The sequence below is a fragment of the Haliotis rufescens genome, unplaced genomic scaffold (assembly GCF_023055435.1).
Source record: "Haliotis rufescens isolate VD_foot unplaced genomic scaffold, xgHalRufe1.0.p SCAF_103, whole genome shotgun sequence".
Lineage (NCBI taxonomy): Eukaryota > Metazoa > Mollusca > Gastropoda > Lepetellida > Haliotidae > Haliotis > Haliotis rufescens.
In genome coordinates, this window is record NW_025963784.1 from 642,008 (window position 1) to 702,081 (window position 60,074).

General features: G+C 39.2%; 1 protein-coding gene and 1 long non-coding RNA gene across 2 annotated transcripts; both read left to right on the forward strand.

Annotated features, from left to right (window-relative positions):
* The first annotated feature begins 13,056 nt into the window (after positions 1 to 13,056).
* LOC125377900 (serine/threonine-protein phosphatase 6 regulatory ankyrin repeat subunit B-like) lies at positions 13,057 to 26,596 on the forward strand. The gene is made up of 10 exons (XM_048391983.1): positions 13,057 to 13,299; positions 15,122 to 16,128; positions 16,688 to 16,816; positions 17,860 to 18,017; positions 18,652 to 18,766; positions 20,031 to 20,166; positions 22,076 to 23,131; positions 23,528 to 24,480; positions 24,580 to 25,302; positions 25,348 to 26,596. The coding sequence occupies exons 1-10, from the start codon at positions 13,116 to 13,118 to the stop codon at positions 26,026 to 26,028; spliced, it is 5,142 nt and encodes a 1,713-aa protein (XP_048247940.1). The 5' UTR covers positions 13,057 to 13,115; the 3' UTR covers positions 26,029 to 26,596.
* Positions 26,597 to 50,184: 23,588 nt separating this feature from the next.
* On the forward strand, positions 50,185 to 53,651 carry LOC125377887. The gene is made up of 3 exons (XR_007219859.1): positions 50,185 to 51,003; positions 52,682 to 52,783; positions 53,089 to 53,651. It is a non-coding gene; the product is annotated as an uncharacterized LOC125377887 (long non-coding RNA).
* Positions 53,652 to 60,074: the final 6,423 nt, after the last annotated feature.

The window sequence follows — 60,074 nt, forward strand, 5'->3', positions numbered from 1 at the left end:
CTGATGGGTATGGGTAAAATAGGCCGGTGATGATGCAGGTGAAGGGACAAGAAGTAGTCCTGAAACGTCGTTACAAATCATAGAGAAAATTGTGATCCATGAGAGTCTCATGTCTGTCTTCTTGTAGAGTATTCAACAAGTCATATCGATATTTGTACATTCTTGGCCATCTGTCTTGTTCAGGTGCAGTAAATAATAAACCTGTTAATGTTGCCTTATGTTCAATTAAATCAGATTGTAATTTGCCATTCGGATGGTGTGATACCTAAGTCGTTGAAGCGTTGGCTCAACACAACGAAGATCCAGTTAAAATTCCCATCATGGGGACACTGTGTGACGTCTTGTGTCTCTCGCCGTGATTGCTGGAATCTTAGCAGGGTAAAACTGTACGTCTCACTCAAAATATTATTTATTGATTATGGCGTCTTGTGCTGCAAACGATTATTGTACAAAATGTACTTAGGCTGGAGTGGTAAAGGTGATTTCAATTATTAAAAGTTTTTTTTACTTATAATAACTTGTCTTGAACCTCGTTTAATACTTTTAATTTATCTAGAAATATTAACAGCAAGATTCAACCAAAATTCCTTTTATAGTTACCATTTCACTACTTGATGTATTTAGTTCACTTGTTCATTCGTCTCCTTCATCAGCTCAGGTGTATATGAACCTGTCGTTCACATGTTCCTTATCACCAATACACGGTATTCAGGATTTTGATAAATACAATCACCATTAAATACATCCCATCACATTTCCTTCGAGGTCACGATTACAAATGCTTCTGTCTTCAGTCTATGTTACAGACAATAAATAATAAACACTAAAATAGTCAATTTATAGTAGACACACTCATATGATATCATCCGACATAGGGCCTTGAAGGTGTTTGCACATAATATTTGTGGTTCAAAGCAATATTACCAAGGAAAACGATATGTATATATTGGTGTGTGTAGGAACCTGACACTGGTATATGATCCATTGAAAGTGAACCTTGTTTAAACCGATCGATCACGATAAAAATCCCTGATCCGAAAATCCGAACAAGGCTATAAATACATGTCGCTGGAGGAACTGTTAATACCGGAATGTATACATTGTGTCAGGGCTTTTCGGGAAGGCTGGTTGGATATATGATGTCATACTCAAGTTGATCACAGTATGTAGGAACAATTATGTTGCTGTGCCGATACAGAAATGATATACATGAATTACATATATATCAGTAGCGGGGTGTATGCAATTTAACGTGCTGAATTCATTTGAAAATTTAAAGAAGAAATGAGGGGGAATATGAGCGGTGAATTGTGATATTGAGGAAATGATATAATATGTTGTTATCTACATTCACATGTTTCATCAAATAACTTTGCACCAAAACACTTGACCTTGTTTAGTTGTCAATAGTGCATAAGATAACCATGCGGTGATCAATACGTAGTGTAAAATTGACTTCCGCCAGAATAGATACAAATGATACCTTTGACCGTCAAACCAGCTGTTTCAATCAGAGGGGGTTTCTTGTGATTGTGATTGAATAATTTACAAATCCATGGTAGAATTACTAATATAATGATTATCATTATTAAATGGGAATGATATTTGTACACAATAATAAGAAATTCTGATATACTTAAGTGGTGAAACCGAAAACTCAAATAACAAGCAGCCAATCATCAGATGTTAAAAAATTAAATCTTTCCACTATACAGCTTTAACAATGCTGGTCCCCATACACCATTTGTTTCTGAGATGAATACGCAACATTTTTGTATACATTTGACCTCCTGAGCTTCACACTGTTTGTGAAGTGATGTCGTTAGAACCTATATCCCAATTTCACTAACCTGTTATCACATACAATACGTCGCACCATCTGCCATTGTCGTAGAAATCGTGTTCACATGTCTCCAGTGTGCACTAATATACAAGAACAATCGTAGAAAATACATTGTCAGTAATATCAATGTGGGTTTGTGACAGCTGATCAAAGGGAAGTAACTCTATCGACAAATGATACCTTACTAAGATATGAGTGCATAACAAAGAACTTCCTTTGAACTTATTGTCAAGTGGAACGTTCTACTGTTTGATTGATGTCGATGTGCATGGGAAGCAGTTCAGTCGACTCGCATCTACTCCCGAAACATCCCGCGAAGACTGGGGGAGCATGTGAAGATAAAAGCGACAGAATCTTTTTCATAATTATATAAGAAAATCGGCTAAAACCTCATCATTATCAACTGAATTTGCAGGTTAAAAAGAAGAATATGAAAAATGGTTTATAACATTGTCCCAGTATCTCAAATAAACTCGGCATTATATGGTTAAGATATCGTACCCACCTCACATGAGTGAAGTGATCATCAGAACAAGTGTCAGATATGAAGTAATTGGTGATTGAAGAAACTACAGGTAGGTAACTACAGGTTCGGTTTGAAAGTACAATGTCTGATTGAAGGTGTCGGGTTTCCGGTCCAGTGAAGTGAAATGTTCAATTTACAAGATATTTACCTTATCCTATACCAGGACACTGGTTTGGTTGAATGGCTTCGATCGACTACGTCTTTCATATATGTGCTCTCTCTTAAATCGAGGCTGCTTTATCGAAAATTTTATGTGAATACTATTTCCATTAATGTATCAATCTTTCTTAATAGTTCTACCACGTGTATATTACACAGAGTACAACGATATGTATTTATTTCTTTATACGCACAAGCGGATTATTGAACCAAGATATAGTGTTGGTACTATGAGACATATACTAGTGTAGAAGAAACCAAAGAGAGGTAAACCCCCAAGTGAGGCATTAGATAAAGTGAACCCCATTTGTATAGACAGATTTTGATAGCAAAATTGTCGCATACGATATGAAAACCGTGTGGATTCATAGTTAATACTTTTAGTCATTCACAGACATATGAATACATGTCTGGCTTGGCAATATCGGTCTACGTCTGGACTGCCAACAGCATCACTGTTTGAAGAGATCACCATCACCTTCAATACATGTACCTCGATGAGTAATACATCCATATGGTAGAGTAGAGAAAATTGTATCTGGGAATGGGATATCCCGAGGTTGTCAAGGTTCAACTGAGGATGTTGGATTGAATAAAGTGAAATTTAATTATAACAAGTGATCTCAAATGACATGAATACCCCACTCAGATACAGTATACTGACTCCGAGCCGACCAGTCCTTGTTTTATCCCTTAATGCCGAGCGCCAGACAGGGTAACAACAAGTACCATCTTTTAACATCTTTTGGTATGACGCGGCGGGGGATCGTACCCCGGACCTTCAGCTCTCCGGGCGGACGCTCTACCCCAAGACGAAGGAGGCGGCTGTTATACTTAGGAGGTAGACTATGTGTTCAGTTCCAAATTCAATTTTGCACAGTTAAATCTACAGGTAAACTAGCCCTTCAATGTAAAAACAGTATGTTTATCTCCATCATACCATGAGTAAATAAAACGCGTACTTTTTGGTGTAGCAAATATATCCAGTCCAGTGTTTTGAATGGGTTGTCAATCTCAATGACGGAATCACCTACATTAGCTTGTAAACAAAATACATATATCTTGAAGCAGTTTGTTAACACCTTAATATTTCACTCGAGCATATGACATGCATTGAAAGCATACAAGGACGGCAACTTCGGAAGCTAACTTGAGGTGGGCATGCCTAAAGAAAACTTAGCAAGCTTTGCAAGGCTCTACACCGCTTGTCACCATTATGAAGTCATATCCTTCATTGTGACGCAAAACATATGACGTCACAGTCGCACATAGAAAAGCGCCAAATTCTAAGCTCTCTGTTGTCTCCAAAACTTAAATAATTACATTATCTTTGTACATTTCTATCGTCTTTTCTGCACTAGATGTATTGGAACACACACTCTGTATATTGTAGCAGCCGCAAGTTTGTATTTTGTAACCTGTAATTGTAGATGTTATTATTTAATTATGCCTACCGACAATGACCAAGAATATTAGCTTCCGTGGTGATGCGACCGTCAAACCAGCTGTTTCAATCAGAGGGGGTTTCTTGTGATTTAATAGCCTCTGATTGACCCATCAGAATCGAGTAATTTACAAATTCATGGTAGAATTACCAGTATAATGATTATCATTATAAAATCGGAATGCTATTTGTACACCATGACAAGATATTCTGATATACTTACGTTGTGAAACCGAAAACTTTCTTTCAAATAACCAGCAGCCAAACGTAATTATAAAAATTAAATATTTCCACAATACACCTTTAACAATTCTAGTCCCCATACACCATTTGTTTCTGAGATGAATACACAACATTATTGTAAACATTTGACCTCCTGAGCTTTACACTGTTTGTGAAGTGATGTCGTTGGAACCTATCCCAATTTCACATCTAACCTCTCTTATCACATTCATGACCCACTACATAGCACAATCTGCCATGGTTTTCAATGTGGGCTTGTGATAGCTGATCAAAGGGAGGTAACTCTATCGACCTTGTTACCGGATTTTCGAACATGGATAAGGAAATGAGAAAAATCCATGTACACTTAGAGTAAAGTAGTAAGAATGGGACGCAAGTTTGTATACAGGCACAGTTACACATTGCACAATATGGAGGCTGTATAGCACCTTGTACACAGGATGAAGATGATAACAATGTCCAAATATGTCGGTTGATGTCACGTCCAATTAGCATATTTTCTTCATCTCTTTTGATACATAAGGAACATATGTGCGACAATCACGTGGCTTAGAAAACAGGAAACATACTGACGGACGCACGCACGGACACGGGACAAAATATACAGGTGTTTTTTTTCAATCAGCTTGTATTGCTGATTAGGAATGTCAAATGGATAACAAGTAATTTCTTCAGGTGTATAAGCGTCAAATATACAAAAAGGACTGTGTAGATATTTGTGCTTGTCAAAACTCATTTATGCACACAAAATCTTTCTCCGCCCAACGGCCCTTTAGGTGAAAACATTAACGGGGTATAGGCGACGCCCAGCAGTATTTGTGTCGTGGCGTAACAGTTTATGAGAATAGAGGGTGACGTAAAAACGTAATCATAGTTGACGGATATCAGTATGTTTGTGACGTCATAATACCGTTGATATACTGCTGCTACACTGCTAATACATACTGCTTCGTCAAATGTGACATCGATAAATTACATAGTATTTTATCAAGATCACGGGAACCAATCAGATCTCAAGTTTGTGTTATTTAATGCAGTGTCAATTTAATTTCGGAGGAAAACTGTAGCGCAGGTCATTCACTGATGATGAGAAAAGGGGTGTTCTGCCCCAGGTGCCCAGGTGCGTGTGACGTCACGCTATAAACAGTTCACCGGCGACAGCTTTTGAGAGGACAGGTTGTTGGCAAATGTTGGGATCATCTGTGTTATTAATAGATCAACGTTGAGCGCGTCAAATCGGGTCACACAGCCAGTCGTCTATCGGCTGTGTAAACATATCATTCTGAATGACTTAACCCGAACAAACACTTATATGTTCAGGCCATGTCCTCTTAATCATGTGTCGGTGTACTCTCTTCAGACACAAAAAGTTATATACGACCTTACCATAAAAACATTACAAATAATCACTTCGGTAGCAAACTATTTTGTATGAACTAAATCTAAAGTTTTTAATAAACATTCAACAGTAATATCAGCCTTGTCAAAGTAACTATATCTGCTTGTGGCTGGTGACCTCATACGTATGGTATGCGGGCTTATGAGCACGCACATATCCCCGACGCTTCGCCACTGATGCCTTTGTTTGCATAAGCTGCCGTACAGAGACAGAGACAGAGAGAGAGAGAGAGAGAGAGAGAGAGAGAGAGAGAGAGAGAGAGAGACAGAGAGACAGAGAGAGAGAGAGAGAGAGAGGCACATACAAATACACACACACGGATGCACAGCCACAGTAACACGTATCAGCACACCTGGTCGGACTGATTGCGGGGAAACAGTCAGAGAGACACAGAGAGAGCACTAAGTAACATAGAATCATAGAAACAGGACATAAATAGTAAAGTATAAATAGGTTTGTGGTGAGCCCAATGTCGTTTTGTTTCATCCGGTATGGGTGTCAGCGGGCTCCTAACTGTGGCTCTCCATGTTCCAGTGTTTAGAGGTAAGTGTTTGTAATTTTCTTTAATAATCAAATCGGAAGATACTTATTTTCATACGAATGAACTATTGGAAAATATGCATTTCATTTGATTAAATATTATGGTTTCAAGAATAGTGTCAACTCCCTAGGGAGTTGAGAATAAAAAAACTATGCAAGCTTTATGTCGTGCCGTCCACCCTTCCTTGTCCTCATCTGCAACACTTGCACCACTCTTGATCACAGGCGGCTACATATTCATGTTCATTCTGACAAGTTATATGTAGTGCCGATCGTCCGTTCTCATTAACAACTGTAACACTAGCGCCACTCTTGATCACAAGTGCGGCTACAGATTCATGTCCATTCTGACCAGTTATATGTAGTGCCGTCCGTCCGTTCTTATTAACAGCTGTAATACTTGCGCCACTCTTGATCAGAAGTGCGGCTACAGATTAGATAATGTATAAACAACATGTAGTTCAATCATCAAACCTTTTCAGTCATGGAACTAACCGTATTGTCAATGACAGTGTATTCGTATGGATGCATTGTATTGGTGTCATGCACAATCCGAAAATACACTCCACCCTGGCAGGTATTTCCACTCCAATTATCCGTACTAATTGCAATTGCTAGGTGACGGTAGTTCACGTCCATATATGTTCAGTAAGTAGTTGGTGCGGTATGGGGAACATGTTAAGGTACCCAAAGTCTTAACACAGTGTGTATCATTTAACTGTATCATTTACCTAAGCACAAAAGGGGGCAACAACTTTAATATTAACATATACTGTGACGTCAATGGGATGTATTCTTGTTGCAGTGTAGTCTGCACTGTCATTTATCATTTCAGATGCACGGACCAGGCCAAACTACGTAGGTATCATTCATGGTGTCATGGAAGATCAGCATATGTCTGTGCACCTGAGAATTGGACATGTTGCCATTGGAATCAACAACAGTGCTTATCATATTTCTCTAAATATGATCTTGTCTTGGAACAGCATCGTACTCCTGCGCATCTGACAGTCCGCAGGTTGTGATTTTGACATATGTCATCACTCTTGGACATCCTATGATAGTTACTTGATGGATGAAAAGAAACAGTTGGTGTCTGACGAGGACCAGTCTGGTGGCAGATCTCCCGTTCTTCTCCTTCCACTTTGCAAGCATGTATAAGATCTGCATATAAAGTGAGAAAGGGTGTGCAGCTTTGATTTGCTCTATTATAATGAGAGAATGTCCAAGTTCTGTTCCGAGGACCTCAAACCCGAAACCGATATGTCTTGCCACAAGATTGAGATCTGCTCTTGAAACAGGAATGTTTAGTGTTTCCTCGTCAATATCGTATGGCAAGTTGCGGTGTGATGAACCTAGGAAAACATGTTTTTATTAATATGTGATTAACATTAAATAGAATCTTGCATGATCAAATGATTTGAAAAATGCTACATGAGCAGTAACCTCATTTTGAGTATCTTTCGGAACGGCTACAGTGTAGCTTGCATGAAATGTAATATTACCAACGCAGTGCTTCATCTAACAAGTCGAACCAGAAATATATTATTTATAACGAACCTTGTCTGTCTCTCTGTAATGGAAATGTTAACAGTATTATAAATGTAAATATGGAATATTAGATGTACAAAATGTAAGAATAGATTGTTCAGTATAAGTGAGCAGGGTTAAAAGGGTTCATGTTATAGTAGTGAGTGTGTATTGGTTAACGGTATTACATTTATTATAAGACGTGGGGCCCAGTCGTCTGAGGTGCTGTAATTCGCTGTTCAGAGTTGCGTCCATTGGTTCCTATATGTTTCTAGGTTTTGTCAGCGCCATACCCGTGCTCTGGGTAAACGTTTGAGACCTGTATCACTTCGGGATTTCCTCCCACACTAAGTCGACACTCCGTGATATAACTGGATTACTGCCCAAAGTGGTGTTAAAACAATTCACGCACTTAAATTAAGCCTTTATCAATACGTGTCAACTTAGGGAGGTAAGCCTGAAGTTATTGTGGTGTGTGTGTGCCATTCTGAAAATGCGAGTGGTGTATCCACACTGCGGATTCAACTTGATTATTTTCCTAGGTTTTCCAACACTAAGCTGTCGAGCCGTGATACAACTGAAATATTGTTCAAACATTTAAAAAAAACACGCTGCGTCACAGCGCAATTTGGGAATTCTCCCAATGCGGAAGTGTCTGACTATATCTTGACACACACAGAGTTTATTAGATTATATACCTCGTAGTCAACATGTGGCATTGTGTGGTCATGCTGTATCTACTACCTGTATACTGTGAATATAATTGTCACATGACTAACATAAGTATATGTGTGTGTGTGTGTGTGTGTGTGTGTGTCCTTGCGTGCGTGCATGCGTGTGTGCGTGCTTGTGTGCGTGCGTGTGTGCGTGCGTTTGTGCGTGTGCAGGCCATTTTGAAAATGTGAGTGTGGTATCCATCTTAATACTGCGGAAGAGCATCAAACACACACACATCACATCCGTCTCTATATAATCGTGTACGCAGCGTTAAACCCCACAGAGTTTATAAGATTGTTTACCTCGTAGTCAACATGTGGCGGTGTTTTGTCACTCCTACCCGTATACTGGGAGTATAAAAGGCACATGAATACTGTCTGTCTGTTACATAAGCACAAAAGGGGGCAACCACTTTAATATTAACATATACAGTGACCTCAATGGGATGTATTCTTGTTGCAGTGAAGTCTACACTGTCATTTATCATTTCAGATCTGCGGACCAGGCCAAACTACGTAGGTATCATTCATGGTGTCATGGGAGATCAGCAGATGTCTGTGCACATGAGAATTGGACATGTTGCCATTGGAATCAACATCAGTGCTTATCATATCTCTCTAGGGCGGTCGGGTAGCCTAGTGGTTAAAGCGTTCGCTCGTCACGCCGAAGACCCGGGTTCGATTCCTGACATGGGTACAATGTGTGAAGCCCATTTCTGGTGTCTCCCGCCTTGGTATTGCTGGAATATTGCTAAAAGCGGCGTAAAACCAAACACACTCACTCACTCATATCTCTCTCAATATGATCTTGTCTTGGAACAGCATGGTACTCTTTGCGCATCTGAGAGTCCGCAGGTTGGGAATTAGCGATACGTCATCACTATTGGACATCATGTGAGAGTTACTTGATGGATGAAAAGAAACAGTTGGTGTCTGTGAGCAGATCCTCCCAAGGGAATGCTATTTGGACTGTATGGCCTTCCATATCATCTGTTGTGAGATCAGGATTTCAACTTCATTTTTATAACAGACACTTGCACACATGGGACATCTACCACAGACATTGTGTCTGGACGCCCCCATGGTGTGCAGGTTAAAATAGACCCCAAGAGTCGATATTGTACAGACCACCAAAACATAGATGGGATGTAGCTGCCTGTGGTGTTTAAACAAAAAAATAAAGTATACTTTTCAATATCAGTTTAACGCATTGGGTACATGTTATTATACCCGGTGTCTGAAAATGATGTTATAACCTTACATTTATGATTTATCAATAAACATATGTAACATGAAGTGTAGCCCTTAATTCCCATTCGTTTACTGCTACTGTCTGTGTCATATAAATGACAAAAGTAAAAGCCATCACAGTAGATACAACAAAACAAAAGAAATTAAACTTTACTCAAATAGAAAATTGATATATAAGACATGATAGTTTCACAAAAGTTCACAAAAGACTCTTCACTTCCTTCGTTAACGTTGGAGGTTGAAGGAGAGCATTCGCCATGAACAAATCCCATTGAGAAGGACACACAAATGTTTATAGAATGTTACAACTAAACAAATAATCTCAAAGAATAGTATCCTTTTAAGTTTGGTGTTCACTGGGCCCTGGGTATAATATAGGTGCCCGGAATATTAAACCGGAATCCCCACGGGGCACAACAATATTGTGAAACGAGATACTGGAGTATCTGTCAAAATGTAGCAGTTGTTTATTTCATTGAAATGCTGTTAACTATTTTCATATTGATGAGATATTAGAAGCCTATGTTTGCGCTTTGATATTTGAAGTGATAGGCCAGTTCCGTATCTTTCAGGTTTATTCGTTGAATTAAAAAAAACATACATTCGGACATTTCGAATTGTACACATATATATAGCGCCATCGAAACATTCCTGAAATAATAAAATAATTCGGATAGCTCTCCGTCATTTACACCTGAGATTGAATCATTTTCTGTTATAACTCGCCACCCCAGTGCTGATGGCCATGTAAGACATGTCAATGTATTTGTACGTAAAAGATCCTTTATTATTTAGTGTTTGGCAGGGTAATTCGTTGACGCATTGCTGCTCGGAACAATTACCTTGTATTGATAGACTTGCCGAAATCGTTTCGACTTAAGTCATGATTGAATTGATATACTAAACAACATTCAAAGATTAATTAGAAGCACATTAGAGATACACTTTTTTCAACGGTAATTAAGAATATACCCTGGACACAAACAATACCGTTTTAAAACCATTTTCCATTTGATGTTGATGAACATGATTTATGTGGTTTGTAGGATAATATTACCAACGCAGTGCTTCGTCTAACAAGTCGAACCAGAAATATATTATTTATAACGAACCTTGTCTGTCTCTCTCTTGAATGTGGTTAACCGGCTCAGTGTCTATTCTCTGTAATGGAAATGTTAACAGTTATCTAACTGTATATATGGAATACTAGATGTACAAAATGTACGTTTTGATTGTTCAGTATAAGTGAGTAGGGTTAAAAGGGTTCATGTTAAAGTAGTGAGTGTGTATTGGTTAACGGTATTACATTTATATTAAGACGTAGGGCACGGGGGCTTCCAGTCGTCTCAGGTGCCGTAATTCGCTGTGCAGAGTTGCGTCCATTGGTTCCTATAGTTCTAGGTTTTGTCAGCGCCGTACCCGTGCTCGTGAGAAACGTTTAAGACTTGCATCATTTCGGGATTTAGTACACGCCGTGATATGACTGGAATACTGTTCAAAGTGGTGTTAACACAATTTACGCACTTAAATTAAGCCTTTATCAATACGTGTCAAGTTGGTGAGGGAGGTAAGCCTGAAGTTATTACTAATATACACACGAGCACCACACCCAATTCCAATTTTGCCATTGTGGAATTGACCTAATACTGCTTTGGTTATGTAAATATTACACTGTACCTCAAAACATTAACAGGTAAAGGAAGCAATGGTTATTTAAGAATGCCTTAGACCTATCTGATACCGACATCCAGGCCAACATTGAAGAGTATTTCCCATTTTAAATGTATACACTATGACTGCATCTAATCCTGATATGGAAAATGTTGATCACTTGTAAAGCTGGAATGAGAATCTAACCGCTATATGTACATGTAGTACGGTGGTGCACAAAGGAGATTCCCCTTCGACGACGGGAAATATCGCTTTGGACGAGAAATAGTGGATTTCGGATCCCGGATACCAGTCTATGATCTTCGATTTGGGGTGAGGGGAGTAAATTGCATGTGTTGTGAAGGTATAAAAAAGAGTTGGATATTGAATGTAATCGTTTTTCATTAACTTGTCTACTACGCAATTTCATGTTTGCGTACATGAATCATTAGTATGGTTCCTGTCATGTGCATTCAATTCAGTTACTTGTTTTGTTGCTAATCTTAATGATCGGCCGTAGTGTAAGCTTTACTCACGCCAATACCTGTCTTTGAGTACTTAATATGAGTCTGAAAGGCCAAGATTGCTACTTTATACGACAACATTTTAAATACTGTCACACATATCATCCTGTCCTGAAATGTTGAAATTTCAGAACAAAAAATGTTGAACAAAATCATTTCAGTTACGCAGCTGTAAGCTGTTATATCATTGACATGTATATTTTTCAACTACAATTTCATGATTGTCCACGCCATCATAAAGCATAATAAACTCGTTTTATAATATATTGGATATAACTAGATTGTCACATTTAAGGCTATGATATATTATTTCTTCACATAATACATTTGTTGGTAATATTTATCTTCCTATGCTTCATTTTTTGCAATATTTGCAAACATCACCTGTCGTCAAAGGATTCTTTAAAAAAGTAAACATATAAATCTATTTTGTTTTGGTTAGAAAATATCCTATTGTATAAAAATCAAAACGAGTTGCACTTTATTTTGCCTTTTTACCACAGTGCCTGTGACTAATTTCCTCCATTTGAACTGCTCATACAAATACCCACATGCAAAGATATACTTTAATAGTCAATAATTATTCATAAATTACACATAACCATGAAAATAAGAAAGTATTCATAAGCAAAACTGTAAGTTGTATTCCGGGTTTGTTCAGCGTTACTATGTCATACATTGCTCCTTTTAACAACTATGTCGGACGACGACGCAATAACACTGCCACCGGAGCACATCGCAAGACAGTTTAAATCAACACAAGTAGGGCAGATAGTAGTGCTCTTATTAACTGTTTCTTAAATACAAGCGATACGTAAAAAGTTCTCTGGTGTTTTTCCCACTTCTGGTCGCTGCACACGTTTGGACAACGTACAGCGGACTTCGGATTTCGGAGTTTCAGATACAAGGCAATGATACGGGGATATCATAGGCATTAAATCCATGAAAATAATGAAACGTTTTACATAAACATGTCTATCTGTATAACAGGGGTTCATGAATCTGAAGCTATACTCGGTTGCCTGACGTCAAATGTCTCCTTGTTTGTTCAAACCGTTCTGCTTTGGGATATGATAATGACATGGATGTGTATAATGTATACTGTGAACAGGGCGTTACAGCAGAGCGGTATTCATTGAATGTACCCGTATTACAGGCAGCCAACCGTCATGTCGTATATAAAGCGCCACGTCACTACACATAGGACAGTCCTAGTTTCTCTTTCCTTATGCGTTTTACAGAAAGGATGTGAGGACAAAGTCACACGGCTGACATTGCGTAGACAGAGCTATGGATAGAGAGGACAGAGAGGTGATAGCTCCGTACTTCACGGGGAAGAACAAGGCACTGAAGCTGACTGAAGTGTTGGAAATACTGGAGAACCCTGATGACACAAGGGCTTTAGTAACACCCCCTGCTAAACCCCATGGAGGAGACGGGTACTTGTACAGGGTGGAGGCAGACTCGGCGGAAGGTAGGTTGCATGTCTTGAAGTTTAAACATAAATAAAAATGCATAAGCTGATGAGTATTAATAAAGGGAGGATTAATAATGAAATAAGACAGTATTAATGAAACACTAAATGTGATTATTTGTATTATTTATTGTAATGTGACATGTTGTGGGATGTGGTGTGGTTGGGTCGAATGGGTGGGTACTGGGAGCAAGTAGCAGGTGTCAAATAGTCAAAGGAGCCAAAGACCCGTGAAGATCCGGGGAAGAATTTATAGGTCTTCAGCAACACCTGTTTGCCGTAAAAGGCGACAATACTTGTAGTAAGAGGCGACTAACGGGATCGGGTGGTCAGGCTCACTGACTTGGTTGATGCATGTCGTCAATCCCAATTCCGTGTATCGAGGCTCATGATATCAATCACTGGATTGTCTGGTCCAGACTCGATTATTTACAGACCGCCGTCATACAGCTGGTCTATTACTTGGTGTGGCGTTAAACAACAAACAAACAAAAAACAAAAAAACGGAGTGGCATTTGGAAGGAGGGTAGTCATTGTTTCTATAATAGTCCTGGGCTCGAATCTCAGATTTGTCTTTTATGTGATTCTGGGCTTGAAAACGTCGATGACCTATGAAGATCTACGCAATTTTACGCCACCACTCCACTTTACCAAATGTTACTTTACTCATGCTTTAGCCTTCACAATGTAGAGATGAATAGCGACCTACTAGACCCACTTATCCCAATGAAAAATACAAATATAGTTGACTAAACGTTCACATACTAGTATGCTGTGATCGCGATCGTGATATCAGTTATATTTACACACACGTAAGGTTTAAATATAACCCGCTATTGACACAGTCAACACGTACATAGGGAATGACAGCTCATCGTTCGCTTCGTGGCCATGAGCCGGATCTTGCAAGGCAATATACGTACTCGTGTTACCTGTAATGACAAAAACGTTCCCGACTGCAACTCGTAAATAGCACCCCGATCTGAGGCCTTGCAACGCACAACCAAGCTCTTTGTATTGATTCAGGTTGCAGATCATTGCACGTAGCTAGGCAGTGATAATGAAAACATTGTACGCTAAATAGCATTGGCAGTTTCTCTTTCCAAACGCTACTTTTGATGCAGAAAAACAAAACAACTAAAGTATTGCACTTAAAGAACATACGAGGAAGTTGATTGTCAATGTGTTGATTTTTTGGGCCAATGGCAAATATTCACTATGAAAGTTTGCTTGCATGTGCGGTACTGATCAGGAAGCAGATGCACTGCAAATCCCTTGTACATAATATTGTGGCAACATTATTTAACATTTTGTGATATTTTTTACATTGTCTCATATTTACAAGTTTCAATTTATTCATAAATTAGAACGTGTTCTTGTCATCTTTGGTCTGAAGAAAGCCACCTTCTAAATTTGGATTTAGACTGTTTGCCGTGAACAACGTGACATCCAGATTTGTCATTAGTAGACACTGACTATAACCTTCACATTGTGTCCTTAATAATAGTTCGTTATTGAAAATTCTGTTTGATGGTGGACGTGGATGTAGGCTTGATTCTGTGTTTATATTAAATTATGATCATTGCAGCAGATACCAACTATAAACCAGAAAACATTGAATCAACTGACGCGAATTTTACGGGAAAAACATGATCGAATCTGTATGTATATTATATGAATTATTTTTTGCAGCAGATCCCAAATATATAACCCAAATATATATCCCAAATACATAACCGTAACTAACACCTAACCGACCGAAATGACGTCTTGTAATCATTAAGTTATTGACATTTGTAATTCATTTCGTCTTGCTCTACAGACTCCTGGAAAAATGACAACTACTACTTCAAGCATAATGGTTCTCGTGAACAGCCCAAACCTGCACCCAAGGTTCTCAAGCAGTACTTCGTGGCTTATAAAAGTGATGGCAGCACCACCAAGGCTTTTAAACGACAGGCATACAACTTGCTCGAGGGAGACGTGAAATATATGTTAGTACACTACATTGGGAAATTCACCGTAGCATTATCCGATCCAAAATATGAGAAGCGTTTGAATACAGCCCTCCACCATGAATCCCAGATAGTGAACAGTTACGCGAGAATAGCTGGTTCTGGAGATGAAGATGGTGGAGATTGGGAGACCAGGGATATGGAATGTGATCATGATCGTGCAAATACTAACTCTCCTACTTTCCTGGCTTCCTTAGATGAAGTTAGCTCAAGGAAAAGGACACATGACCCTGATATGGTAAATCGTGTGAAAACTCCTAAACGTTCAGAAAACGAACGAGTTATAGAAAAGATTTTGATGGACATAACCACCGAATGTGTTAGTCATCAACATGATGAAAGAGCGACCAGCCTCAAGTCACTCACCGAATATTTGCTGAACAAACGTACTCATATCGTTATCGCAAGACGTCTGTTGAAGCAGACAAAATACTGGGAGAAAAGCACCAGCTTTTCTACCTTTGACAGTCCATGTTTATCATTAATCGCTGACATCGACTGTAAATGGAGAAATGACCTCACAGAAGTCAGTGGCAGGTTGAAATGGTCACGACTTAGCCCGGATGTTCTCGGCGAGGACCAGTGCAAGGAGACGTATCACAGACTGGTATCTGCTGTCATAGTAGGTGCATATCACATGAAGACGGACATCACAGAGTTTGTTGACACCCTCTATATGTACCCATCACATGTGATGGGTGACAACGCCTTAACAGATGACGACGATGGGACGGATCCTCAGATGTGCAAGGTGGGGCCCCACAACATACAGAGGAATCATCTCCTCGATCAAACAGCATGGCTTGGCGATGAGGTAATTTTTACGATTTCGTAGCTTATATTTTGCTCTTTATGTATTATATAATTTTATTCTGAAAATCCTTTCTAAAAGTTTAACATTACTTGGACAAATTAAAGGTACAAAATCGACCAGGACCATCTTCCTTCTCGGTCGTGGTCGGTAGGCCATGTCAAATAATGATATCAGGAATAACATTATTAAAAATGAAAATTGTACAATATTGATAGATGATAAAAAGACCATTTGTTCCAATAGTTGAAATTGCTTACAGGCCAAATAACATTAACTCGCTAAATCGTTATTTGAGCAGTTCAGACAGGATATATGTTGCAATAATGTTTTTCTAAATTGCTGGTTGTAACACGTGACGAAGGGGTTTTGTATACAGGAAACTAAGGTTATAACGAACTCAAAGGGACTGCTAATTTTAGTTCGTTATAACCGTAGTTCGTTATAAGCATATATATAGCATAACTACAGCAAATAGTCGGGACCAAAACAGTAAGTTCGTTATATCCGTCAGTTCGTTATAAGCGTGTTCGTTATAACCGTACTTTAACCTCCATTGCAGGTGATGAATGCATACATGCATGTCCTGAAGACCACGTGGAATAGGATCCACAGCCGCCACTGCGCTGTACTTGATTCCTTCCTTGTCAACCATTGGGAGAAAGACGAGTATGACGTGCACCCCTGCAAGGTTGGACGAGCATAGTCATGTACATTGTATAAAGTGATGAGTAAAGTACTGGTATTAGGTTTTCGTCCAAAGATGGAAATTAAAGAGACTTTTGAAGATCTTCGATTCGGTTATGGATCCTTGTTTAGCATCTACTTTAGGCTCTAAGAGATATGAGGTCGGTTTTGGAGACAGTTCATTGAAGATCTAGAACAGCAGTTTTCCTTTTCCAAGAATATCATCACTGGACATATGTCAACATGCTATGTGCAGTAAACTACGGTTATAACGAGGTTTAATGGCCGCTTTCAACAGTGTTCCAATTATTTCACAGTGTGTCAGATTAATGTGGGAGGAAAGCAAGAAGTGATGCAGGTTTCAGACATTAACCACTTTAGTTATTGAGTTTGAAATGTTCAATATCATAGCCATTTCAACATAAGTATCATACGCATGTATCCAAATCAGAGGGAAGTAATCGTTTGGATATGCTAATATCAGTAAACTTGATCAAATGGAAAAGAACTTATTGTAAATTATAATACAGTAATCTGTAGATAGACATACGTCTATGTGGTTAAAGAGCATCAAATGAACCTTGCTTGATCAGGGTAAAACATTCAAGACCATATTATTTTCCTTTTCACCAAAACCTTTACTGTAAATAAAAGCGACATAACCCTTTCCTCATTCTAGCTTGTCCCCCATCTCAGTGGAGCTCCTTTTTTAATATAAATGTATGTGCTTCTTTCCTTTTTTGGAAACCAGGCGTTAGTCTGAAAAGCATTAAAATGTTTGGTTTGTATCAGTGACAAACACGATGCAATTCCATGTTTTGACTTTTGTACAATAATTATGTCTCTGTTTCTCGGGCGACCGGTTGACTTGTCTTTGCATGTGTTTGTGACAGGTGCCACCGGTGGACAGAATACGGTCACCTTTTGCGAACTGGTATTGTCACTATTTGCCAGTGATTTATTAGCACATGCTCGTGATATAGTCGGTATCATTCAAGGTGTTTGTTTTAATTATGGCAATGATTTTGCGGATTTATTTTATATTAGGAGGAACTTGGAACTTACACGTGGATCCTGATGCCAGTGAACATGCCACTGAATCAACACTGGGTGCTTCTGGTCGCCAATGTCCAGGATGGAACAGTGGGCGTGGTCAACTCTAAGCCTGTCCTTGATGTAGGGGACAAACTTATACAACATTGGAGGTAATTTGAGGGCGTGGTCAGCTATATGTAGAGATAAACCTTTATCATCCAAAACTGATATCGCTTGGGTGAGATCAAGTGATATATATAGTTTAGATATTGCTGCAACATAATTGCATCAAACTGTTTTGCAGACCATAGTGACGTCATTGGTTACCACGACGTCACAAATGACATCACTAATGACTGCTACTGAAGCTGTTAGCAATACTTTTTACACTAAAGACACTGCGTATTACTGCTACAAACTGAAACAGCTGGCAGAATGATGTTGGATGATAAATTAAAGCTCACCCTTGTGTCTTTTGATGTCAAATATATCAACACTCGTTGATATTTTTTACTCTAAAAGACACTCTAGTGAGATTCTCTATGAACAACACTGTAAGTAGGTGGGCCGAACAGGTGATGTGGTCAACTCACAGCCTACAATTGATGAAGACTACTGCGCTGACCAGGGCTGGGGTACACACTGATGAATGTCTGCTACCGATTTTGAAACAAAAGCTGCAATCTGGCTCAGCTACAAACATGTATAGTTAATCAGTCCTAAATGTATAGCGCTAGGTTGTAGGTGGGTTTGAGACAGGGGAAACAAATAGAGGTCGTAAACTATATCCTATATCTATTTCAGAAAATATACACGCTGTTTGAGGAGAGGTGATGGGTCAGTGATCACATGGACAAAGACAGAATATCCAGTACTGAGTCAAAGTGATGGACATAGCTGTGGCGTGTTTGTGAATATGGTACGTGAGCTAGATAAGATATATAAATCTTTCATTATTGAATAATATCAATGATAAGAGCATATACAGCTAAACATGATGAATTGCTATAATTTATTATACAGTTTAAATTTCTCAACATTTCCACTTTTTTCACTAAATCTTCTGCAATTCCACCCAGCATGGGAACTATATTACAAATGTCAATCGCATGAGCATGCTCTTGGGTACTTGCCATTCAAATGTGTCATTATCAAAATATATTTCTAGTACTATCTTAACATACCATATCAGTATTAATATACTGATCCGTTTCTACGATATGTGTTTACTTAAATTTCCATAGTTCTAACAAGTTTTTTTATACAGTACGTTTGTATTAAAAACAAAAGCAAGAAGACAATGTGGACTTTTATTTTTAAATATAATATATTTCAATGTGTACAATGTATTCTGGCACTCTAAATCGACATTCAACGGGATCATGCTGTTGGAAAAAGGCTCTGAGTGAGTGAGTGAGCAAGCGAGCTTGGTTTCACGCCACCTTTAGCAATGTTCCAGCAATAGCGCGGTAGGGGACCCTAGAAATGGGCTTCAAACATTGTACCCGGGAATTGAACCCGGATCTTCGGCGTGATGAGTGAAAGCTTTGACCACTGGGCTACCCCACCCCACTGACCTGATATGAGACCGTATACCGTCAGTAACAGCCATTTAGGATTTTCATACACCAACTTCACATATTTCACAAGAATATTCTGGTACAGAAATCCGTTATTTGACACGGTTTTGTGTATTAATGAAATTAATTGTGATGTGCAAAGACATCAATTTTTAAAACAACTACGTTCGTGACTTCATTACTAAAATTAATAGAGGAAAAAGGCTCACAACAGAGGTCATTGAACATAAAAGATGACGTCACGAACAATAAACGCAACGCCAATAACGTCACATAGCAGTAGACCAGATAGAAGTCCATTGTTAGGGATAAGCGGACTGCTATCAAGTTACAGTTGACACCAGACTCCTGTTAACATAGGTCAGTTTTATTATAATTCTATCTTGTTTAAACGTTAACGTTTAGTGCTTTATTTATTCCATTGTTAACGTTTGTGTTTACATTAGAGCGTTGTATCGGAAACACGCCTTGCCCAATGTTTTTCTCTTTACCTAATATGACACCGTATACTGCCACTATAGACACCTTAGGGGTCAAACACTGAAGAACAGTGCTTTATTTTTTTGTCAATTATTCGTCACCAGTGGCTCTATATTGTTACAGGCAGCAGAAGCTGTACTATCGGAGGTGCCTCCCAGTGTCATGAGAAGCTGCCACACTGTCTGGTACAGGAAGTACATCTGGCGCAGGTTGCGAGAATATGCTGGTGAACATATTCCGCCTGATACTGACACACATAGTGAGTATAAGTATTGTTTTCCAAATATACCTCAAAACCTAAATACATACAAAAGACAAAAAACATTCCATATTCATGGTACACAATCAGAGTCGACCATGTCATTGGCATGTGTTTATGAATCACTACCAAATAGTGTGTTCACGACAAGGTGAACATATCCTGCCAATAGCAATATATATCCCACAACAAAACTAGAATGTCCAAACCCACGTACCACTGGGCGTACTTCTTATGTCAGAAAACTTTGTTATTATTCGTTTCCCGCTAAATCTAGCATTGTCGTACCACGTTTATGTACTGTAAGACGCAAGTTAGGGACAATTCATAAAGCGGTTCAGTTTATATGTTTGTTTAACGCCCCACTCAGCAATATTCCAGCTATATGACTGCGGACTGTAAATAATCGAGTCTGGACCAGACAATCCAGTGATTGATATCATGATCATCGATTCACGCAATCGGGATACGCTGTTATGCTTAACCAAGTCAGCGAGCCTGACCACCCGATCCCGTTACAAGCATAGTCGCCTTTTACAGTCAAACATGGGAAGCTAATATTTGTTACAAGTGTTGTGCTGAACTGAATATCAAGCATGTTGATGGTTAGGTTTTTAAGTAGTTCAATACTACTGAATAACTATATATTAGACAAATTGCATTAGAATGCTTAGAGACATTAACGTGAGTTATTAGATTGACACCCGCTGCTGGCTTGTTTCCAGCTATTCGAAAAACTAAAACCAGTAGCGAATCCACTGCTCCTGAATTAGCTGTATTACGCTCGGTCATTCGCCGGTCGGTCATCACCACAACGTGGGTTTTCTGTATCAGTTCTGGTGTTGCTGACTTCACAGGCCTTCCAGGACGGGGGTCGTCTTCAAGGCACTCCCTGTTACACTCAAACTCTGCTGCCTAACTCGTTATGTTGACAGTGGGACATACTTCCCTAGTGCTGTATTCATATCTTCATGGATGGCTTTTGGCTTTGTTATATAAATCCTTTTTTTCTGCAATTCCACTTGACTGCACATTCCTAAAATTTGTCCATTTTCCAAAGGTCACAGACCTCTGCTTGTTTTGATTACTTTTGCGCAATTCCTTCTATCAGAGTCTCAGATATCAGTCAACCATCGTTGCTGATACATTGCTGAGAGAATATTGTCATTCACTCACTCACTTATTATTCACATGTTTTTAATGATGAAGTAACAGGTATTATTTCCAATGTTGAAGTGAAATATTAAAGCAAGTACATCGTACATGTTACAGGTTGTATTGAAATGTTTGTAATATTTCTTGTTATTCAAGTACGAGTGGAGCCTGGCATACTGGAAAGTGTCCGGACCTCTATATTTGCAATGGGCAAAAACTTAATATTAATATTGCTATCACAGGATATTCAACAAATCCCGATTTGACGAAATATAACAATGTAGAGGGGTTGTATGTCGGTTATGATAAAGGAAGACAACTATTAAAATATGTTCCTAAATTCCGTGTTTTCACTTGTACCATATGTTACCATGTTTCGCAAATTACCAATTGACTTGCCTTTGCATGTGTTTGTGATGTGTATCACCAGCAGGACAGGATATGTTCGCCTTTTCGTGGACACCTGATATTTGATAGGGATTAAAAAACACATGCTCATGAACGGTCATAGAGGATCATCAAATATATGTGAATTTTATATGTTGGCACATGGTGTTTATTGTGGTTGATACATAGATTTACAAAGAAAACAGCATGTACAAAAGCCAAAATCTCTTTAATGTCGATTCAAGTAGTAAACATTGTAAGCGTTAAAATATATAATGATTAAAAGTGTGTTTATTTCAAATATATTGCTAAATGATGAATTAACCTGTTTGGTTCTGTATTTGAAATATCGTTGTCCTTCTTGCAGTGCTTGAGTCTCCATGTGAAAAGCTGACAAATAATCCAGCGTCAACGAATGCCAGAGCGTTTGCGTATACAATAGTCAATATGTCGACCAGCATAGATGATACGAGATACAGTTTGCATAAAGCAGCCAGCCTCGGTGATATAAGACGCATGCACTTGTTGATAGACCAGGGGGAGGATGTAGCAGGTACCGATGACCGAGGATGGACGCCTTTGCACTGTGCCTGTGAAAACGGTCACGTTGAAGCTGTCTCTGATCTGGTTTCCAGGAGGACGGGCGACGTACAAAATAGAGCTCAACTTACATTGTACAATCCTGTCTTAGGAACGGAGTATACGTATCTAGCAGGAGCATATCCACTCCACATTGCTTGTTTAAATGGACATGAGAATGTAGCGCACATTTTGATCAATAGCGAGGCAAATGTTGACGACAAAAGTGAAAATGGAACAACAGCTCTTTTTCTTGCTTCTATTAACGGACATGAATCTGTAGCCGCACTTCTGATCAAGAATGGTGCAAGTGTTACAGCTGAGGACGAGGGCGGATGGACGGCACTATATGTAGCTTGTCAGAATGGACATGAATCTGTAGCCGCACTTCTGATCAAGAATGGTGCAAGTGTTACAGCTGAGGACAAGGACGGATGGACGGCACTATATGTAGCTTGTCAGAATGGACATGAATCTGTAGCCGCACTTCTGATCAAGAATGGTGCAAGTGTTACAGCTGAGGACGAGGGCGGATGGACGGCACTATATGTAGCTTGTCAGAATGGACATGAATCTGTAGCCGCACTTCTGATCAAGAGTGGCGCTAGTGTTACAGCTGTTAATAAGAACGGACAGACGGCACTACATCAAGCTTGTCATGATGGGCATGAATCTGTAGCCGCACTTCTGATCAAGAATGGTGCAAGTGTTACAGTTCAGGACGAGGACGGATGGACGGCACTATATGTAGCTTGTCAGAATGGACATGAATCTGTAGCCGCACTTCTGATCAAGAATGGTGCAAGTGTTACAGCTGAGGACAAGGACGGATGGACGGCACTACATCTAGCTTGTCAGAATGGACATGAATCTGTAGCCGCACTTCTGGTCAATAGTGGTGCAAGTGTTACAGCTGAAGACAAGGACGGATGGACGGCACTATATGTAGCTTGTCAGGACGGACATGAATCTGTAGCCGCACTTCTGATCAAGAATGGTGCAAGTGTTACAGCTGAGGACAAGGACGGATGGACGGCACTATATGTAGCTTGTCAGAATGGACATGAATCTGTAGCCACACTTCTGATCAAGAATGGTGCAAGTGTTACAGCTGAGGACGAGGGCGGATGGACGGCACTATATGTAGCTTGTCAGAATGGACATGAATCTGTAGCCGCACTTCTGATCAAGAGTGGCGCTAGTGTTACAGCTGTTAATAAGAACGGACAGACGGCACTACATGTAGCTTGTCAGAATGGACATGAATCTGTAGCCGCACTTCTGATCAAGAGTGGCGCTAGTGTTACAGCTGTTAATAAGAACGGACAGACGGCACTACATCAAGCTTGTCAGGATGGGCATGAATCTGTAGCCGCACTTCTGATCAAGAATGGTGCAAGTGTTACAGTTGAGGACGAGGACGGATGGACGGCACTATATGTAGCTTGTCAGAATGGACATGAATCTGTAGCCGCACTTCTGATCAAGAATGGTGCAAGTGTTACAGCTGAGGACAAGGACGGATGGACGGCACTACATCTAGCTTGTCAGAATGGACATGAATCTGTAGCCGCACTTTTGGTCAATAGTGGTGCAAGTGTTACAGCTGAAGACAAGTACGGATGGACGGCACTACATCGAGCTTGTCAGGATGGACATGAATCTGTAGCCGCACTTCTGATCAAGAATGGTGCAAGTGTTACAGCTGAGGACAAGGACGGATGGACGGCACTATATGTAGCTTGTCAGAATGGACATGAATCTGTAGCCGCACTTCTGATCAAGAATGGTGCAAGTGTTACAGCTGAGGACGAGGACGGATGGACGGCACTATATGTAGCTTGTCAGAATGGATATGAATCTGTAGCCGCACTTCTGATCAAGAGTGGCGCTAGTGTTACAGCTGTTAATAAGAACGGACAGACGGCACTACATGTAGCTTGTCAGAATGGACATGAATCTGTAGCCGCACTTCTGATCAAGAGTGGCGCTAGTGTTACAGCTGTTAATAAGAACGGACAGACGGCACTACATCAAGCTTGTCAGGATGGGCATGAATCTGTAGCCGCACTTCTGATCAAGAATGGTGCAAGTGTTACAGCTGAGGACGAGGACGGATGGACGGCACTATATGTAGCTTATCAGAATGGACATGAATCTGTAGCCGCACTTCTGATCAAGAATGGTGCAAGTGTTACAGTTGAGGACGAGGACGGATGGACGGCACTGCATGAAGCTTGTGAGAATGGACATGAATCTGTAGCCGCACTTCTGATCAAGAGTGGTGCAGAGGTTACAGCTGAGGACAAGGACCGATGGACGGCACTACATGTAGCTTGTCAGAATGGACATGAATCTGTAGCCGCACTTCTGATCAAGAATGGTGCAAGTGTTACAGCTGAGGAGAAGGACGGATCGACGGCACTACATCTAGCTTGTCAGAATGGACATGAATCTGTAGCCGCACTTCTGATCAAGAATGGTGCAAGTGTTACAGCTGAGGACAAGGACGGATGGACGGCACTATATGTAGCTTGTCAGAATGGACATGAATCTGTAGCCGCACTTCTGGTCAATAGTGGTGCAAGTGTTACAGTTGAGGACAAGTACGGATGGACGGCACTATATGTAGCTTGTCATAATGGACATGAATCTGTAGCCGCACTTCTGATCAAGAGTGGTGCAAGTGTTACAGCTGAGGAGAAGAACGGATGGACGCCACTACATCTAGCTTGCCAGAATGGACATGAATCTGTAGCCGCACTTCTGATCAAGAATGGTGCAAGTGTTACAGCTGAACATAAAGACGGACGAACGGCATTACATCAAGCTTGTCAGAATGGACATGAATCTGTAGCCGCACTTCTGATCAAGAATGGTGCAAGTGTTACAGCTGAGGAGAAGGACGGATGGACGGCACTACATCTAGCTTGTCAGAATGGACATGAATCTGTAGCCGCACTTCTGATCAAGAATGGTGCAAGTGTTACAGCTGAGGACAAGGACGGATGGACGGCACTATATATAGCTTGTCAGAATGGACATGAATCTGTAGCCGCACTTCTGGTCAATAGTGGTGCAAGTGTTACAGCTGAGGAGAAGGACGGATGGACGGCACTACATCTAGCTTGTCAGAATGGACATGAATCTGTAGCCGCACTTCTGATCAAGAATGGTGCAAGTGTTACAGCTGAGGAGAAGAACGGATCGACGGCACTACATCTAGCTTGCCAGAATGGACATGAATCTGTAGCCGCACTTCTGATCAAGAATGGTGCAAGTGTTACAGCTGAGGACAAGGACCGATGGACGGCACTACATGTAGCTTGTCAGAATGGACATGAATCTGTAGCCGCACTTCTGATCAAGAATGGTGCAAGTGTTACAGCTGAGGAGAAGGACGGATGGACGACACTACATGTAGCTTGTCAGAATGGACATGAATCTGTAGCCGCACTTCTGATCAAGAATGGTGCAAGTGTTACAGCTGAGGAGAAGGGCGGATGGACGGCACTACGTGTAGCTTGTCAGAATGGACATGAATCTGTAGCCGCACTTCTGATCAAGAGTGGCGCTAGTGTTACAGCTGAGGACGAGGACGGATGGACGGCACTACATCTAGCTTGTCAGAATGGACATGAATCTGTAGCCGCACTTCTGATCAAGAGTGGCGCTAGTGTTACAGCTGAGGACAAGGACGGATGGACGGCACTAGATCTAGCTTGTTTTAAATGGGAATGAATCTGTAGCCGCACTTCTGGTCAAGAATTGTGCAAGTATTACAGCTGAGGACAAGGACGGATGGAATAAAGAGTAAATAATAGCCAACTTTAGTACTACTATTACAGTCTGAAGTACGTGTAACAGATGTCGCGTCTCCTTGGGCAAGTGACTTTGTTCGAATTGTCCCTTTTTTCCACCCAGCAGTGAGCGGGTACCCGGTAGGATGAGATGGCAATGTGGTTGTTAACCTTCTAGCGCCTAACAGGCAGCTTTGTTTGTATACTCTCCATTGAGCTGAGAATGATTTTTGGGTGAACACTTTTCAATGTCTAAGCTTAGAGTATGCTTGTGCATGGAGAACAGCGCCATTCAAATAACGTGGATTTTATGTCCGCTTTCGGGTTTGATTTTTATTTGTTGCAAGGTCATAGGAGTTGCCTACCATGTCAGTTTTCGCAACTGTCCTTGTTTCATGGACAGAGGTTCATATAAACCATGAAACGTTTACTCAAATACATGTCTGATTTGTATTACTGTCCAATGATATTTAAAATGCTTTGAATAATAAAAAGAAATATTCAGAGAATGTTATTGGTGCCTTTCAGCTAAATTACAAAATGTTATTGAGTTACTTGTGTCTAATACCTGAACATGACCTACTTTCAGTTATGTTATCAATGTCAAATATTGAGTTATAGATTCAGTGCCCAAGGGACGCAACTCTGCACAGCGAATCGCGGCGCATCCGTGCCCCCCGAGTTATAGATTCATGATTGAAATCATTCTTATGGCACCCAATAATTGCTTTTATCCTATGAGTCATAACTGGTTTTGTAAAACTCACAATCCAAGTGCATACCTTTAGAAAAACAATACTATGTTGAACATTTATTCTTTTTTGGTTTTTTTAAATAAAACTTTAAATGTTTATACGATTCTGTTAAATCATTTCATCTTCTGGGGAGAAGAGGTGGCCTAGTGGTTAAAGTGTCCGTTCGTTCTGGGAGTTTGATTCCCCACATTGGTACATTGTGTGAAACTCAAGGCTGGAATACTAAAAATAAGATTGTGTTCTTTAATCCGATTGGTTGAAAAACATGATTTACATCAGTTTGTCTGACTGATAACTGAACTTACTTAAATTAAATTTAAAATGAATAAGTTACCAAGACTAGAACACGCGTACGCCAGCAGACAAAATATCCGGCCCGTGAAGAGAATTAGAATTAGGTCTTCAGCAAACAATGCCTGCTCATAGAGTCGCAAGCTCCGACGTTCATACAGTTTGGCCCTACACTCTATGAAGGTTCATACTCCAATGAACTCGCACAAAGTGAAGATCAATTCTTAATTGAATGCATTGAATTTCATTTCCAAAATATAAACCACATAGTGACCAAGAATTACATCCATCGGGCACTCACATTAAAAAAAGGAAGCCAAATTCTTGGGAATAAGTTTTAAAGACCATCTTAATTTCTAGCCATATGTTAAAAATCTTAGCAAATGGCTGAAGGAACTGGATTTATCAGGTCGGGGAAAACCCCCAACTGGTGACAATGAACCCAACTGGTGACAATGAACCCAACTGGTGACAATGAACCCAACTGGTGACCATGAACCCAACTGGTAGAATAAACTGGTCCTGTGTGGCTACAAAAACCTTGCGGTGTTTTGTCCGTGCGTTGTCTGTACTACTTGGCGCATGATGGTGCGTATAAAATTCATTATCAAAACTTCTTTCATTCATCGATTCTTATAATATTACCCCGTTTGTTGCGCAGGTTATTGTGAACCCGAGTACCTCTTCGCCATTTGGACGGTTCATTCGCGTTACGCCGACTTTCAGAAAAGATTATTCGCGTTACGCGGTTTTTCTTTGATGTGTGCGTGTTATGTTAACACACGAGGTTGTTACAAGCAAGCAATGAATGGTGTTTTTGGATGGTGTTCACGACACGTTCTAACAGTAGAAACAACAGATTTATGATGCATTTTGTGTCGTTTATTCCACACATTATATAGTATCAAAAGCAGCGACATGACAAATTTCAATTTGGTACAACGAACAGAACATGATTTACATGAATTATTACATTTTTTTAACTTAATTAGAATTGCTGATGCAACATCGGCACAGTGGACGATGTCGATTTCTTGCCTCTCCAGCCTCATCTTCAAATTGGCGATCTTGCGGTCGACTTCTGAGTATTTCTTCTTCTTGGGAGGTCTCTTCTGAACTGCTTCGTACTGCGCTCTAAATTTCCGAGGACTTCTTTGGAAAGGAAGGTAATCATCTCGAAAATGTTGGGATGTGCCTTTCACGTGATCTTCAGTCGACTGTGCCATCCCTCCAGGTAGTTGTTTGTACGTGGCCCATCATTGTTGAAGTGGTTCCACTGGTTGATGTGGAGATCGCACTCGATCCACTTGCTGGTCATGTAGTCTGCAAGTCTTTGACATCTTTCATCGTCTGGAACGCGCTCCATTAGGTCAAGGAAGTAGTCTTCAACCTTAAGATAAAAATGTAATCCTGTCAGTTTCACACATTAACATGCATATTGAATATATTACACATTAACATGTATATTACGTATATCAAGTTAATAGAGTCTAATCTAACGGTCTGGTTACTACTTACATTGCCAACAGGAATGAGTGGCATTATTGCACACTGCTTGACGAACTTTGTAATCTCTGGTCTGTCAGTATAGTCTTTCTGCATGTTGCACTGTTGGGTCTTCCGCCATACACACTGGGCAAAGTGGAAGAAGCATCCCTTCCATGTGGCACGAGGAAACCGCGATATGGCAGCATTCCTGGCAGCGACTTCGAAGTCCATCTGATGAAAATAAATTAAAATTTATTATGATTTTTAAAGTTTATTTTGACCCCAAATGTCTAAAGGTCGGCGTAACGTGAAGACACCATTTGGACACATTCTGTGCTTTAAATCAATCAAAAACACTAAATTGAAAGTCAAAAATTACCTGAAATGTACTTTGTCAACCACTCTCTCCGTCCACCATGCTTCCTACTCTGACCCGCCACCTGCAGTCCAGGCAGTCAGGTAACGCCCAATTCGGGCCTTGGCGTCAGTGATCAATTGAAATTTTTTGAAATAGTTCGCGCTGCATTGCTAAAAGTGGCAATAAGTGTAGGCAATTCATAGTCTTTGTGCTGTATCATAATGTTTTTATGGACATTTAACTGTTGAATATACATGTGTATGTATTACAAATAAATTTCGTTGTTATTTATGAAAAGAAGTATAAAATATTGTTATGTTGGTAAAATTTGTTTCAGGATGTTAAAGTAAAAAAATCCACAAAGAGGAATCAATGGCAGTGGGTGGGCTTTTCTGACTCTTTGCGATCTTCTGGCGTAATGAAGAGTTTCTTCACTGTGGGTCTTCCACCCTTTTCTAGAAGATTCTCCTTAATCATTATTTCTCTGAAATAATTTCGGAAATAAATGTCACTATTTTCCTAATAAACACAAAAAATAATCTGTGTATGTGTGTGTGTGCGTGTGCGTGTGCGTGCGTGCGTCAGAGTCAGAGAAAATGGCGTCGTGCCACTGCTATACATCTGGATCTAACACGTGATTTTGTCCAGGCCTGTCAGGTGGGGGGTGCAAGGGCTTGCCTCTAAATGCTTGCTTATTCTAAGCCAAGATCTCCACCCTGCTATCTCCGGCGACAGGGAATTGTCAGTAGCTCATCACCAACTGGCATCAGTATGTTGGTTTTCATCTGTTATACAAAATTATTGATTATAGAAGCCTACTTGGAGATCAGAGGATCTGATGCAAGTGATCCCCATCAGATGGCCACACCGGGGTATCAATGAGTCCCACAGGTATTTCACATGTTGTGATATACTATAAATTTTACAAACTTTTATAATCAATTTAAAACACATTATGTAGGTTTAATGAACCGCAAATATGCATATATTAATGTTTTCATTTTCTTCCAGCTTAACAAACGCGTTCCAATTAACAATGAAACGATTCATTTAATGAAACCCACACATCTTTCGCAAACTCAGGCTGCACCAATTTCAACAACCTCGCATGTTAGTACCCAAACTCCTGAACCGCTTCCAACACTGTATGGTCAACTTCAAACCCCAAACATCTACTTCTATCACTTACCCCGCGTCAAGAACTCCCACGGTTGAAACCACAACTGACATCACAAAAAGGTCCAACAAAAGACGTAAACAAAAACAAAGCAGTCATAACCAAACTATTTGTCCTATTTGTGACAGTTTATATGGGTGCACTGTGGACAATAATGCCAAGTGGATTGGTTGTGACTAAAAGGAAACCTTTTGCAATTATTGGGTGCATTGGGAATGCATCGGGATTTACGTCAGGAAAGTGGCTGATTTACAAAACATCACCTATCTATGCCCAGAGCATAACAAAATTGAAAGGTGTAAATAAAATGAAGATTATTAATATGATTTTGGTTATTTTGTCCCAACAAAGTTTTTTTGTGCATAATACTTGTTTTTATATTAAAAACATCCATTAGAATCGGATTCGAACTCGTATTCCCTTCACCCGCAGTCAGCGACGTTACCAAATGAGCTAAACTGCACATGTGAATGGAGCAGAATTAAAAGTACATACTTAAACTTACTTAAAACATTATTTAACTTTACAGACGTAGGTCATTTTAAAACATTCCACAGACTTTTGCGTACAATTTAAGTGATTGGTTTATGGCCCCATGTAGTTTTATCTGACCATCACGTCGAAAGCGTGTTGCGGATCAAGGAAATACGCTTTAAATAAATCAAGTTAAAATCTAAATATATACTTTTTCAAAAGAAGTTAAGAAGACTATGGTTAATTAGTCAAGGCTGATTGTATTGCAAACTACAATCTTATAAATGTGGGTGTTCTATAACTTGTTTTTGGTAGTGTATGATGTTACAGTATGTCATACTAATGTCCGTAAATATTCATTTTGACATTTGCTGTACGATCAATTTGAATTGTGTCTCTTGTTTTATGCACATCTACAAGTATATGTACTTGCATATAGTAATTTGATAAACACCGCTGTGAGTGAGTGAGAATGGTTTCACGTCGCTTTTAACAATAATCCAGCAATATCTCGTCGGGGAACGCCAGAAATGGGCTTCACACATTGTACCCATGTGGGGAATCGAACTGGGGCTTCGGCGTGGAGAGAGAACGCTTTAACCACTACGCTATCCCACTGCCCCATATCGCTTTGGCGTTATCACAGTTGATATGTGTACATGTGTAAACTACACATATGGAGAGACATCCTAATTAGTGTGGCCACAGAGTTGACGTTGATAACAATATGAAGTGCATTACTATGATTATCTATAACATATGTTAAATCAGCTACCATTGTAATATTTTATGTAAATATATTAAGTTTAGTTTTGTCATAATTATATATGTGAGTGTGTGTGTGTTTGTGTGTGTGTCTGACTCATTGTCTGTGTATATATACCTAATATATATCTAATTGATCTGTATTCAGAAGGGAAACATAACTGTGTAAATGTATAACTTTTTTTCTGCATGATGTACATGCATCTTTATCAATGCAGTTGTGATCCCGCAATCGGACGAACACACATTAGGGCTTCAACTTTAAATCTGATGACCGACAAAATAATTCTTTGGACGTTACAAACAATACAAACAGTGGCTGATAATACTGACAATTATTTGTCAATATATGATCTATATGTAAATCATTATTTGTGCCAGTTCAATTAAACCTTTAAAGTTTCAGTTTTAAGATTGATAAAAGAATGTGTGTGTGTATGTGTGTGTGTTTTATGAACAAAATGAAAATATGAACAGTGACTATTCTGTTGTAGTCTGTGAATCTTGCTTATTTACTACACTACAAGAAAATAAACACGTGTGTATACAAACTGAACGCGATAACATTATGTACATGTATCCATATGTAACATATTTATCTACTACAAGGTGTTGAACAAATCTAATTATAACAGGCAAAATAGCGGTGATAGTTATAGGAATGGATCATTGAATATCCGTAAAAAACGTTTTAATGTATTGCATTATGGGAAATATCGCTTTCTCACTCGATCTATTGCTTTATCGTTTTTTTGCTTTCTCGCTCTATCCCTCTTATTCTCTCTATTGCTTTATCGTTTTCTCACTTTCTGGCTCTATTGCTTTCTCTAATGACTAACCATATATAATTATAGGAGGCAAAATAGCGGTGATAGTTATAGGAATGGATCACTGAATATTAGTAAACACCGTTTTAATGTATGGCATTATGGTAAATATCGCTTTTTCGCTCTATCGAATTTTTGCTTTCTCACACTATCCCTTTCTCTCTCTATCTCTCTATCACTTTCTCACTTTCTGGCTCTATCGCTTTCTCTAATGACTAACTATATATAATTATAAGCGGCAAAATAGCGGTGATAGTTATAGGAATGGATCACTGAATATTAGTAAACACCGTTTTAATGTATGGCATTATGGGAAATATCGCTTTTCGCTCTATCGATTTTTTGCTTTCTCAAACTATCCCTTTCTCTCTCTATCTCTCTATCACTTTCTCACTATCTCTCTATCGCTTTCTCTAATGACTAACCATAATCATATGAAAGAATCGGGTGTTCGTTTTGAATAGTATGTACTGTAAATCTTTAAATTAACTAAAGAGTTAATTATCAATGCAAACATTGAGAGTAGACTTTATTAATTAAACTTTGTATTTATGTCTCAGTAATGTGTCTGATTGGAGTATTCATTTTAAACTTTCGGCATCTTGTACTAGTGGCTAGCTCTGTAAAAATGGCATAAGTCCGGATTAATATGAGCAGACATACATGCACATACACACACACGTGCATACACGTCGCTGTAAAAGTGCAATAATCTTGGACGCAACGTTAAACTCCATTTCACTTAAAAAGACTTAATCAAATAAAAAACCTACTTATTTATACTTGGCAAACGTATTTGTACTGAATATCGTTTGTGAAGTCATATGGGAAGATTAGATTGGGAAGGAAATTAGTTTTCAGCCCCACTCACACTAGCCATTGACGAAACATGGTGCATGTCCCTTGCCGATCTCAAACCCTTCAAGATTACATTTCAATCGCAGGTTATCGCCAGCCATACTGCCACCGCCTTTACAAACAGTATCCTGGCTTGTGTCCAGTGAACAAAGTCAGTTGTAGACAACGTCCGCATAGAAAATATGCAAACCACGTTTACGGTAGCTGGTCAAAGGGAGGCAACTCTGTTTGCAGATATTATGCCAGCAAATGAAAAGTACTGAAGTTTTTATAACGAGACCTGGATACTGTGGGAAAATGATTACAGTATTTTCCTGTTTTCCATCAAGCAAATTTGTTCTTCATCTCATTTACATGATAGGGTGAAAGTTTGATCTTTTGATGTGGTCCAAGCCCATTTCACAGTCACAACCATTGTATCTGTAACCTATTGTTCAAGTAATGAGAATGGTAGAGAAAACGTATACGCTCACTTATGCTATTTCTAAACAGAGGGACGGTTTGGATATTTGAAACCATGTACAACGTGAAGGTTTTGTAGCACTGTGATCACTGGTGAAGATGAACAGTTCCAAGTTTTCAGGTGATCGTCACATCCCATTGGCACATTTTCTATATTTGACTATACTTGATGCACCGCACACGCATCAGGGAAAATAAAGACAGAAGACGTTTGCCGAGCAACAGAGTACCTGCTTCTGTTAATGTTCGTAGTTGTGGAGTCACTTTGTGCTTGAGGCATTGGCTTCGCCACGACTACGACGGGGTTCCATTCTCAACATGAATAATGTTTAAGATAATTATTGGTGCCCCTCCCGTGATATGGAATTAATAAATGAAACTGACTAAAAATTACATCAACAAAATGTTGAACATTGATTGCTTACAAGCCATTGGTTGATGTCATTATTCTGGTCCTGCTGTGTATTATGGTTCAAGTCGTGCTGCAGTGTGACAGTTAACTTGTGTGTGTAGACAGTAAACCATGAAATCAGTCTTCAGCGGGCGGACGGGGACAGATGTCAGTGATTCCGGATTTTCGGACTGCCGTTGGAAGGCAGGTTTCAGTGAAAGGAAAACCTGAGGTCACATTATGAATATGTTCTGATTACTGACTTAAATAATCTGTTCTTTATTCAATTTAATTTAGAAAGTATGTGAATATCTGAGTATTTTATCATTGCTATGACTGTGAGGTGGAGGTATTTGAATTCGTCAGGGATATTTGTACAGATAATAGCGACAAAATCCTTTCCAAAATCACCAGAAATCTCTTCTGAAAGCTGATTCCATTTTACGATATTAAGACTTTATTATAAGCATTACTACGTACTTACATTATTTCTTAGAGATATTTCACATGGAAAATCGAATACGTAGCATTCTAAATTCAATAAATATACAACGTCAACGCCTGAGAATAACCAATCTTGATTATCCACCGAAACACATTCCATTGGGCGTAAAAGGCATAGTGATGAAAACTATAGGAATGGATTACTGAAAATCATTCAGTCTGATGACACCATGTCTCCCGAAAGTGTACGCATGTCCTGCCAAACCGGTAGGAGCCGCCATTGGTACAATTTGACTCCACCTGTTCTTGAGGTAAACTTGCAAATGCAGAAAGGAACAAAGGAACAATGATTTGATAAATATATATATTTCCCAAACATGATGACTGATTATATGCCCCCCGTTTACTGATCGCTGTAAAGTAGAAGTGAGATTACAATATCTCTGAACAAGGTTAAAATGTATGACGATAGTCATGTTCAAAATGATAAAAACAAGTTTCATTTCTTGTAATATTTCTCCGACCGAGGTTCAATTACATTGACAAGGAGGGCCGTCACTGCAGGATGTTGAGAATGTTCTCCCATTCGATCTCCCTTTACTTTTCCAGAGTTCATTGACCAGGACCATATAGGTGGCTGAACTGCCATTACACTGAACATCCATTTAGTGAGCATAATCAAGATCTGCATATACATTGAACATGGGTGTGCAACTCTGCCCTGTTGGACAGCCACAATGCTTAGCCCAAGTTCAGTCCCGATAGACTCAAATCCCCTCCGAATATGTCTCGCAACAAGTCCGAGATCTCGTGGAGTTACAGGAGTCTTAAGTCTCTCGTTCACACGGCGTGTTGAACCTACACACAAATCTGTATTACGTGATGTAGCACCAATTCTACCACAAAGGCTCACATAAACAGGTTTCTTTCTGTTTTACAATATCTCAAATACTCATCAATATTCTTAATAAGCATTACAAAATAAAACAATCGAAATTGGCCTATGTCCTCCCATATTCATTTATGTCATCATAATAATGAGTAAAATATGTTAATAGTTACACTGAACACATTTGATACTAGTATATTACAAAATTCCTGAAATGAAATTATCAAATTATAATAAAAGAAATTCTCACAAAATTCTCAATTTAATGTGGGGATTTAACACACCTCTCCTTATGATCTGCTTGATCCAGTACTCGATCAGGAGACCGTCTGAGACCAGTATCACTTCGGGCTTTCCTCTCACATTAAGCTGTCACGCCGTGATATAACTGGAATACTGTTAAAAGCGGCGTTGAACCTCAACTCACTCACTCACACACTCTGGAGATTTAATTAGAAAGGAAATTAGATTCAGCCCCACTCACACCCGACATTGACGCAACATGGTGATTGTCCCTTGCCGATCTCAAATTATCAAGATTTCATTTCAATTACATGTTATCGCAAGCCGTACTGCTCGCTATTACAAACATTATCCTTTCTTGTATCCAGTCAACGAAGTCAGTTGTAGACAATGTCAGGGATAGAAAAGGTTGAATAATGCATACCACGTTTACGGTAGCTGGTCAAAGGGAGGCAACTCTGTTTTCAGATACTATGTCAGCATTTGACGAGACCTGGATACTGTGGGTAAAATGCTTACAGGCGTATTGTCAATAGAGGCATCACCTGTAGCTGTTCATACTGGGCTAAAATGACTTTGTTTTCTGAATGTGGCAAATGTACGTAATATTGACGCAAGGTATAATGAAATGAAGTGCACTGATGTTTGAACGGCTTTAAATGTTCTGTTTTGGGTTGAACTCATTTTCCAGAATGGAAATAGTATTTTCCTGTTTTAAATCATACCATGAAGCAAATTTGTTCTTCACCTCATGTACATGAAATTTTGATCTTTTGATCACCACAACCATTGTACCTGTTACCTATTGTTCAGGTTGTGAGAAAGGGAGAGAAAACGTATACGCTTACTTATGCTATGTCTAGTGATATAAACAGAGGGACGGTTTGAATATTTGAAACGATGTACAATATGAAGGTTGTATAGCACTGTGATCGAACTACGAATTACAAATATGTTCTGATTACTGACTTGAATAATCAGTTTTTTATTCAAATTTAATTTAGAAAGTATGTAAATTTCTGAGTAATTAATCATTGCTATCACTGTGAGGTGGAGGTATTTGAATTCGTCAGAGATGTTTGTATGGATAAGAGCGACAAAACCCTTTTCATAATCACAAGAAATCTCTGTGGTAAGCCGACTCCATTTTACGATCATGAATTTATTAAAAGCATCACTATGAACTGTCATTATTTACGTGAGATATTTCACATGTAAAATCGAATCCGTAGCATTCTAAATTCAATAAATATAAAATGTCAGCGCCAGAGAATAACCAGTCTTGGATATCCACCGAAACAGATTCCATTGGGCGTAAAAGGCAAAATAGGGGGGAAAACTATAGGAATCGATTACTGATAATCACTGATGACACCACGTCTTCCGAAAGTGTACGCATGTCCTGCCCAACCGGTAGGAGCCGCCATTGGTACAATCTGACTCCACGTGTTCTTGGGGTAAACTTGCAAATGCAGAAAACACAAAGAAACACTGATTTGATAAATACATTTATTTCATAAAAATAGTGACTGATGATATGCCCCCTGTTTACTGATTGCTGTATAGTAGACCTGAGATTACAATATTTCGGAACAAGGTAAAAAGGAATGGTCGAAATGATAAAAACAGAGTTTGTTTTCATTTTTGTGTAATATTTCTTCTACCAAGGTGCAATTACACTGACAAGGAGGACCGTCACCGCAGGATGTTGAGAATGTCCTCCCATTCGATCGTGTCCATAGTGCTTTGACCAGGTCCAGATAGGTGGCCGAACTGCCATTACACTGCTTCCATTTAGTAAACATAATCAAGATCTGCATATGCACTGAACATGGGTGTGCAACTCTGCCCTGTTCGATAGCCACAACGCTGAGCCCAAGTTCAATCCCGACAGACTCAAAGCTGATACCGATATGTCTCGCAACAAGTCCGAGATCTCGTTGAGTTACAGGAGTCTTCAGTCTCTCGTTCACACGGCGTGTTGAACCTACACAGAAATCTGTATTACTTGATGTAACACCAATTCTACTACAAAGGCTCACATCAACAGGTTTCTTTCCGTTTTGTATGATTGACATGTGGTATCGAATTATCCTTTAGTTACCTCCAATACTCATCGATATTCCAAATAAGCAATACAAATTGACAGAAAAAGAAGTTGCACATATCCTCCTATATACATATATGTCATCATAATAACGATTAAAATATGTTAATAGTTATGCTGAACACATGGCATATATTACCAAATTTCTGAAATGAAATCTTCAAATCATGATAAAGAATGTCGCACAAAATTATCAGTTTAATATGGGCAGTTATAAGTAACGCACCTCTGCTTATGATCTGTTGGATGTAATACTCGATCAGCTCGTTGCTTGACTGGTGCATTCTCTAGAACGAAAAACACACACTTTCAATTGTGTGTTATATGAAATGATGGAGTATTAGTATTTCCTGAAAGGCTTTGAACTCAAATACAGTATTATTCGTCAGGTTGGATGAAACTTCCACATTACAACACTTGGTAACGTACCACCACTGAATTTGGAATGATAAACAGAGACAATGTCTGCCGGAACAGTAGTGAGTATATAAAGACTTTGAACAGTATTTTCGTTACCTTATATCCACTATTTAGCATACAGAATGCCACTTGTTTAGTGTTAAATGATGTGTACATATATTACTACCATTAGTGTACGTTAATGAACATATCTAAAAGGGAGTTATTAAGACGTACCTGATACTGAAGTCCGGAGAAGCACGAGGCAATATTTTCCATTCTGCCTATACGTATGACACTGACGTACACTACTCTGTTTGTTCAACTGATCTGACTGAATCAAGAGCTCTAAGCTATATGTGAGCACTGCGGGAAGCCCCTACACAAGAGGGGACACTACTTCACTTTCTCTCGCGATTGCTTCAATCAAAGATTTAGGAATTTCTGATTTTCGGATTTTCGGATATCCAAACTGATATGAAGGCAGAGTGGTGTGTAGTGGTGTAAGAGATTATAATAGACCTATATGGGGTCATACCTCTTGGATTTTAAGTTTGTTGTCACATACTATGACCAACCATAAAGAGGAAATAATATTTCAGCAGTGTCGATAACTGACGCGTGGGTCACAAAAGCAACAAGAGTATGGCGCTTACACATGGTTACGATGGTTTCTGAAGTAGGAGTGTTGTCGCCAATACAATCTATTACTGTAGTGTATAGATGAGAGAGCAGTCACAACTTCACTGAGATGCCTCTCTCCACTACGTCCAGCTGTTCAGTCAATAACCAAGCCATCCCGTTCAAGGTGCCATGACTTATATGTTAGTCTTGCAACGAAGACACTAGACACGGGAATATTGTCACAAAAATAGTTTATTAAAAAGGATAATAGGTATCAATCTAAATAAGTATCTAGAAATCATGACAATATCTGTGATAATGCAAGACAAAACTAAATACATGTTGTGTACATAAGGTGTGGTACATTGTGGGTACTGGGTGACCTGGTCGACGTGTAGGATATATGTGGGCGTTGTTTTGGCATTGATATGGAATACCGGCTAGCATAAATAGGTAGCATGTTTAAGGAACATATTGCTGTCTACAGCTATTTTCTATATATTTTAGGCTTTGTAAACTGCAATTAGCAGCCTAAAAACTGAAAGAACAAGACCATAGAATGGATCAGAACTTGATGTTAGACGTGTCAGCAATACGAAAATGTCCATGATTGGACTATAATCATGATTGGATCTTCTTCAGCTGTAGTCAAGTCGTCCACACGGACAGACGGACACACTATCATACCTCTTCCAAATGTCCACTGCAAGGTCCACGTATCATGAATTTTTTTGACAATAATTTCACATACATTCTAATCGTTGACTTTCTTTGTTCCTACGCCTTGTAAAACATCTTTCAAACGCAGGTAATGTGATGATCAACAACATTTCTATTAACAGTTCGTTCGTTACATCAATTTCAGTTTCCGGAATTTCAGATGGCTAATGACAGAAGAACCCAATTAGTTATCACTTGCCCATTCTTCCCCGTGAGGGGCGGTAGGGTAGTCCAGTGGTTACAGTGTTCGCTCGTCACGCCTAAGACCCGGGTTCGAATCCTCACATGGGTTCAATGTGTGAAGCCCATTTCTGGTGCCCACCGCCGTGATATTGCTAAAATATTGCTAAAAGCTGCGTAAACATTACACCATCACTCATTCTCTCTTCCCCGTGTACATATGAGGCAGAGTGACTAGTTGTTTCGAAGGACGGATGGATAATTAGCAGTTGCTCAACTTTAATGTCTCACTGGGATGATAATTGTAATAATGTGGTCTCCAGCTAGAGCTGCACTACAGCGTGTCTATTGCTGTTGATATGTAGAATATCTGTGAAACAACTGAACATGTATGTTAAGCTAGGGCAGATAAAATGTGTAGCTCTGAAGCCCAGATGACAGTAAATCATGCATGCTGACGGTATCTTATATAATTAGTGTGAAACGTAGCATGCAGAAAATGTAATCTTCGATTCGCTGATGTTATTATTCGGTCGCTCAGGAAAGATAAATTTCGTTGCACAGACCAAAACTAAGCACCCACCCATCGTCAGCTACACAGAATTATAATTCTACTACATTTGTTACATGTAGGTTACAGTCAACGTCGCATATCATATCACACACGAGGTGAAGAAACGATATATATATCCTGTTACTATATATGACATTTGTTCCTTTCTCAATACCAGCTTATCATCAGTTGGTGTGTAGCATTGTAAAGGAATGACATTTGGAAACACACGTACTTGACCTCATGGAATACAATTCTTCTAGATATTTTCATTCATACTCAGTGGTTATAGGCTGCTTATCAAATCTTCTCAATGTCAACACCACGTGGAGTAAGCTGTCTACTTCAGACGCCGTAAAAGCGTGTTTGATCATAGTATTGAGACGAGAGACGCCATATTATTACCAATAAAACTCGTATATATGATTTGTTTCTTTTGTATATATGTGTGATGAGGTTTTATTTTACTCGAAAAGCGTAAATTCGTGTGGGATAACACACAATATGTTGATGTTGAGCAGTATATCAATCAATATAAGTTATGGTGTATCAATTAATTGTCTCCTATCATGGGAATCCGGTAAAGTGGACAGGCACACTGACACGTATGCAGGATTTCTGCACTTTCCTCACTTTCTCCAGTAATAATGATGATATTAGTGTTAGATTGTCAGATGTTTTCCTGTCGTTTCCGGAGTGAATGAACGTTTCAATTTCATTCGAAAATATGACGCAATTTTGCATACTCTCACTGCAGATACTAATCTATCTATCGAACTAGGGACTATTCTGGTTTGTCTGAAATGGGGGTTGTCTGTGGGCACTACGCAATAAAACGAAACGAAACGAAACACACTTCGGGCAGCTATATGGCAGATAGTTCATGCAAGATGTGAACAAGACAATCCGACAATCCGACATAGCATATGACGTTTCGTTTGTTTGTCAAAATCAGTTCATAACACTGTGGTTGAGACAAGCAGTTAGTTCTAGGTAGGATACGGACCTCATGTTATACTACTCATCAGGCCTTTAGTACAGGCTGGCCCCTGAGGTATATATGAAAACTAAGTGGTATTAAATGTAATGGAGATGAAGGAAACTCCCTTACAAACAACATGAAGGTTTATCTGAAAGCATACGACGCCGTTGGGTTCGGATGACACCAACACAGCTGAATGACCAACTCTGACCACCTGATTCGCTCCAGTCAGCTCTTGCAGCAATCATAGGATACTGGTGCCTTATTCATCACCGGATTATACACAGGGCAGATGTAATGTAGTATAATCACATGATCATCATCAGTAGCATAAGCTGGGACGCTTGGAACTACTAGCAGTGAGTCGACAGTGTTGTTGTTATTTTAGGTGTGCACTACGAATGACACACTAAGTCGATGGTGATTGGAGAATGTTTAGTATGGCATCCATTTCGAGCGTACATCTACCTCTGTATCTCCACAACGCTCTGACGAGCACAAGGCCAGTGGCAGATCTGCCATTCCTCTCCTTCCACTTGGTGAGCATGTGTAAGGTCTGCATATAAAGTGAAGTTGGGTGTGAAACTTTGCCTTGTTCGATCACCACAAGATTGAGTCCAAGTTCGATTCCAATAGATTCAAACCCGATCCCAATATGATTTGCCACCAGGCTGACACCTTTCTGAGAAACAGGGATTCTCAGTCTTTCCTCATTTACAGGGCCTACAAAACAAATTAACATCACGTTTTATGATTTAAAAAATGTGAATGAAAATTATAGATGAGTTTGCGTTTTGAGTAATTTTGTTTTTGTCTTTTCAAACTTACATTTTAACAAACACTTTACAAATCAGAACAGATACGGAAAGTATGTTGCGAGACATAGTACATCTTAATATATGCAGAGGAGAATACATATTCTCTCCACGTCTACAGTATAGCATATGTGTACTTAAGATATTATGCGACGTTCATATTGCATATTTAACATAATCAAATTGATCAAGATGAAAAGGACATATTGAATGACATTAAATAAGCGAACCTGTCAATGTGACCAATGGATTATATGAACGGATCATCTGGGTGTGTGGCTGGTGAAGTCTCTGGAAGGGAGATGTTTATACCATCACATGTCATGTATAAAATTAAATGTTGCAAGCTTATGTCATATATACTTTTCGTGCTGTCATACACACACACACACACACACACACACACACACACACACACACACACACACACACACACACACACACACACACGCACGCACGCACGCACGCACGCACGCACGCACGCACACACACACACACACCCACACACGCATACACGCACACACACACGCACGCGCGCACGCACGTACACACACACACACAGAAATAAAGACAGACTGTATAAGACGATGCAACCACAAACGTGCACATCGACATGCAAACAATGAGCTCGTTAGTTTCTAATAATTAAAGTTTACCTACCCGATACCCAAATCCGGACCAGCATGACACATAATTCCCCATTGTCGGCTCTGTACATACGTTTTACCCTCTGCTTTACTGATCTGCTGTCCGTTCAATCGCTTGCTCTTTATATGTAGGCTTTGTGAAGGGGATTTCCCTAAACTTGTCGACAAAAATTACTGTTGCAGATAAGCGGCCGCGAGTTTATCGACGGGCGTTTATTGAAGCAAGACGCGAGAACGCGAGGTCTTTCCCAGGGTGTAGCAACTAAGAAGACTGAGAGGTAATGCATGCTATACATCATAAATCCGAAAATCCGACTTGTTGTACATTCACTACACAATGTCAACTAGTTAGCGGAAACGTCTTTAGGCTGTGTGTGTGTGTGTGTTTTTGGTTTTGTGTTGTTGTTTTTTGGTGTGTTTTGTGTGTGTGTGTGTGTGTGTGTGTGTGTGTGTGTGTGTGTGTGTGTGTGTGTGTGTGTGTGTGTGTGTGTGTGTGTGTGTGTGTGTGTGTGTGTGTGTGTGTGTGTGTGTGTGTGATGAGTCAGTTCGCATTGAGAGCTCAGTGGGATATAACAACATAGCGAAGAGCTTCACTTGAACTGATTGTGAAGGCGGAACATTCTGCTGTTTGATTGACCTCGATGTGAACAGACAGCAGTTGAATCATCTCACATCTACTCCCTACACATCAAGTTGTGATTAAAGTGACATGCGTGATAATAGAGGAATATCTGCTATACTCTCATCCTGTTGAATTGAATGTACTGGTTACAAAGAGGAATATAGAAAATGGCTATAGTGTACAACAATGTCACATTATCCCAAATAGACTCAATATATTATGTTTTAGATATGATACTGACGTTACAGTTGATGAAGTGTTATTATTAAATAACTGACAATTGAATAACTATTCTGAAATGCATTGATATTTTTGAATGGACATGTGAATAAATCCAGTTGAAACAGAGAATCTCTGATTGACTGTGTCGGATTTTCGGACTAGCTAAGTCACAAGACAAGTAAACGTTCTTGTCGTCTCTTGATTGACTTGCCGATCGACTACGCCTGTCCTATATTTTTTTTTATCGAAAAGTACAGCATGAGTAGTATTTCATTTTAGTTGTTTTCATAATTATATTGTAGGTATTTTACATGAGTAAAATTTTAAACTCCCCCTTTTGACAATGTTATTGACCCAGGGGGTAAAAAGCACTTAACATCCACGTTAGTGTTCGTGGATATAATGTTAGTATTATGTGACGTACATTAGTGTAGAAATAGTACAAACTATACAAACATCTCGTTCTAGTGATGTTTCAAAGTGAATGTCACGTGGAACAATATGCCTTCAGCTTCGACTTATGTCATCTACATTTCCCTGTTGCTTATGTACTTAAACACATGCACATATCATTCAAATGTCCTGGAAAGACACATTTTTCTTACAATTAAGCTTAAATTCAATCAAGATTCGGCATCACAGGCCTGATCAAGTCATCCCAGAAATAGGAAATAAGGTAATCTTTTTACTAAATATGACATGCTACCTGTCAAAATCATTTGCAATTCTATCCCTTATAATTACTATGACCTTTACAGGGAGATTTCACACCTCCTTACTCACTTACTTAAATGGATCGGGTGGTCATGCTTGGTGACTTGGTTGACAGCGTGGAGTAGTAACCCGACGACGTGAGTCATTGCTCATGATAGTGATCCCTGGATTCTTTGGTCGAGACTCGAATCTTTACAGGCCACCGTGATATGTCAAGAGTATAGCTGGTAGCGGCATTTGGCATACATACAGATAAAATAGTGTATGTGTGTGTGTGTGTGTGTGTGTGTGTGTGTGTGTGTGTGTGTGTGTGTGTGTGTGTGTGTGTGTGTGTTCGTGTGTTCGTGTTTGTGTGTGTGTTTGAACGAACAAAAGACAAACAACAACTTCAACATTTTCATGAAGATGTTTCTGCAGAATGTTTCCTTCGCAAAACTGAAATTTGAAAAGGATCATATGTTTTTATATCCAGGAAATACTTAATGGGGCAAATTTTACGAGTTGAATGGCGTGAAAGCATGAATAGCTGCATAAGAGGAAAAATAGTGGTGGTGTGGATTGGCATACAGGAGAAATGAGACAAGCATGCTGTTAACCAAAGTAAATCGTCTCGTGCACCAATACACGTGAATGTGTTTGCTTTTCAATAGTACATAATATGATATGAACTTATACACATTAGCAGGTCATTTTGCGTTGAGAGCTCAATGGGATATAACAACATAGCAAAGAACTTCACTTGAACTGATTGCGAAAGCGGAACCTTCTACTGTTTAATTGACCTCGATGTGTACGTACAGCAGTTGAATCATCTCACATCTATTTCCTATACATCAAGTTTTGATAAAAGCGACATGGGTAATAATAAAGGAATATCTTCTAATATTTTCCTCCTATTCAATTTAATGTACTGGTTACAAAGGAATATCTGGGTAATAATAAAGGAATATCTGCAAATATATCGTCCTGTTCAATTAAATGTACTGGTTACAGAGAGAAATATCGAAAAATGGTTACAGTATACACCAATGTCACATTAGCCAAATAGACTCAACATAATATGTTTTAGATATGGTACTGAGGTAACGGTGCTGCAGTGCGCATTGGTTATTGCAGAGCATGTGTCGGATCTTAAATAACTGACAATTGAATAACTATTTTGAAATGCATTGATATTTTTTAATGGAATTTTGACATGTGTTATTATTAAATAACTGACAATTGAATAACTATTCTGAAATGCATTGATATTTTTGAATAGATGCGTGAATAAATCCAGTTGGAACGGAGAATCTCTGATTGACTGTGTCGGATTTTCGGACTAGCTACGTCACAATCGCCGCCGACAAGTAAACGTTCTTGTCGTCTCTTGTACCGGGTCTCGACTACTTCTGTCCTATACCCTGAAGCTGACATTGTTTTGTCGAAAAGGTACAAAGTAAATAGTATTTCATTTCAATGGTTTTCATAGTTAGAGTGCAGGTATTTTACATGAAGTAACATTTTAAACTCCCGCTTTTGACAATGTTATTGAACCCAAGGGATAAAATGCATATGTGACATACATTAGTGTAGAAATGGGACAAACTATACAAACATCTCGTTCTAGTGATGTTTCAAAGTGAATGTCACGTGGAATAATATGCCTTAAGCTTCAACTCATGTCATCCATATTTCCCTGTTGCTTATGTACTTAAACGCATGTGCATATCATTAAATTTCCTGGAAACACACATTTTTCTTACAACTAAGCTAAACTTAAATCAAGGTTCGGCATCATAGGCCTGATCAAGTCATTCCAGAAGTAGGAAATTAGGTAGATTGTTTTACGAAATATGACATGCTGCCTGTCAAAGTGATTTTCAATTCTATCCCATACTATGACCTTTACAGGGAGATTTCACACCTCCTTACTCACTTACTTAAATGGATCGGGTGGTCATGTTTTTTGACTTGGTTGACAGCGTGAAGTGGTAACCCGACGACGTGAATCATTGCTCATGATAGTGATCCCTGGATTCTTTGGTCGAGACTCGATACTTTACAGGCCACCGTGATATGTCAGGAGTATTGCTGGTGGCGGCATTTGGCAACAACAAACAGCTTACATCTTTTATGAATTTTATGAGTTTGGCGGGTGCATCTGGTAGAGCATTACATGCTAATCATTCTGTGGAATACCTGGTGTCATCACTGATATCCAGTGATCCATTCATATACTTTTCATCACTATTTCATCTTTTCTATGCATAAAAATGTGACAGTGTTTCAGGCTTCTCTATTATTGAGAATATGACTTGTATGTTTGTCATTCGAATACTTTGTCAAGATATTTGTAGAATGTAGGGGAGCATATTATTGAATACATAAAATCGGATTTTCGAAACAACTAGATTTGTCACCCCTACAACTCTGTTGCAATGGTGCATAGATATGAATGCAGTCACTAATTGTCCAAATGTTTTATGGTAAAAGTGTAGAAGACTGGATAGGATAGCCATTTCCTTGTCTGTGACGGGTGCCACCAGTGGGACAGGATACCTTTTTGCGAACTTCTGATATCATCTCTATTTGATTTCATACCTGAGAACCACTACCACCCATAACCAGTATTTGCAAACTTCCAACCAGGACTATAATACAGCTACTATAGAAAGTAGAACACTGATTGTCGTCCATAATCAATCAGCAAAATTCTACGACCGACAAACCCTTGTGAAATTGTTCAAAAGAAGAGACAACAAATAAACAGTACACTCGGAACAACATAACACAAATCATTTGATTGTTCAATCGTGACCGGACATTGTAGAGTCAAATCGTTATGTGAGACGCAATTATGTCTCCGGATTTTCGGATTACGGATGACGTTTAGGGCGCATGTAATCATCCCTCGCTAGTTCATCCTCAAATCAAAAAGACAGAAAGACAAGTTATTACAAAAGGCATCACAGCTATTTATTAAAAGCATTTATTCTCAACACATACAAATAAAATCACAATGTCTTACAAACGGAAAATAAAATAATGTTCAAATGAAGAGTGTTCAGTGTGCAACTTGAGGAAACAGAAAATCAATCAGATCAGTCAGGATCCCAATTTATGTACAAAAGCCTCAGTGAACCTACCATCTCGACTCGATATTTCAAAGCGGGATCCCAATGAATCAATAATAACTGTACACGAGAAGAGTGTTCGGTGCAGCGCTCGTATATGAGAGAACATAAATGTAGACATGATTTCTCTGTATGTAGTCGGGGAAACTCAGTGAAGCATTACTTATATACCCACTCGTGTATTCACAGTGTAATGCAAGACAGCGTCATGTGCCTACAGCTCTCCGACTTGATTACACAGACACAGTGGACGGTCCCCGAAGGATGTTGAGAATGTCCTCCCACTCAATGGTACACCTGTCATTGCATCTCCACAGTGCTCTGACAAGGACCAGGCTGGTTGCAGTTCTGCCGTTCTTCTCCTTCCACTTTGTAAGCATGTGCACAACCTGCATGTATAGTGAATACGGGTGTGCAAACGTGACTTGTTCGATAACCACGAGAGTAAGTCCAAGTTCGATGCCAACAGACTCGAACCCGATCCCGATTTGACTTGCAACAAGGCTGAGATCTCTTCCAGATACAGGAGTATCCAACATCTCGTCATTTACAGCATATGCTTGGTTCCAGTGTGTTGGCCCTACAAAAGTCATATCACAATTAGGTCTCAATAAACTACCTATTTACTTGTGTTCATTTTGTTTGACAGATGTTACAACATTCAGTTCACATTCATTATCCAAATAAGCTTCACTAAACAAAAAAATAGGGTACATACATAAAGAAACGTAAAAAGAAGTCATTTGGTAAACATAGAACTAAACTTCCTGAAACATAATAAGACAAGCAGATTGTTTAAATTCAATAAAACTAAAACATCAAACTTAAAGGCGACTATGCTTGTTGTAAGAGGCGACTAACGGGATCGGGATCGGGATCGGGATGTTTGTTGCATGTCATCGTATCCCAATTGCGTAGATCGATACTCATGATGTTAATCACTGGATTGTCTGGTCCAGACTAACGGGATCGGGATCGGGATCGGGATCGGGATGTTTGTTGCATGTCATCGTATCCCAATTGCGTAGATCGATACTCATGATGTTAATCACTGGATTGTCTGGTCCAGACTAACGGGATCGGGATCGGGATCGGGATCGGGATGTTTGTTGCATGTCATCGTATCCCAATTGCGTAGATCGATACTCATGATGTTAATCACTGGATTGTCTGGTCCAGACTAACGGGATCGGGATCGGGATCGGGATCGGGATCGGGATGTTTGTTGCATGTCATCGTATCCCAATTGCGTAGATCGATACTCATGATGTTAATCACTGGATTGTCTGGTCCAGACTAACGGGATCGGGATCGGGATCGGGATGTTTGTTGCATGTCATCGTATCCCAATTGCGTAGATCGATACTCATGATGTTAATCACTGGATTGTCTGGTCCAGACTAACGGGATCGGGATCGGGATCGGGATGTTTGTTGCATGTCATCGTATCCCAATTGCGTAGATCGATACTCATGATGTTAATCACTGGATTGTCTGGTCCAGACTAACGGGATCGGGATCGGGATGTTTGTTGCATGTCATCGTATCCCAATTGCGTAGATCGATACTCATGATGTTAATCACTGGATTGTCTGGTCCAGACTAACGGGATCGGGATCGGGATCGGGATGTTTGTTGCATGTCATCGTATCCCAATTGCGTAGATCGATACTCATGATGTTAATCACTGGATTGTCTGGTCCAGACTAACGGGATCGGGATCGGGATCGGGATGTTTGTTGCATGTCATCGTATCCCAATTGCGTAGATCGATACTCATGATGTTAATCACTGGATTGTCTGGTCCAGACTCGATTATTTACAGATTGCCGTCATATAGCTGGAATATTGCTGAGTGCGACTTTAAACGACAAACAAACACAAAACAACCAAACAAATAACAAACAATGTGATTTAACGTACATGTAACTCTCTCTGTCAGATTGGGTTCATTTTGGCAGTTTATCGCGTTCTCTGTGGTGGACAGCCTCTGGAATCGAATAAACACAGTTTCAAACACGATTGATAGCTACACCATCATAGCAAAAAAAAAACAAGGATCTTCCATGATCTAAACAAGACAATGCATTGACAAATTCACTTGAACATGTACACACGCATTATAAACATTGTCACGCTAATGTTCGAATAGGGAAAGCACGTGAAATATGCCTATGACTGTATACATAACATCTTGACCCACCTGATATCGGGATATTGGCCAGCATGAAACAATATTACCCATGCTGTCTGTAATTATGCCTCTACTTCACACATGTGTATCCCACAGCCAGCTGACACAAACTGATAGTGTCGACTGTTCTGACAGTCTTCATATAGCAGCAGCATAAGGGGATTCCCCTACTTGTTGACAAGATGTAGTGTGGTGCATTGTCAGTCACAGGCATATGCTACAGTCAACTTACAACCGATTTTCGGATCGCATATCGCGGATTTCGGATTTTAGGATTTCATATCAGGCTGATGGGTATGGGTAAAACAGGCCGGTGATGATGCAGGTGATGGGACGAGAAGTAGTCCTTGTTCAGGTGTAGCAAATAATAAACCTGTTTATGTTACCTTATGTTCAGTGAAATCAGATTGTAATTTGATATTGGGATGGTTTTATATCCAAGTGGTTGACGCGTTGGCACAACACAACGAAGATCCAGTTAAAATTCCCATCATGGGAACAATGTGTGACGTCATGTGTCTCTCGCCGTGATTGCTGGAATGTAAGCAGGGTAAAACTGTACCACTCACTGAAATAATTATTAATTGTATAAGGCTTCGTGTGATACAAGCGATTATTGTAATTAGCTTGAAGAGCGGCAACGGTGATTGGGATTGTTAAAGGTTGTGTTTACTTGGATAATAATTCAGTTCACTTGTTCATTCGACTCCTTCATCAGCTCAGGTGTAGATGAACCTGTCGTTCTCTTTTTCCTTATCAGCAATACACAGTAAACAACCCAGCTAACACACGACGTTGTCACAACGTTGTGGAAAGGTTGTGGATTGGTAACGTCGTGAAATAACGTTGTCACCACGTTATTATGACGTCAACGTGCAACGTTATTTCACAACGTTATAACAACGTTGCACATTCACGTTGTGAAAACGTTGTGCATCGGACATCGCACAACGTTTTGTAACAACGTTTCTGAAACGTCGGTGAAACGTTATAAAGTTTGCTTCTTGATAGTCATAAAGGAATAGAACTGCTTTATCAAAATCAACATGAATTTGTCAGAATACCAAGGCAGTAATGCATTACCTTTCTGTATATTCGGCATTTGAATTTTCATCTCTTAATACTAAAATTTCCAGAACGTAATTGCGTATCTCTATTACAACGTTAGTATTACGTTACATTGTAACGTTATTCCACAACGTAACAACAACGTTGCAAATTAACGTTGTGATAACGTTATGCTTTGGACATTACAACACTTTTTGTAAATGATGTTTAGGAAACCACTTGTAGATCTACCATCTCGTAGTTTTATTTTTTTTAAACATATATATCTATGAACGAAGTTATCTGTCTACTAAATGTTGTCTAAAGCAAAATTACAGTTAAAAACACATTGGCGCGCATTTTTTGCGGCGTGAGAGCGACTGCTGAAAAGTTTAGCCTGTTGCCTCGTGAAGTGACGTCAAAATGACGTCACATTGTCGCGGAAGATTTGTTGTCACCAGCCATCTTAGTTCAAACTCACTCTGGATATATTACAACCAAGTGATTGTGCAGCAACGGGAACTGGACAGATGATCTGTGAATTCGGATAAGGTAAGTTATTTTTCAAAAGCAGTCTCCGCTTGTTGATATGTTTCTGTACATGCAGATAGTCAAATGATTTAAATGTATCGTATTATTCAGAAGTGGCGGGGTTTAGAATGCAGTTTGCCGGTCACTTTCACTGAGCTGAGCGTCAGTGTTGATAGTAATATTTGATACACAGAACGTGATGTATATAGAGGTGAAGGAAGCCCATGACGTTTTACCATATTATTATTTTATGGATACCAAGGGTAATTACCGAGGGCAAGCAGTAGGTATATGTTTGACCAGAATTCAGTCTGGCGGCGTTTGGTGGTCGTCATATTATGTTCGGGTCTAACGTATGCATCGCCTACTGACCACTGACAGTTATCGCCATTTCTTCCGTGTTATTTCTGAAATCTGAAAGTTTACATGTACTAATAATCTGAAACAATGTGGCTCATTCAGGCCATGGGAAAGGTTGAGTAGATTTCTCTTATACAGCGAAGAGAGGGAATCAAAACAATGGAAGTATTTTCAGATCGACTCTCTGTAGGCTGCTAGTTATAGCCCTAGTCTAAAGGGCTCAATGATGTTATGAAAAATTGTATTTTCGGGAAGAGACAGAAACATACTTGTTGTTCCCGAAAAGGCCCAATCAGCACTGACTGAAGTAGCCTAAATGTCGATCATCTGGTTGTTGGTGCTGTCTATAAATTTTATTTGAGCAAGGCGCTTATCATGTGTATTTTTAATATTTCAAAAAACAAAGAATCAATTCATCATTTTTCGATAACTAGATCTATGTCCGACTCCCTTCTAATGAAAACGAGCAATAGTAAAACGAGTCTCGTCGCGCGCTATAACGGGGTGTTTGCGGTATTGTTCTCGCTGGTGATGATAAGCTAGTCGATAATCAAAAGTTAAATACCACCAAACATTGTCAGTGATTTGGTCATCGTTTGTTGATTATTAAGGTGAGATAAGTGTAGATCTAGTCAGTGTGCACCAATGAAAAATACAATGGAATTGATAGCAACCATATTCGTTCGGTTTTCGATCTCCGTATGTTGCCCGGTAGGCTACCATACTACAGAATGATATTTAACGATATTGAACTGTATTATGTTAATAAACGTAGTAAGTATATGATACTTGGTTCTCTGAAACGTTTTGGCAATGAGAGAGAATAAAATGGTGACCGAAACCTGAACGAGTAAGTTCCAGTGCTAGCTACGAAATCGTACTGTAGCTAGATCTATATAAACAGCGCTGCGATGAAGATGTGAGTCGTAATTAGCTACAATGCCTGTCAAATATATCTGTTCCCGTTTGGATTCCGGTTTAGAAAAGGTCCCCAACAAACCATGTTTGTTCTAACATGATTGTGTGTCACTGTACTCTGACAGAGGTTGTGAGACGTGGCTCACTATAACAATCACTGGTTTGTCAGACCGGTGTATATGTAAAACCAAATTACATTAGGTGTTTTTTTTATGATGGTACTCATAATTTTGTTACTTATATCTGTAGCCTGAGTTTATTTCCGATCGGACCTTATACATGAAGACTTTAGATTTACAGTTTTCCTAAATTTTAGGCAATTATACAATGTATGTTATCTTTTTGTTTAGACTACAGATCTAAATGTATGCTTATTGAATATAGTTTTAGTTTTGACTTTTTTAATATGTTTTCGTTGCAGCAAGGGGGAAAATGTTACACGACCATTCCAGGAGATAGAATCAAGAATGTTGAATCATTGAGGAACACACCAAATAAACCCTGGGCTGTGAATTATGTTAACGTAAGTACAATTGTTTACAGTTACATTCCGTTGTCTATATCCATGTTAATTGGTGTTGTTTTTTTAGCTTGAAATGAATGCTAAGAATGTAGATCTATTTATATAAATCTATGCTCGTACCACGTTTTGTATTCAACCTGATTCTTGATGTCTCTGAATGAATGTTAAAATTTGTTTCCATCAGTCACTTGAATTATACATTATTGTTTGAATATTGATAAAACCTTATCTCCAAATGAAGGTTTCTCGTCATATGAAATCTTTCATATACCTGCCCGAGATTTATTAAGCTGTTTGTATTTCAGGGAAGTGGAAGTGAACACAAAAGAAAGAAGATTCTGGCATTCAATAATTTCGAAAAGTGTATAAATTTTCTATAATCTAAAAATAATAAAATGTCAACGCAAATGTGTCTTGGAGTTCTTTGTTGAATGGTGACTTCGCATGACTGAAAGTTGAAGTATACTATATGGACTTGATTAGAGACCGACCATTTAATATTCAAGGAGGTGGGGACTTGGATTTTTTCTATGGAGATTACATATGTTTTCGGTCACAGCTACAAAAGCAGATATATGATTTTCTTTAACTCTATGAGCCTGAAGATGAGCACCTTGTATCTAGTTCTATGGCATTTTTTTGTGGCAGGCATTTTTTTCACCAGTCTGAATCGTAATTATTTTTGTCAAGAATTTTCGGTGACAATATATTTTTTCGATAATATTCCAGGACCCGACCCTCCCCAGAAAATATCACATGGTCAACCCCTTACATTGTCTGCCATTCTTTTTTTTGTTTCTTTCAGTACAAGCCTAAAGGGTAACGGTGTCTGACTTTGTTATAGTCAAATCATGTATCCAGTTAACAGCTCAGTGGTGTTTTTACATTTTGAACATTGTTAGCAAAACACGATCTAACTCACTGTTAGTCGGGCTATTCGACGCCCTGGTTTCAAAATATTGGTAAAAGGTATCTCGAATCATACACATTCACGTGACTAAAGCATATTCTAAAACATTTTTTGGGGTTGTTTTTACAACATTTTAGTGTGGATAGTCACAACCGTATTTCATCCTTGTAACACAAAGTTATTTCACGTCGTGACAACGTCCGTGGTAGTACACGGAATAACGTTGTAGGGACGCATTATTATAACATTGCCACAACGTAAATTACAACATAACCACAACGTCAAATACAACGTTCCCTCAACGTAAAAATACAACGTTCCCACAACGTAAAATACAACGTCATCACAACGTTGTGACGACGTGAATATGACGTAACACAACGTTATGCCATGACGTTGTGACAACATAAATGGGAGTCCACAGAATAACGTTATATGGACGTAACATCCGCAACGTTACCAGAACGTAAACACAACGTTATCACAACGTTCCCACAACGTAAAATAAACGTCATCACAACGTTGTGACGACGTGAATATGACGTAACACAACGTTATGCCATGACGTTGTGACAACATAAATGGGAGTCCACAGAATAACGTTATATGGACGTAACATCCACAACGTTGCCACAACGTAAACACAACGTTGTCACGACGTTGTCACAACGTGAAATTGTTAGCTGGGAAGAACCATTAAATACATCCCATCACATTTCCTTCGAGGTTACGATTACAAATGCTTCTGTCTTCAGTCTATGTTACGGACAATAACTGAATAAATACTAAAATAGCCAACTAATAGTATACACATTCAGATATCATCCGACCTAATGTCTTCAGGGGTTTGCACATAATATATTCGGCTCAAAGCAATATTACCAAGGAATACGATATGTATGAATCGGCATGTGCAGGTATCTGACACTGGTATATGATACATTGAAAGTGAACCTGTTTGCACCGATCGATCACGATAAAAATCCTTGATCCGAAAATCCGAACAAGGCTATCAATACACACACACAAGAGGAAATGTTCCTGCCAGAATGTATTCTTTGTGTCAGGGCTTTGCGGGAAGGTTAGTTGGAAATATGATGTCATACTCAAGTTGATCACAGTACATAGGAACAATATGTATTTTTACGTGCTAAATTCATTTGAAAATATGAAGAAGAAATGAGGGGGAATATGAGCGGTGATGTGAATTGTGATATTGAGAAAATGATATAATACGTTTTTATGTACATTCACATGTCTCACCATATAAGTTAGCACCAAAACACTTGAACTTGTGTAGTTGTCAATAGTGCATAAGATAATCATGCAGTGATCAATACGTAGTGTAAAATTGACTTCCGCCAGAATAGATACGAATGATACCTTACTAAGCTATGAGTACATAACAAAGAACTTTCTTTGAACTAATTGTCTAGTGGAACGTTCTACTGTTTGATTGATGTCGATGTGCATGGGAAGCAGTTCAGTCACCTCGCATCTACTTCCGATGCCTCCCGCGAAGACTGGGGGAGCATGTGAAGATAGAAGCGACAGAATCTTTTTCATAGTTATATAAGAAAATCTGCTAAAACTTCATCCTTATCAACTGAATTTGCAGGTTAGAAAGATGAATATGAAAAATGGTTCATAACATTGTCCCAGTATCTCTAATAAACTCGGCATTATATGGTTAAGATATCGTACCTACGTTACATAGGATTGATGATCATCAGAACAAGTGTCAGATATTAAGTAACTGGTGATTGAAGAAACTACAGGTAAGTAACTACAGGTTCGGTTTGAACCTACAATGTCTGATTGAAGGTGTCGGGTTTCCAGTCAAATGAAGTGAAATGTTCAATTTACAAAAGAAAAGATATTTACCTTCTCCTGTACCAGGACACAGGTTTGCTTGAATGGCTTCGGTCGTCTTTCATATATGTGCTCTTAAGCCGGGGCTGCTTTATCGAAAATGTTATGTAAATACTATTTCACAGTATGTTTATCTCCATTCTACCATGATTAAATAAAACGCGTACTCTTTGGTGTAGCAAATGTATCCAGTCAAGTGTTTTGAATGGGTTGTCAATCTCAATGACGGGATCAGCTACAACAGCCTGTAAACAAAATACATATATCCTGAAGCAGTTTGTTAACACCGTAATACTTTACTCGAACATATGACAGGCATTTAAAGCATATAAGGATGGCAACTTGGGAGGCTAACATGAGGTGAGCATCCCTAGAGAAAACTAAGCAATCTTTGCAAGGCTTTTGTTCTACACCGTATGCCACCATAATGAAGTCATATCGTTCATTGTGACGCAAAACATATGACGTCACAGTCGTACATAGAAATGCGCCAAATTCTAAGCTCTCTGTTGTCTCCAAAACTTAAATAGTTCTCTTTGTAGACTTCTATCGTCCTTTCTGCACTAAATGTATTCCCACACACTTTGTATATTGTACCATTATGTGACCTGTAATTGTAGATGTTATTATTTTAATGTGCCTACCGACAATAACTGAAAAAGTTCTATTCCTTGAATATTAGCTTCCGCGGTGATGCGACCGTCAAACCAGCTGTTTCAATCAGAGGGGGTGTCTTGTGATTTAATAGCCTCTGACTGACCCATCAGAATCGAGTACTTTACAAACTCAAGGTAGTATTACTAGTATAATGATTATCATTATTAAATGGGAATGATATTTGTACACCATGATAAGAAATTGTGATATACTGATATACGTTGTGAAACCGAAAACTCTTTCTTTTCTTTCAAATAACCAGCAGCCAATCATCAGACGTTAAAATTAAATCTTTCCGCTGTGCATCTTTAACAATGCTGGCCCCCATTCACCATATGTTTCTGAGATGAATACGCGAATACACAACATATTTGTATACATTTGACCTCCTGAGCTTTACACTGTTTGTGAATTGATGTCGTTAGAACCTATCCCAATTTCACTTCTAACCTCTCTTATCACATACATCACATACATAGGACAATCTGCCATTGTTGTTGTAAACATGGTTTTCACATGTCTTCAGTGTGCACTAATATACAAGAAAAATCGTAGACAATACAATGTCAGTAATGTCAATGTTGGTTTGTGATAGCTGATGAAAAAGGGAGGTAACTCTATCGACTCTGTTTCCAGATTTTCGAACATGGATAGGGAAATTAGACAAATCCATGTACACTTAGAGTAAAGTAGTAAGACTGGGACGCATGTTTGTATACAGGCACAGTTACACATTGCACAATGTGGAGGTTGTATAGCACCTTGTACACAGGATGAAGAATAATAATGTCCAAATATGTAGGTTGATGTCACGTCCAATCAGCATATTTTCTTCATCTCTTTTGATACATAAGGAACACATGTGCGACAATCACGTGGCTTAGAAAACAGGAAACATACTGACGCACGCACGCACGGACACGGGACAAAATATACAGTTTCTTTTTCTGTCAGCTTGTATTGCTGATTAGGAATGTCAAATGGATAACAAGTAATTTCTTCAGGTGTATAAGCGTCAAATATACAGAAAGGATTGTGTAGATATTGTGCTTGTCAAAACTCTTTTTTGCACACAAAATCTTTCTCCGCACAACGGCTCTTTAGGTGAAACTTTAACGGGGTATAGGCGACGCCCAGCAGTATTTGTGTCGTCATAATATCTGTGACGTAACGGTTTATGACAATAGAGGGTGACGTTAAAACGTAATCATAGTTGACGGATATCAGTATGTTTGTGACGTCATAATACCGTTGATATACTGCTGCTACACTGCTAATACATACTGGTTCGTCAAATGTGACATCGATAAATTACATAGTATTTTATCAAGATCACGGGAACCAATCAGATCTCAAACTCCTGACATGGGAGGTATGATTGAATACCTCCAATTGAACTTGGCAGATATTATTATAGCAACAAAACCCTTTCCAGAATAATTAGAAATATCTGCTAAACGGAGAGTTGATTGTACGATTCTGACTTTATCATAAGTTTGTGTTATTTAATGCAGTGTCAATTTAATTTCGGAGGAAAACTGTAGCGCAGGTCATTCACTGATGATAAGAAAAGGGGTGTTCTGCCCCAGGTGCCCAGGTGCGTGTGACGTCACGCTATAAACAGTTCACCGGCGACAGCTTTTCAGAGGACAGGTTGTTGGCAAATGTCGGGATCATCTGTGTTATAAATAGATCAACGTTGAGCGCGTCAAATCGGGTCACGCAGCCAGTCGTCTATCGGCTGTGTAAACATATCATTCTGAATGACTTAACCACATACAAACACTTATATGTTCAGGGCATGTCCTCTTTATCATGTGTCGGTGTACTCTCTTCAGACACAAAAAGTTATATACGACCTTACCATAAAAACATTACAATGATCACTTCGGTAGCAAACTATTTTGTATGAACTTCATTTAAAGTTTTTAATAAACATTCAACAGTAATATCAGCCTTGTCAAAGTAACTATATCTGCTTGTTGCTGGTGACCTCATACGTATGGTATGCGGGCTTATGAGCACGCACATATCCCCGACGCTTCGCCACTGAGGCCTTTGTTTGCATAAGCTGCCGGGGAGAGAGAGAGAGACGCACATACACATACACACACGGATGCACAGCTACAGTAACACGTATCAGCACACCCTGTCGAGCTGATTGCAGGGAAACAGTCAGAGAGACACAGAGAGAGCACTAAGTAACAAAGACTCATAGAAACAGGACATAAATAGTAAAGTATAAATAGGTTTGTGGTGAGCCCAATGTCGTTTTGTTTCATCCGGTATGGGTGTCAGCGGGCTCCTAACTGTCGCTCTCCATGTTCCAGTGTTTAGAGGTAAGTGTTTGTAATTTTCTTTAATAATCAAATCGGAAGATACCTATTTTCATACGAATGAACTATTGGAAAATGTGCATTTCATTTGATTAAATATTATGGTTTCAAGAATAGTGTCAACTTCTCAGGGAGTTGAGAATAAAAAACAATACAAGCTTTATGTCGTGCCGTCCTTGTCCTCATCTGCAACACTTGCACCACTCTTGATCACAGGCGGCTACATTTTCATGTCCATTCTGACAAGTTATATGTAGTGGCGTCCGTCCGTCTCTTATTAACAACTGTAATACTTGCGCCACTCTTAATCAGAAGTGCGGCTACAGATTAGATAATGTATAAACAACATGTAGATCAATCATCAAACCTTTTCAGTCATGGAACTAACCGTATTGTCAATGACAGTGTATTCGTATGGATGTATTGTATTGGTATCATGCACAATCCGAAAATACACTCCACCCTGGCAGGTATTTCCACTCCGATTATCCGTACTAACTGCAATTGCCAGGTGACGGTAGTTCACGTCCCTATATGTTCAGTAAGTAGTTGGTGCGGTATGGGGAACATGTTGGTGTACCCAAAGTCTTAATACACAGTATGTATCATTTAACTGTATCATTTACCTAAGCACAAAAGGGGGCAACAACTTTAATATTAACATATACTGTGACGTCAATGGGATGTATTCTTATTGCAGTGTAGTCTGCACTGTCATTTATCATTTCAGATCCACGGACCAGGCCAAACTACGTAGGTATCATTCATTGTGTCATGGAAGATCAGCATATGTCTGTGCACATGATAATTGGACTTGTTGCCATTGGAATCAACATCAGTGCTTATCATATTTCTCTAAATATGATCTTGTCTTGGAACAGCATGGTACTCCTGCGCATCTGACAATCCGCAGGTTGTGATTTTGACATGTGGCATCACTCTTGGACATCCTATGAGAGTTACTTGATGGATGAAAAGAAACAGTAGGTGTCTGTGAGCAGATCCCCCCAAGGGAATGCTATTTGGACTGTATGGCCTTCCATATCATCTGTTGTGAGATCAGGATTTCAACTTCATTTTTATAACAGACACTTGCACACATGGGACATTTACCACAGACATTGTGTCTGCACGCCCCCATGGTGTGCAGGTTAAAATTGACCCCAAGACTCGATTGTGTACAGACCACCGAAACATAGATGGGATGTAGCTGCCTGTGGCGTTTTACAACAAAACAAAGTATACTTTTCTTTTAATATCAATTTAACGCCGATTGTGCATTGGATATGTGTTATTATATCTGGTGTCTGGAGATGATGTTATAAACTTTCATTTATGATTTATCAATAAACATATGTAACATGAAGTGTAGCCCTTAATTCCCATTCGTTTACTGCTACTGTATGTTTCATATAAATGACAAAAGAAAAAGCCATCACAGTAGATACAAAAAAACAAAGGAATTAAACTTTACTCAAATAGAAAATTGATTTATAGTGAGTTGGTGAGTTGGGCT

Bases quoted from the DNA above. Each gene is read 5' to 3' on its own strand.
- LOC125377900 (XM_048391983.1), top strand. From the start codon at position 13,116: ATGGATAGAGAGGACAGAGAGGTGATAGCTCCGTACTTCACGGGGAAG. The intron at 18,018-18,651 runs GTAATTTGAGGG...TATCTATTTCAG, and splicing joins AAACTTATACAACATTGGAG to AAAATATACACGCTGTTTGA. The intron at 20,167-22,075 runs GTGAGTATAAGT...TCCTTCTTGCAG, and splicing joins GCCTGATACTGACACACATA to TGCTTGAGTCTCCATGTGAA.